Source organism: Pecten maximus, chromosome 18 (genome assembly GCF_902652985.1).
Source record: "Pecten maximus chromosome 18, xPecMax1.1, whole genome shotgun sequence".
Classification (NCBI taxonomy): Eukaryota; Metazoa; Mollusca; class Bivalvia; order Pectinida; family Pectinidae; genus Pecten; species Pecten maximus.
Window position 1 is genome coordinate 2,856,866 of NC_047032.1, and position 71,543 is coordinate 2,928,408.

General features: G+C 36.2%; 2 protein-coding genes and 1 long non-coding RNA gene across 3 annotated transcripts; 2 read left to right on the plus strand and 1 right to left on the minus strand.

Moving 5' to 3' along the window:
* The first annotated feature begins 5,533 nt into the window (after window positions 1–5,533).
* LOC117316877 lies at window positions 5,534–14,362 on the plus strand. The gene is made up of 2 exons (XM_033871663.1): window positions 5,534–5,684; window positions 11,497–14,362. The coding sequence occupies exons 1-2, from the start codon at window positions 5,601–5,603 to the stop codon at window positions 13,312–13,314; spliced, it is 1,902 nt and encodes a 633-aa protein (XP_033727554.1). The 5' UTR covers window positions 5,534–5,600; the 3' UTR covers window positions 13,315–14,362.
* A 72-nt stretch (window positions 14,363–14,434) lies between these two features.
* LOC117316878 lies at window positions 14,435–16,455 on the minus strand. Its single transcript, XR_004530025.1, has 2 exons — window positions 15,199–16,455; window positions 14,435–14,593 (listed from the first exon to the last, which is right to left on the minus strand). It is a non-coding gene; the product is annotated as an uncharacterized LOC117316878 (long non-coding RNA).
* A 46,521-nt stretch (window positions 16,456–62,976) lies between these two features.
* LOC117316951 (uncharacterized protein PFB0145c-like) lies at window positions 62,977–69,230 on the plus strand. The gene is made up of 6 exons (XM_033871728.1): window positions 62,977–63,000; window positions 66,146–66,739; window positions 67,004–67,399; window positions 67,432–67,893; window positions 68,190–68,552; window positions 68,649–69,230. The coding sequence occupies exons 1-6, from the start codon at window positions 62,977–62,979 to the stop codon at window positions 69,228–69,230; spliced, it is 2,421 nt and encodes an 806-aa protein (XP_033727619.1).
* The last annotated feature ends 2,313 nt before the right edge of the window (window positions 69,231–71,543 follow it).

A 71,543-nucleotide genomic window follows, 5' to 3' on the forward strand; every position in this document is an offset into this window, starting at 1 on the left:
ATCTGTATCTAAATCAAACAAATCTGTATCTAAATCAAACAAATCTGTATCTAAATAAAACAAATCTGTATCTAAATCAAACAAATCTGTATCCAAATCAAACAAATCTGTATCTAAATCAAACAAATCTGTATCCAAATCAAACAAATCTGTATCTAAATCAAACAAATCTGTATCTAAATCAAACAAATCTGTATCTAATTCAGACAAAACTACTCGCTTATTTTCTATATATGTTAAATTAAGTTGGAACTGCAGTCTTATTGTAATACTGTTTACCTTGGTGTTGGAATTACAGATTTTGAAAAATTCCAGAGAGCTTTTGGTTAGTCTAGAACATTTATACTCCCTTAAAACGCTTCTTTCGTCAAAACGTTTGATTTGCCCTCTCTATTCACTACCATTTCTCATTTCAAACTTGAGGATTGCCTTCGTTTCTTGTTAAGGAAGATTTGTTTTTCCAGAAAGGCGATCGACGTTCAAGCACATGTTTGTGGACTTAACTGTGTGGTATTACTGTGTGGTATTGCTGTGTGGTATTGCTGTGTGGTATAACTGTGATGTTTTACTATGTGGTATTACTGTGTGGGTATTACTGTGTGGTATTACTGTGTTGTATTACTGTGTTGTATTACTGTGTTGTATTACTGTGTGGTATTACTGTGTGGTATTACTGTGTGGTATTACTGTGTTGTATTACTGTGTGGTATTACTGTGTGGTATTACTGTCTGGTATAACTGTTTGGTATTACTGTGTGGTATTACTGTGTGGTATTACTGTGGGGTATCATTGTACGGTATTACTGTGACGTATTAGTGTGTGGTATTACTGTGTGGTATTACTGTGTGTATTACTGTGTGGTATTACTATGTGGTATTACAATGTGGTATTACTGTGTGGTACTACTGTGTGGTATTACTGTGACGTATTACTGTGTGGTATTACTGTGTGGTATTACTGTGTGGTATTAATGTGTGGTTTTACTGTGTGGTATTACTATGTGGTATTAATGTGTGGTTTTACTGTGTGGTATTACTGTGTGGTATTAATGTGTGGTTTTACTGTGTGGTATCACTGTGTGGTATTACTGTGACGTATTACTGTGTGGTATTTATGTGTGGTTTTGCTGTGTGGTGTTACCCTGTGGTATTACTGTGTGGTTTTAATGTGTGGTTTTACTGTTTGGTATAACTGTGTGGTATTACTGTGTGGTATTACTTTGTGGTATTCCTGTCTTGTATTACTGTGTTGTATTACTGTGTGGTATCATTGTGTGGTATTACTGTGTGGTATTACTGCGTGGTATCACTGTGTGATATTACTTTGTGGTATCACTGTATGGTATTACTGTGTGGTATTACTTTGCGGTTTTACTGTTTGGTATAACTGTTTGGTATTTCTGTGTGGTATTACTTTGTGGTATTCCTGTGTTGTATTACTGTGTTGTATTACTGTGTTGTATTACTGTGTGGTATCATTGTGTGGTATTACTGTGTGGTATTACTGTGTGGTATCACTGTGTGGTATTACTGTGTGGTATTACTGTGTTGTATTACTGTGTGGTATTACTGTGTGGTATCACTGTGTGGTATTACTGTGTGGTATCACTGTATGGTATTACTGTGTGGTATTACTTTGCGGTATTACTGTGTGGTATTACTGTGGGGTATTACTGTGTGGTATTACTGTGGGGTATTACTGTGTGGTATTACTGTGTGGTATAACTGTGTGGTATAACTGTGTGGTATTACTGTGTGGTAGTGTAGTACCGTGTGGTTTTACTGTGTGATATTACTGTGTGGTATTACTGTTTTGTATTACTGGCTCGTAGTTTGTCATTCGACTTAGTTTTAAAAGAAATACTGCTAGAAATCTTGGGAATGATTGAATATCTGGTCGACAATTTTTGTGTTATGTTTTTATGACCATTCAGATCTTCTGAAGATATATCAACGATATGTTGTCTTTAGATAACAAAACTTTATACATGTATACCTTGTCAATCGTATATACCCTGCCGAACATGAAAACAAGGACATTTCTATTTGATAGAAAAACTTGATTTTAATTAGTTCCGAAAGCTTTCACATTTTTGCGATCTGAATCATCTTGGTCTCTTTTTTCTGTTTTCGATGGGTTCATTTCTCTCATTGTGGTTAATCTTTGGTCAATTCAACTTCATTTTCTCGTCAGCGTTTGGCATTGATAGCACGTCGACTGACTGAGCATGCGTGTTTTTGCTCATTCGTCATCGTGTTTTCGCTCGTTCGCCATCGTGTTTTTGCAATTTCGCTTCTTCGCCATCGTGTTTTCGCTCCTTCACTATCGTGTTTTCGCTCCTTCGCCATCGTGTTTTCGCAACTTCGCTCCTTCGCTGTTTCGCTCTTTCGATTTTCGCTCCTTCGCCATCGTGTTTTCGCAACTTCGCTCCTTCGCTCTTTCGATCTTCGCTCCTTCGCAGTCGTGTTTTCGCTCCTTCGCCATTGTGTTTTCGCAACTTCGCTCTTTCGCTCTTTCGCTCTTTCGATCTTCGCTCCATCGCCATCGTGTTTTCGCTCCTTCGCCATTGTATTTTCGCTTCTTCGCCATCGTGTTTTCGCAAATTTGCTCCTTCGCTCTTTCGATCTTCGCTCCTTCGAAGTCGTGTTTTCACTCCTTCGCCATTGTGTTTTCGCAACTTCTCTCATTCGCTCTTTCGATCTTCGCTCCTTCGCTATCCTGTTTTCCAAGCTTCGCTTCTTCGTTATAGTGTTTTCGCTCCTTCGCCTTTGTATTTTCGCCCATTCGCGTATAGGTTGAAGAAGCGAAGAAGTGATATTGGAAATTCGGGCCTAACGGAACACCATACACTGCAGACTGTTCACTATTAACCTCTTACATTTGAACGTTATGCCTCGATCTTACAACGTTACCAGCAGTGACAGCTTACAGCTAAGCCGTATAGTCAGCTCAATAGCTCATTTTCTATTTTAGCCAGACGTGTTTGATGTTTGTTGATGTTCCTAGTGGTTCCGTTGTCACCAACCAAATTCTCATTTGATACAAATATTAGCTTCCCAAAAAGAGGGATGTCAACAGCACTATTTATCAGTTAGCAGTTGTACTAAAATTTGACATTAATGGGTATGTTGAATCTCGCGTAGTTATACTAAGAATTTGTGATGTTAAATGGGCGAGCCTTCAGAGTGTTTCTTTCAGATGCATGTCTCTCCGATTTTACTGATTTCAGACATTAAAACAACAGCGCCACCTTGCGTACCACAGCGGAACAATGTCCGACAATCCTGTATGATAGGATTAATCAATCACATTTTGTTTGAAAATAATTTCCCCAATATTCCTCCACGAATGGTGACGTCACAGACAGCAGTTATCCAATTATTGCGTGTAAATAACGCTAGCTACCCAATCAAAGTAGATAGATAATTTATATCCATGTGCGATCCCCACAATAGGACTGGTACAACGACTAACTATCATGTGACTATTCAGTGATGGTAGCTAGCATGACATAATCTTGATCTGACCTAGATATTCATGAAGTTTGAGTGTGGTCGATGTAACAGAAAAGACTTTACCCTCCTGGAGCATATTTTTCTTTTGTTTAAGCATTGACGTCAATGTTTTTTTAGTTTCATCGGGGTATGAAAAAAGATTTGTTTGCAAACTGTCGTATACCTGTCAGAATTTGGGGACTCGCTATGTGTGGGTTGAGGTTATGAATGATGGCAGGCAACGAAAACAATGTCTTCCTTCATTTTATTTCTAGTCATCTCCTTTCCTCTCTCCTTTCTGGAGAGTTCCACAAACAAAAATATACAATAATACAATAGGAGTTGTTTCCCTTCTATTACCCATTTACCCTGATACAGAACAAAACTGTTTTAATCCGCGGCGGATTCTTACAGAAGTTTGCAAACAAATTCTTTTTCATACCCCTATGAAACTAAAAAAAAAACAATTGACATCAACGCTTATAATTGATTGTTGAAAATATTTTCTAATTTAAAACATGTTTTATGTACACTTTTACTGGTTTTATATGGAATTATTTTCTCAAATCAATACGCAACGTCAATTGTCGTGTTGTGACGTCACATTTTTCGCGCCATACTCGGAATTTTTTTCATTGTTGTATAATTAATTTTCTTTGTTTTCATGGTAAATACTCAAATGTGATTGGTCGAAAAATTCTTTTCATTCTTCTATGAAAGAAATTCCGAGAATGGCGCGAAAAATGTGACGTCACAATACGACAATTGAGGTTGCGTATTGATTTGAGAAAAATAATCCCATTTAAAACCAGTGAAATTGTACAGAAAACATGTTTTAAATTAGAAAATCATTTTCAAAACTAAATTATAAGCGTTGATGTCAATTTTTTTTAGTTTCATCGGGGTATGAAACAAATTTTGTTTGTAAACTTCTGTAAGAATCCGCTGATTCTTACAGAAGTTTGCAAACAAAATTTGTTTCATACCCCGATGAAACTAAAAAAAATGACATCAATGCTTAAATGAAAAAACAACCTGAACCAATCAGAAAGCCGCATTCTGCGTACAAACAATAGAAAAATTAATCATACTATTTTAAAGGTCGCCATTCAAATCTTTTGGTTCCTTTTCCCATCATTTTTATCTATTTCGAGTTAGAATTACGATTTGCATGTCCGAGTTTTCTGCCGTGTCATGAAGGTATTAAAACACTGTCGGAACAGAGACTTTGATATCCAACCGTAAAACACATAGGAGTTGTCTGGACATTCGTATCGACTACACCACACACAACGGAGACCGTTAAGTATACATACAACAAAAACAAATTCAGATGTCACTGATAACATTTAATATTTCCGATTGGTATAAGTTCAAAATATCATTTTCATTGCGGTATTGATGAATACACAGCAAAGTCACTTGCCGTGTTAAAAAAATCGTTAAGTCACTGTAACTTAAGCTCATTGATAAAGTCTCGAATTATTTAATTCAGTATTATATTATCATTCCATACAATAAAATTGTTTTTAATTAATTCTCAATATTAAAGTGGTATATATTCAATATTTAAGTTACAGTACATGAAAATTATATATTATTGCAATTCAAATCAAAGTATTATTGATTTTTAAAAGTGGAAATTATTAAAATAGAAATGCATTTTATTACATGTAAGATTTTTTTTTTTTCAGAATCCAGAGATATTTTGTACGAAAGCCGGTTGGGACCATTTTCGTAGAACAAAATAAAAAAAAATTCGCGTTATTACGCGAAACTAACGCGTTATATCGCGAAACTTTCGCGTAATAACGCGAAACTAACGCGTTATATCGCGAAACTTTCGCGTAATTACGCGAAACTAACGCGTTATATCGCGAAACTTTCGCGTAATTACGCGAAACTAACGCGTTATATCGCGAAACTTTCGCGTTATTACGCGAAACTATCGCGTAATAACGCGAAACTAACGCGTTATATCGCGAAACTTTCGCGTAATTACGCGAAACTAACGCGTTATATCGCGAAACTTTCGCGTAATAACGCGAAGCAGGTTATATAAGACGCTGAAATAAGTTCCGAATACATTGTACCATATTCTGACTATGGAGATGGAAAACGAAGATTTTTGGCTATTTCTGGCAAGGGTGTCCTCGGAAGATATCAAGGAGGGAATGAAGAAAGAAAAGGTATGTTTTTGGATTTGTACGCATGAATTATTAATTGTTTAATGAATTTATTTATTGCAGTCAGGCGTCTTACTTAGATATTTTCAGGAGAACGAGTTTTCTGTAAAGAGAATAGATATGCATGGTCGGTCACATTTGTTACTTTATGTAGTCCAGTAACTGAATCAGAATTGAGTTATGATGCAAATTACAACAATGAATTCAGATGTAACACAGATATGAAGATACCTTATGTTATTGTCCTTTACAAAGATGACTCAAATGATGACCAAAAGATATACAGCTCAAGAAAACATAGGTGTCACACAATATGTTTGTTCTGCGCCCGGCAGTAATCTATATTCATTTTGAATAAAAGTTTGCTAGAGTTGTCCATGGTCGTTGATTCGACAGAACCAGAGTGGTAATATAAGCTTCAAATCAACAATTTTCTTAAAACGCAAGTTCTGAATGTAGATGGAAATCGGTGCTATATCAAAAATTATCAATTTCATTACCTTTGACTTTCCGTTCGCTCATAAAAGGAGATGTAAATCCATTAAGTTAAACAGAAAAAAATCGTTCTTTTTGGTTTATTTCGTTCATTTTCAATTGAAAGCAATTAAAATTTGGTAGGGATTATAGCTTTGAGATGAAAGTTAGATAATGTAAAGGACAGGAGCTGAGGGGTAAAATTGTTAAATTAGCTCAACAATTGTCTTCATATTACAATGTAATGTAAGCCAAAGCAAGAAAAAAATATTGTGAACAAAATACCAGAATGTAGTATTGTACTACGTGCCAGACAAAAACATGCGACCAGACCAAAATTTTAGATCACATCAGACCAAGAGATGTTTTATAGCATGCTGAACAAAATGACTGAACCCACATGAGCTAACGAATTTGTTAATACGCATATCGCATGAGAAAAGTTGCAGTGTTCTCCGACTGCTTTCGTCACATTTGGCGACTTCAACATCAACAAGGTATCATTAGTTACATAGAATCTAACCGTTCGTTCTAGGCAAATCGCCCTTCGTCCGTGGTCCATCCTTAAGAATTTGAGGCTGATCAAGCTGTCAAGTGCTCAGTCATTTTCTATCTGAAAGTGACCGTTTTCCAAAATGTCAAAAACCAAGCTTCCTAGTATAAACCTTACATGTAATATATCAATTAACTTATTTGGAAAAAAAATAATGTTAACTGCAATGGATTTCCAATATATCCGTAAAGATGCATCATCGGGCAATTTTGGCTAAGTTTCATGTCGCTGTGATATGATAATGGTTGTGTCCAAGTAATGTTATAAACAGCCCGATATTTTTATAATATCAAGCTGTGATCCGAGGGGGCTTGTCAAATCGCCCTTCGTACGTGGTCTCAGTATCTTCTTAAACTTCTGATATAGCCTTTATAGGTTTCCCTTGGTTTTGAAAAGTGTCTATTTAATTTTGAACCTGTTCAAGACAGTCATTTTCAGCTCGTCTCTTCGAAGAAGAGCGAGAGCTTATGTTCTCACTCCGGCGTCGGCGTTGGTTTTTCAAATGTTAAGTTTTTGGTGCAAGTGTTGAAAGGCATAGTAATTAATGGTAATATGGTCCCTGTTGGGGTTAAACTATCCCCTGTTGGAGTTAAATTAAAAGATTTTTTGGGAAAAAAAACAAGATTTGTGAAATTATTTGGACTTGGAAATTTTGTTTTTTTCTCTGAAAAAAAGTTTTTGGTGAAAGTGTTGAAAGGTATTAATACATCATTTTATAATTGGATGCTGATAATTGGCATAGAGTCCCTCTGGAGTTAAACTATCCCCTGCCGGAGATAAACTAAAAGATATTTTTTGGGGGAGAAAAACCCAGATTTTTTTTTAATTTTGTGCAAATGTTGAAAGTTATTAACACATCACTTTATGATTGTACTAGGGTGCTGATATTTGCTTAAAGAGTCCATCTTGAGTTACACTATCCCTTCTTAGAGTGAAACTAAAAAAAAAAAAAAATGTGAAAATGCTCCATTAGAAAATTTATAGGGGCCCAAATTTTCAAGGTAGACAACTCTTATTAGGATAATTATCAAAATCCTGAAGAAATAGGTCCAAAAGCAATTATTTATTATATATATTCAATTCTATGCTGTTCTCCAACAGCTCTTGTTAAGATACAAACAGCAGTATTTGGCAGACATCAAAATACTTTGTACTAAGTATTTCTCTCACAGAATACTCATTCTTAATATTACAAACTTTCACACACCATACATCCTGTCTGGAGCATCCATGTAAAACAGTTCACACACACAAAATATCTCTACAGAACATTCATGCCATACATGTTGTACACAATATACATCCAACACTCATTATTCTATACATATAGTGTGTGTGTCCCATATCTAATACGTCATTTTAATATCAAAACAAAATTAAAACTACCCATGTGTATTTTTTATTGATTAAGAAACAGATAATTACAGGTAAAATATAGACAATAGCAACAACAAACACAAAGACTGCCAGACAGACAAACAGGCTGGTCACAAAGACAGACTCACAGACAAAGTTGCACAGACAACAAACAGATATGGACATACAGTTCAGAGAGACATGTGACCATAATATTTAGCAAGGTGTGAAGACATGTAGTTTTGTAAATGTTGTGTTTTATGATGATGTCGATTTCTTTACATTGTATCAATGTTTAATTTGCTGCAGCCTTATATATCTAAGTGACCCGTAACCAAAAAACTGTGTTTTTTTTAATAATATTGAAAGGAATTTAAAGAGCTTATAATATTTCTAGGCTATGCAGCAAATCTTAAACTTTTTGATATACATGTATTTCTAAAATATGCAAGTTACAGTTCCAGACTCGAACAAGATTTAACGTCGGAAGAGAACATAGGTGACCGAGTGAGTTGAAATTTAGAAATATTTTTTCAAAAGTAGGTCAAAGGTCAGTCAATAATAGAAAGGTCTTGTCACAAAGAAACCACACATCAAATACCTAAGCTGTATTTTTATCAATTTTGACAACAGTTTTATATAATTATAAACTTTAACTTAGTTGTGTATGGACAACATCATGTGTGGTATTTGCCTTAAAAAGTAGTGAATTTATTGTCAAAATATTGCAGTAGTGAATTTATTGTCAAAATATTGCAAAGTTCTTTCCAATTTTAGCTATAAACTTTGATAGAAAAAAAATTGTCCATATAGAATCACAGTGAGTGAAACCAAAAAAATCTGCATTTATAAATGTTTAATTCCTCTCACCTATAATTGAAAAAAAAAACAGTTATGTTTTAAAGAAGTTATGTAAGTAAACATTTTATAATTCTTATTATCTGTGCATGGACTTATTTTGAAAGTGTTGACAAGGCATTCCAAGTGAAGAAAGTTTTCTGTGTAAATTCCTTGTCAGTTCAAAATAGAGAGTTGTCTGTCGTTCAGTAAATCCAAATTCAACAATTATTTTTTTCAAAGATTTAAAAACATCAAATCAAAACAAGCTCTTATGTAAATTTCAACAACTAACATAGAAAATAATCTCTTTTAAGATCATCGATTAAGCATTAGTGTTGACCATTTTCCAACCACTTTGAAAGTAATATTTTATTACTTTTCTATCACTTTGTGTGTTTTGCTATCCTATAGAAATTTATGTGCAATAGACTATAGTATTTATCTTATTAAGGAAATTAATGTTAAGGTTTGAAAGTGAAATAAAGCAGTGACAGAATGGTGATACTGATTATTATATTCTGTTATAAACTTTGATTTGATTTTAAGTTCAATTCATGTTTTGCAAAAGTGTGTGTAACCCTGGTAAATGCTTATAGCCACAATATAGCTAGAGAGATCTTCTCTTTAGCTTGATTGTTGAGCATATGACTAGTAAGCCAAGAGGTTCTGGGTTCAATCCCTAGCAGAGGCAGTGATTTGAATTCAATTCATTTTGCATTCTGTTACACATAATTAAGGTATTTTAAGTTCAAGTCCAAGTTCTTTATTTACCAAAAGCCCTAAGGCCTATAGGTATACAATATATGCAAAATCTATCCGAATAAGTGCAAATTTATCCCTAACTTATTGTAAACCTTTTAACCTGATGTGGGCAAATAATTTCACTTACTGATTCCTGCAAAGGTTTTTCTGATCTCTCAGAGTATAATCTGCATACACTTGTGATACTGAGAATAAAGCATAAGAAAGGCATATACTGTATTAATATTTATGCCTGTTATATTGTTATTGTTTACTCGATTGTTCATATTTCAGTATATGATATGAAACATGTGGGTGGTACTGGGTCTCCTTTGCGACAACCATGTTTGACATTGAATGAAACACAAGAGAATTCCCTCCCTACTTCATTGCAGAATAAACAACATCATGGAGTGTTTTAATTTGTGTTTTCAATCTTTCCTAAAAAAACTCACAAAAAATAGAAGAGTTTAGTCTATAAATTTCCATGAATTCAAATCAAAATTGTTTTTCAAAGTCAATCATAGGAATCATTCTAATAAGGTAATTTTCTTCAGTATAGTATCACAGACAATGCTTGAAGCCTATTGTTTTCGCAAATACAATTGCCCTCTTAAAAATGCTGTTTGATCATTGTTTACAAGCTTTCCTTATATATATTTCCCTCTCAAGAGATTCTATTTTTTTTTTACATTTATAACTGTTTTAATAACTTTTATAATATACATGGTCACTCATATTCAATCATTGTTGGATATTGTGGAGATGCCTTTAATTGATTGATTTTTTTACTTCACAAATTAGTACAAGTTTTTTTTACTATAATGAGATAACGTATACACCATATCACGTAACAAAGGAGCACAGGTACTTGGGGTAAGAAATTATATATTGTATATATATACTATATAGCCTCGAATTACTATAAAAAAATGGAAAATCGCGATATCTTCAGACGGTGGTGGTAGTCATACCTAGAAGCTAGGCACCTTCTACATTTTATATAGTAATACGAGGCTATAGACTAATTATAAAGGTTACACAAAGTACACTCCGAGTGTACATGTGTACATGTATATATAGTACAATATATAGTTTCTTACCCCAAGTATCTGTGACAAAGAAGTTGCTCTTTTCCATGTCTAGAGTCCCCTTACTTTCCTCTTATAAATGTTTTGTTGTGTTAATTATAACCAACAATCATCTTGCAGTCTAAACAACAGCGTAACACCAGGAGTCGTTGCAACTGATCGTGACATAGACCTACAGTATATGTAGGTCTATATATAACTGTTACTGTATATTACTTACTACATCGTTGTCATCAACAAAACTGAACATCAACGACCTGTCAAATAACCCAATTAGAACAATGAACCGAACATAAAAACATGGAAAAGAAATAGAAGATATTACCTATATAGTCTCAGTCATACACAACTCTAAACTGAAAACACTTAGACGAACATTTTATAAATGTTCGATAGATGTAAACCGGAAGCTAAATTGCAAGCAAAAAACCGGACTGATTCCGGAAAACAATGATACCAAAATGATCTAATTAGCTAATGTATCTATCTGATCAGTTCTATCAATTTTAAAGATGGTATTGATGACGGTCATATTGAAATTAATTCTAAACTTAACATTGAAACATTTAAAGACAGTTTCATCAATATTGGCTGACAAAAATACATGTTGTGAAACAACAAGAGTACAGATGACAGAATGACATCTAAAACTCTATAAATATATCTTACTTAACTTTACACTATTTTGATACTGTAAACTTATTAGGCCTATAGTGCTTCACAGACATAGTTTGACATAATTTTCTCAATAATTTTGCAGATTGGACCAGATCTGATATCGCTTATGACGGATGAGGAGCTATCGAAATACATCCCTTTACATGGTGAAAGACTGAGAGTCCGAAAATATTTAAGAGATCAAACTTCGACGAAAACAGGTGGAAAGCGTTCTAGTCTACTGAAAGTACTCCGGGAAAAGATAGAAGGAAGACGGAATCAAAAAGGGACGAATAATGTAACACAAGAAGAAAGAGAAGACATGAGGGAATCAAACAGACGTTTCGGAAACCGAAATGCAGAAAAGGATACACGAAAATTGGAGATTGGCTGGATTCACAAGACAGATGGGAAAAGTTTCCAAGTAAGGAGTAAAAAGGGAGGAGGAACAAGGAGACTGACACTTCGTAAAGAAACAAATAAACAAACATTGCTTGAGGAGGGTAAGAAGCTTTTTTTCCCAAATGGTGTTTCTCAACACGGAAGGGAACATGAATTTGATTTCGACGTTTGGGATTACCAAGACCGAAGTATGGACGAAGGTACAACGATTGGTGATATGTATAAAAGTACAAAGATGCCAGTTTTGAGATTTTATCTTGCCTCTATCAAAACTGTAAGGGATAATGATAACTTGATTCACATGCCAGATGAAGAACCGGAAGCAGATGATCTCCCAGAGCTGCATATTCCACAACGACGACCAGTAAATGCACAACTTACGTCATCATCGACAGACATGATATCAGAAGCCATGCAGATTGCTGGTATCGATACCAACTTTGATATTGATGACGAAAATAACTACGAAACCGCGGCAAATGAAAATAAAGACACATTCACAAACGTAGACAGCGGAAACGAGATAGACGTAACACCGATACATGTAACATTGCACAGAGGTCAGGTCATGAAGGAACTGATTGAAGCTTTCAAGGCAATAGAGGATCCATTGAACAAAATCATCAAGCCCCAACTGATCATGCCTAACGGTGAAATGGAGGCAGCAGAAGATGCCGGTGGCGTCACAAGAGATGTATTGACAGAGTTCTGGAATTCATTTTATACAGAATGTACACTAGGAAACACACATAAAGTACCATGTCTTAGGCATGACTTCGGGGAAATGGAATGGACAGCGGTAGGAAGAATAATCACATTTGGTTGGAAAGCTGTTAAGTATTTTCCTCTTCATATTTCACCAGCATTTATGCAATATTGCATATATGGGAAATTGGAGGAAGACATCCTAGACGCGTTCATGAAATACATTCCCCAAAGTGATGCAGACATACTAAAGGCAGCACTAAAAGATGTAAGTTCGGTAGATCAGGCTGAACTGTATGACATTTTCACACAGCATGAGCTCAAGCGGGTCCCAAGACAGGCCAACATGGAACGGATAGTACGCGAAATGGCCCATAAAGAATTAATTCAAGCCGCCATGTTTGTCATCGACTGTTGGAGCCCACTTTTAAAGAAGATGCGTCTGCCAGAAAACCTACAGTCTCTTTATGAGAACTTGGCACCGAATCCAAGACGTGTGATCAAGCTACTGAGATTTCCAGAGGACATGTGTGCTGATGCTACAGCTACATCTAATCATCTAAAACGCTTTATTAGAGAGATGGATGCGGATCTGCTAACGCGCTTCTTGAGGTTTTGTACCGGCACCGATCTCCTCACTGAGGAATGTATCACAGTTTCATTTGTCAACGTAGTTGGACTTGCACGTCGTCCAGTGGCCCACACATGTTCCTCCTTGTTGGAACTACCAAAACAATATGAAAATTTTTTGCAATTCCGATCAGAATTTGTCTCAATTTTGAATGCCAATATCTGGGTAATGGATATCATATAGATAAAGGCTTATGTCAATGTGAACGTTTGTGTTCTAAACATGTGTCAGGTAGATACAAGGAAACGTGGTGGTTCAAATTTCCAACACCAGAGCATCTTCAAAAGGTATTGTGGAGTTAATACAAATTTGTTACATACTGTTTGTTTGGTTATAATAGTCAAACATTTATTTTATCAAATTATTGTGAATACCAAGGTAGTTTGAAAACCATTATGTTATTGTCTTTTCATATCTTTCCGAAGTTTGATATGTATCGCTAGAGAAGATTTATGTCTTGTTCCATACTTTCCATTGCATGCTTTGTTTTTCACACACGGTTCAAGTTAAAATACAGACATGTTTACAGACTAATTTCATTTAATTTGTCAAGAGAAATTGTTTGCATACTGTACATTTTGTTACATTAGTTACATTGTAGTTCTAAAATGAAAATGTCACTTTGTTCAAAACACTAAGAAAGAATAAATCAATGTACAAAATCAGCAAAAGTTATAACTAGAACTCAAATTAAAATGTCATTGTGTTCAGATGCAAAGTCAAATAAGTGTTGACTAGACCTAGAACTAAAATTTCTTTTTCTACCAAAACAAATTTAATGTACACTTGACCTCTGGCCAATAACAACTTCATCAAAAATTGTGAAATTGTAAAGTGATATGATGTTACATGAATAAAAGTTAATACATTTTTTTTGGACTCTGTATTATCTTACATTATTATTATTGGACAAAGTTAAACACGTGCACAACGGACACATGAACTTAAACACGACTATCATATGTTGCTATATTGTATTTATGGATTCTTTAGGTGGGGGGAGGGGGGTTTCGACTGACATTTGTAAGGAGAGTCTTGTGTGACTGCCTTTGCGGTTACAAGACACTAAATTACTGGTACATAATTGGTTAATGTCATTATTTATTACCAGCGTACATAGATGCACCTACTAACGTATAGATATTAACATACAGGTGTTATGTTCTTAAGATGAAACTACTGTGTATACACATTACACAAATAGTATTAATGCTTTTATATTTCCAGTACATTGTACTGCTTCATTTTTATCCGATAGTCTGTAACTGTACACCTTCAAGATAAACCTGACGCAAAGATGTAGTACGTGTTGGTATTGGTTTTATTGTAGTCAATTTCCATCCAAATTTATCCAGGACAACATAAATCTGGTGATCATGATGAAAAGACTTGAACTTTAACCTCAGTAATGGTAATAGTCCTCTTATAACATCTTTTCTTGTTATTCTTGTAATAGTGAAGACTGTAACATACAGAAACATATATCTAATTACATTTTGGTATTAAAAACATATTGCTGAATTGAAAATTATAAATTGACATAGTTGTTCTAGGTTTACCAGCTGTATCATAACCTATAAACATCCATAAATGACCGATTATAGCACTAATTTTGCTATAACAATACACAGGTCGACCTGTATGACAGTATAGGAAGAAAACTATAAAAACTCCGGTTGAAAGAGGTTCCAATATACAGAGGCTCCGGTCTGAACAGGTTACATCATAAATTGGTACCGTGCCATACGGCTATAATTACACTTGATAATCATAATCTTTTACTATGGTATCATAGGACATGACATACGACTAAACTTAATATAATTCCCAATAATTATCTCTTGTCCGTCACAGAACAACAAGTTTATGATATAAAATTTATATGCGAAAAAATGCACAACCGAGTGTGTGGGCCGAAATGACTACACGCGGCCATGTGCTTCAACAAGTATCATAGTATGGGACAAAATACAGAAAAATATAGAAATTATCTAAGCATGGGGGTCATAAACATCATCAATTAAACATATATGATTACTGCATCATTTCGGCTTGATTGACACTTACATTCAAGGCTCGACCAAGCCTATATCAACATTTCAATAGGAATAAAAACAACGTGCTTCGTCGTTGTAATGGCCGACTGTTCACATTAATGACGAAAAAGAGTTCCAGTAAGGGCAGTAACTCACATACGAAGCCTTGAATTAAAGGGAGGTTACTCCTCAGATCTTATAAACAAAAATGTATCCAAACGTGTAGCAGAACATCGTGACCAAATACATCTAAATCTCCAAGTTTTAAGATTATATTATGTGGTTAAATGAGGAATTGAATTCCTGACGAAATTTTGATAAATTAATATTAAAGTAAGATTTATCCAAAGCTGTGTATAAGGTATGACATTAGCAGCTGTGATTAATTAATCGATGAAACTTTACAAGTCGTTGACTTTCAAAATATCCATTGACCGTATTGAGAAATCATTTACGCAAGAATCCAAATGGAACCATTCCGAATGTTTACTACATATGCATTTGTGACCTCATAGATTTATCCTTCGAAATATGATTAGGCTAATAATGACATATTCATGGAGTTATTTTAGTTAATATCCATAAAAGCATAACAGGATAACTTTCAACTTTTAATAAAAAAAAGAAAGAAAACAAAGATACTCTTCGCAGTGGTAAAGACCAAGTTATAACTACGAAGTGACCAGACGGTAATTCGTGGGATGATTTAAATGTGAACTGATTTTAATAAACATTTATTATGTGTATCAATAGAACATGCGTTCTGTTACACTGTGTATCATAGTAGCGATAGGATCAATTCTCTCAGATGGATATACAATTTTTTCGCGTCCTCGGCCTCGTCAGGAAGAACATATCCATTTTCCTCCATTAACACAAGGCAAAGTTCTCTGACAGTTTCATCGCATGGAAAGTCTGACTTCGGGGTAGTTTCTTCAGCACAGACGTTTATTTCTGCCTCATCTACATAACAAAGACAGTGTCGCTTGTCAAAAAGTTCTGGTAGTGTGTACATCATAATTGGTCTATTTCCACCACGCATCCTCATTCTTCCAGAGATGGTATGTGTATTCCAGATTTCCACCAAATTATCCAAGTCTTTCTGCAGAAATGAATCAAATTTCAAATTAGTATTAATTACAGACGATTACATATACGGGAACCGCAATATAGACCGTGACACACCAACGACACACATTCTTGCTATGGAAATTGTTAAAGGAACCCAGAGACCTATATTAATAAAACAATTAGTATATATTTCATTTTCCGAAATTTTGGCCCCCACACCCCTTGCCAAAAAATTAAAAAAAAAAAATCGGTTCGCGCCTACGGCGCTCGCATTACCACTAACTTACTGGACCCCCCCCCCCCCCCCCCCCCCCCTTTCTTTCCTGGATCCGCGTCAGTGACGGTTCTTAAAAGGCAAAAATTTACAGGTCATACATGTTCCACGAATGAAAACAATTGTTTTTCAGCACGTATATATAATAGCGGCCATCTTATTCGTATAACTAGTTATTTCGTTATATCTATAAACCTATCGTAAGCTGTGCGGTTTGTATCGCACATTCGTGCGCACGATGTCTGCACGATGTGCGCACGATGTTTTTGGAACGTTGTGCGATCACACAACTGTATAAGGCAATTACTCTTTCATAAGCCATCAAATAAAAATCTCTGATGAAAGCACAATTGCTACACTGTAATCATAATCATGTCATTATAGAGCATACACGGTTTGAATCAGTCAAAACCTGAAAGAGCAATTCTACGGATATATACAATTTCACAACGGACAGACAACAGATTGCGCTTGAATATGTAATGAAAAAAAAATAGAAATTAAAACTTTCGGCGTTAAAGGCGCCATTTTTTTTCTTTAAATATTTTTAAGACGTACCTGAATCACTCCCATAAAGCAAAACTGCAAAAGGCTTTTATCCAAAAAGTCCCCACAGAACGCATTGTCTCCCATTTCGCTAGACAGGTCCGCAAATAGATCCATCCAGAACTGTCCAGCTTCCTTTCGTAATATTCCCCAAAACCACTCTATTCTTTGATTGTGTGTACTTTTTCCATATAAGAAACTATTGTCAGCCGCAAGAGCGTCATCATGACCACGTCGGAGAAATTTTTGCATTTGTTCAATATGAACATTTTCCGTTCCCATGTCAGCTCGGATTCTTTGTGGGCATCCCTTGCGACGTTGTACAGCTTTGATATAATAATCAGCAATAACTTTGGGATCACTGTTCGTTGTATTTGCCTCCAACCAGACAATGTTCCTTGAAAACCCATCGATGCAACCATTGATGGCTATTCCGTATGGCTTCAGTTTATCGTAGGAGTCGACATGCCAGACGTAATCTGGACCATTGCTCACGTACTGCCGTCTATGAAGTCTTCTCCGTTTCCGGTTTGCTATCCCTTCCGGATCCAGAATTTTCATTAGATGATACACATTGTCACGAGGAACAGTAAATCCAGCATGTAAACATTTGTTGTGCATCCATCTGTATCCATGACGCTGTCCAGAATTTTGCAGTTCATTGAGGATGAACAATGCAACATTGGATATATCCGAAAAAAATTTCCTTCTAGTTAAACGCAGTCGTTTCAAATAACGTTTAAGTGTTGTCTTACTTAGAACAACTCTGTCTACTATTGCTAGAAAACTCAAAATTTCAGCTTGGGAAAGCCCAAGCTCAAAATAAAATCTTACTAAACTATCGTGCTTCATGCTGTTACTCTTCAAAAGTAAACGACACTTCTTATATATATATTGTTTCGCGATATAACGCGTTAGTTTCGCGTAATTACGCGAAAGTTTCGCGATATAACGCGTTAGTTTCGCGTAATTACGCGAAAGTTTCGCGATATAACGCGTTAGTTTCGCGTAATTACGCGAAAGTTTCGCGATATAACGCGTTAGTTTCGCGTTATTACGCGAAAGTTTCGCGATATTACGCGTTAGTTTCGCGTAATTACGCGAAAGTTTCGCGATATAACGCGCTAGTTTCGCGTTATTACGCGAAAGTTTCGCGATATAACGCGTTAGTTTCGCGTTATTACGCGTTAGTTTCGCGTTATTACGCGAAAGTTTCGCGATATAACGCGTTAGTTTCGCGTTATTACGCGAAAGTTTCGCGATATAACGCGTTAGTTTCGCGTTATTACGCGTTAGTTTCGCGTAATTACGCGAAAGTTTCGCGATATAACGCGCTAGTTTCGCGTTATTACGCGAAAGTTTCGCGATATAACGCGTTAGTTTCGCGTTATTACGCGTTAGTTTCGCGTAATTACGCGAAAGTTTCGCGATATAACGCGCTAGTTTCGCGTTATTACGCAAAAGTTTCGCGATATAACGCGTTAGTTTCGCGTTATTACGCGTTAGTTTCGCGTAATTACGCGAAAGTTTCGCGATATAACGCGTTAGTTTCGCGTAATAACGCGAAATTTTTTTTATTTTGTTCTACGAAAATGGTCCCAACCGGCTTTCGTAATTTTGAGAGTATTCAGACGGACGTAAGAATATCATTTGTTCGCCATGACATAAAATAAAATAAAATTTAAAAAAATTATTAAAAAAATAGGAACTGCACGCGGAGGTCCGAGACACCCTGAAGTATGATTGCCAGCGATGTGAGTAGTGTCCCCCGAGGTAATCCGAATGGTATTATGTTTTATTGAAAACGATACGGATACTGAGGACAGCTCGGTCTCGCTGGGGGGTTCTTTGGACAGTTATAGATTTTTCGAAGTCGTGTCTTATCCAGGGCACTCATAACCGTAGACTTTCCAATCCTGTTCAGGTTCGTCCCTGTATTCCGCTTTGGCGATATGGTAACCTTGCCATCGCGCGAGAAAGCCTAAAATGACGTTACATAATAATGTTTTATTTCAACTGAAAACGACACGTAGAACATGATGTTGGAGTGGTTTTGAGTGGTTTTGAGTTTTTAGTGGTTTGGAGTTTTGAGCAGTTTTGAGTAGTTTTGAGTGGTTTTGAGTGGTTTTTAGTTGGTTTTGAGTTGGTTTGAGTAGTTTTGAGTGTTTTTGAGTGTTTTTGAGTGGTTTTGAGTCGTTTTGAGTTTTGGATGGGTTTTAGTTTTGAGTAGTTTTGAGTGGTTTTGAGTCGTTTTGAGTTTTGGATGGGTTTGAGTTTTGAGAAGTTTTGAGTGGTTTTGAGTTTTTAGTGGTTTGGAGTTTTGAGTGGATTTGAGTGGTTTTAGTGGTTTTGAGTTTTAAGTGGTTTTGAGACAATATTTTTTTTTCAACTGAAAACGACACAGTACGTAGAACATGATGTTGGAGTGGTTTTGAGTTTTGAGTGGTTTTGAGTGATTTTCAGCTTGAATGGTTTTGAGTTTTGAGTGGTTTTGAGTAGTTTTGAGTGGTTTTGAGTTGGTTTTGAGTTGGTTTGAATAGTTTTGAGTGGTTTTGAGTGGTTTTGAGTGGTTTTGAGTTTTAGGTGGTTTTGAGTAGTTTTGAGTGGTTTTGAGTTGGTTTTGAGTTGGTTTGAGTAGCTTTGAGTCGTTTTGAGTCGTTTTGAGTTTTGGATGGGTTTGAGTTTTGAGTAGTTTTGAGTGGTTTTGAGTGGTTTTGAGTTGGTTTTGAGTTGGTTTGAGTAGTTTTGAGTGGTTTGAGTCGTTTTGAGTTTTGGATGGGTTTGAGTTTTGAGTAGTTTTGAGTGGTTTTGAGTTGGTTTGAGTAGTTTTGAGTGGTTTAAGTTTAGAGTTGGTTTTGATTGGTTTTCCACAATAATAAACTTCGATATTCACAAAAATGTTCTTAAAATGTCGACGTTCATTATCGAAAAGCTGTGAAAGACTGAAATCACCGACATTTAATGTTGATTACACTTGACCTCTTGACCTCTGACTCAAAAAAAAACCACGACAATTTTTGGAATTTCGGTCAAAGTAAAGGAAAAAAAGGGGGGGAAAAAAAAAAAATGTTTTTAAAAACCCCCGCTGGTTTCCCCTGGGGGGAAAGCCCAGGGGGGAAATCTTGGAACCCATTTTAAAAAAAGGATTTAAAAAGTGGTTTCCCCGGGGGGGCACTTTTAAATAACCGGTTGATTTAACTGAGGTAGTCCCGTTTGGGAAAAAACTTGGGTATTAGGGAAAAACCCCCAAATTGCCACCCGGGAGGAAAGGGGGTTAAAAGGATTTAAAACTCCCCCTTGGGTTTTAGTTATTACCCGAGGGTAGAAAAAAATGATGAAAAAAACCCCCCCTTGGTTTTGGGGTTTGGGGTTAGGGGATTTAAAACCGGGGTTTTGAAGTAAAAGTGGTTTGCTTTTTGTTTGTTTAGGAGTGTAAAAGGGTTTAAAATTGGGATGTTTGGGGGGCCCGTTTTAAAAAAAAGTTTTTAGGGGTGTGGTTTTAAAATAATTTTGAGTGTTTTAGTGTCCCAAAAGTGATGGGTTTGGTTGATAGGTTTTGGGGTGGTTTTAAAATTTTTAGGGTTTTTGGGGAGTGGGATTTGAAAAGGGTTTAGTGTTTTGGGGTGTAAAAGTGGTTTGAATCTTTTTTTTCAACTGAAAAAGGGAACCCCGGGGTTAAAACAAGTGAAGTTGTTTGGTTTAAGGGTGTAAAAGTGTTTTTTCTCCCATGGTTTGAGTGTTTTGGGGTGGTTTTAAAAATATTGGCGGGGGTTTTTGGGGTGGGTTTAAAGTCGGGTTAGACATGGTTAGTTTAACGAGTGACGTGATGTAATCACTGGTCTGTAGTGTTTCTGAGTAGTCAAGTGATGCTACAGAATCATAGTGATTACCTAGGTAGTCACAGTGATATTGACTCCTTGGTTGAGTGTTTAGAGGTATAGCAAGTGTTGAATATGTTGTTGTAGTGAACGAGGTAGCAAGAGTGGTTTGAGTGGTAGTTTTCCGAGTAGTTAATGATTGTTAGACTTTTGGTTGTAGTGTTTACTGGGTGTCAAGTGTTGTTGATTTGTAGTGTTTATGTTAGTACGTGGTTTTGAATTTGTAGTGTTTCTGGTTTCAATTTGATGTTGTGCTGTGGTTTATTGAGGTAGTAAAGTTTTTGGAAATTAGTATGTTTACTGAGGAAGTGTTTGACTCTTTTTTATTACCTGAAGCCCAAGTATAAACCTGTGTGAGCTGGTTTTCGCAAGTTTTTGTTAGCTATGGTTTTGGTTTTACCTGAGTGGTAAAATTGATGTTAGAATCGTATGATGTGTAGTCTAAAGGTTTTATTTTTGTGGTGTGTTTGAGGTTTCAAGTGTTTAGTAGTACCTTGAGTGTTTAGCGGGGTTAAAGGAGGGTTGATTTGTAGGTTTACTGGTTAGTGTTTATCTTGGTGTATGGAGTTTATGGTAGTCAACAGTTGATGTTAGATTTGGTATTAATGGTTGAAAAGTTGATGTTAGAACTCTGTAGTGTATTACCCTGAGGTAGTCACACAAGTGATGTTAGAACTCTGTAGTGTATTACCCTGAGGGAGTCACACAAGTGATGTTAGAACTCACCCTTGGTCTGTAGTGTATTTACCCTGAGGTAGTCACACAAGTGATGTTAGAAATCACCCTTGGTCTGTAGTGTATTACCCTGAGGTAGTCACACAAGTGATGTTAGAACTCCACCCTGGGTCTGTAGTGTATTACCTGAGTAGTCACACAAGTGATGTTTAGAACTCACCCTTGGTCTGTAGTGTATTACCCTGAGGTAGTCACACAAGTGATGTTAGAACTCTGTAGTGTATTACCCTGAGGTAGTCACCACAAGTATGTTAGAACTCACCCTTGGTCTGTAGTGTATTACCCTGAGGTAGTCACACAAGTGATGTTAGAACTCACCCTTGGTCTGTAGTGTATTACCCTGAGGTAGTCACACAAGTGATGTTAGAACATCACCCTTGGTCTGTAGTGTATTACCCTGAGGTAGTCACACAAGTGATGTTAGAACTCACCCTTGGTCTGTAGTGTATTACCCTGAGGTAGTCACACAAGTGATGTTAGAACTCTGTAGTGTATTACCCTGAGGTAGTCACACAAGTGATGTTAGAACTCACCCTTGGTCTGTAGTGTATTACCCTGAGGGAGTCACACAAGTGATGTTAGAACTCACCCTTGGTCTGTAGTGTATTACCCTGAGGTAGTCACACAAGTGATGTTAGAACTCACCCTTGGTCTGTAGTGTATTACCCTGAGGTAGTCACACAAGTGATGTTAGAACTCACCCTGGTCTGTAGTGTATTACCCTGAGGTAGTCACACAAGTGATGTTAGAACTCTGTAGTGTATTACCCTGAGGTAGTCACACAAGTGATGTTAGAACTCACCCTTGGTCTGTAGTGTATTACCCTGAGGTAGTCACACAAGTGATGTTAGAACTCACCCTTGGTTGTAGTGTATTACCCTGAGGTAGTCACACAAGTGATGTTAGAACTCACCCTTGGTCTGTAGTGTATTACCCTGAGGTAGTCACACAAGTGATTGTTAGAACTCACCCTTGGTCTGTAGTGTATTACCCTGAGGTAGTCACACAAGTGATGTTAGAACTCACCCTTGGTCTGTAGTGTATTACCCTGAGGTAGTCACACAAGTGATGTTAGAACTCACCCTTGGTCTGTAGTGTATTACCCTGAGGTAGTCACACAAGTGATGTTAGAACTCACCCTTGGTCTGTAGTGTATTACCCTGAGGTAGTCACACAAGTGATGTTAGAACTCACCTGGTCGTAGTGTATTACCCTGAGGTAGTCACACAAGTGATGTTAGAACTCACCCTGGTCTGTAGTGTATTACCCTGAGGTAGTCACACAAGTGATGTTAGAACTCTGTAGTGTATTACCCTGAGGTAGTCACACAAGTGATGTTAGAACTCACCCCTGGTCTGTAGTGTATTACCCTGAGGTAGTCACACAAGTGATGTTAGAACTCACCCTTGGTCTGTAGTGTATTACCCTGAGGTAGTCACACAAGTGATGTTAGAACTCACCCTTGGTCTGTAGTGTATTACCCTGAGGTAGTCACACAAGTGATGTTAGAACTCACCCTTGGTCTGTAGTGTATTACCCTGAGGTAGTCACACAAGTGATGTTAGAACTCACCCTTGGTCTGTAGTGTATTACCCTGAGGTAGTCACACCAGTGGTGTTAGAACTCACCCTTGGTCTGTAGTGTATTACCCTGAGGTAGTCACACAAGTGATGTTAGAACTCACCCTTGGTGTGTAGTGTATTACCCTGAGGTAGTCACACAAGTGATGTTAGAACTCACCCTTGGTGTGTAGTGTATTACCCTGAGGTAGTCACACAAGTGATGTTAGAACTCTGTAGTGTATTACCATGAGGTAGTCACACAAGTGATGTTAGAACTCACCCTTGGTCTGTAGTGTATTACCCTGAGGTAGTCACACAAGTGATGTTAGAACTCACCCTTGGTCTGTAGTGTATTACCATGAGGTAGTCACACAAGTGATGTTAGAACTCACCCTTGGTCTGTAGTGTATTACCCTGAGGTAGTCACACAAGTGATGTTAGAACTCAGTAGTGTATTACCCTGAGGTAGTCACACAAGTGATGTTAGAACTCACCCTTGGTCTGTAGTGTATTACCCTGAGGTAGTCACACAAGTGATGTTAGAACTCTGTAGTGTATTACCCTGAGGTAGTCACACAAGTGATGTTAGAACTCACCCTTGGTCTGTAGTGTATTACCCTGAGGTAGTCACACAAGTGATGTTAGAACTCTGTAGTGTATTACCCTGAGGTAGTCACACAAGTGATGTTAGAACTCACCCTTGGTCTGTAGTGTATTACCCTGAGGTAGTCACACAAGTGATGTTAGAACTCTGTAGTGTATTACCCTGAGGTAGTCACACAAGTGATGTTAGAACTCACCCTTGGTCTGTAGTGTATTACCCTGAGGTAGTCACACAAGTGATGTTAGAACTCACCCTTGGTCTGTAGTGTATTACCCTGAGGTAGTCACACAAGTGATGTTAGAACTCACCCTTGGTCTGTAGTGTATTACCCTGAGGTAGTCACACAAGTGATGTTAGAACTCACCCTTGGTCTGTAGTGTATTACCCTGAGGTAGTCACACAAGTGATGTTAGAACTCCACCCTTGGTCTGTAGTGTATTACCCTGAGGTAGTCACACAAGTGATGTTAGAACTCACCCTTGGTCCTGTAGTGTATTACCCTGAGGTAGTCACACAAGTGATGTTAGAACTCACCCTTGGTCTGTAGTGTATTACCCTGAGGTAGTCACACAAGTGATGTTAGAACTCACCCATGTTATGTAGTGTATTACCCTGAGGTAGTCACACAAGTGATGTTAGAACTCTGTAGTGTATTACCCTGAGGTAGTCACACAAGTGATGTTAGAACTCACCCTTGGTCCGTAGTGTATTACCCTGAGGTAGTCACACAAGTGGTGTTAGAACCACCCTTGGTCTGTAGTGTATTACCCTGAGGTAGTCACACAAGTGATGTTAGAACTCTGTAGTGTATTACCCTGAGGTAGTCACACAAGTGATGTTAGAACTCACCCTTGGTCTGTAGTGTATTACCCTGAGGTAGTCACACAAGTGATGTTAGAACTCAGTAGTGTATTACCCTGAGGTAGTCACACAAGTGATGTTAGAACTCTGTAGTGTATTGCCCTGAGGTAGTCACACAAGTGATGTTAGAACTCACCCATTGGTCTGTAGTGTATTACCCTGAGGTAGTCACACAAGTGATGTTAGAACTCACTGTAGTGTATTACCCTGAGGTAGTCACACAAGTGATGTTAGAACTCTGTAGTGTATTACCCTGAGGTAGTCACACAAGTGATGTTAGACTCCCCCCTTGGTCTGTAGTGTATTACCCTGAGGTAGTCACACAAGTGATGTTAGAATTCACCCTTGGTCTGTAGTGTATTACCCTGAGGTAGTCACACAAGTGATGTTAGAACTCACCCTTGGTCTGTAGTGTATTACCCTGAGGTAGTCACACAAGTGATGTTAGAACTCACCCTTGGTCTGTAGTGTATTACCCTGAGGTAGTCACACAAGTGATGTTAGAACTCACCCTTGGTCTGTAGTGTATTACCCTGAGGTAGTCACACAAGTGATGTTAGAACTCACCCTTGGTCTGTAGTGTATTACCCTGAGGTAGTCACACAAGTGATGTTAGAACTCACCCTTGGTCTGTAGTGTATTACCCTGAGGTAGTCACACAAGTGATGTTAGAACTCACCCTTGGTCTGTAGTGTATTACCCTGAGGTAGTCACACAAGTGATGTTAGAACTCACCCTTGGTCTGTAGTGTATTACCCTGAGGTAGTCACACAAGTGATGTTAGAACTCACCCTTGGTCTGTAGTGTATTACCCTGAGGTAGTCACACAAGTGATGTTAGAACTCACCCTTGGTCTGTAGTGTATTACCCTGAGGTAGTCACACAAGTGATGTTAGAACTCACCCTTGGTCTGTAGTGTATTACCCTGAGGTAGTCACACAAGTGATGTTAGAACTCACCCTTGGTCTGTAGTGTATTACCCTGAGGTAGTCACACAAGTGATGTTAGAACTCTGTAGTGTATTACCCTGAGGTAGTCACACAAGTGATGTTAGAACTCACCCTTGGTCTGTAGTGTATTACCCTGAGGTAGTCACACAAGTGATGTTAGAACTCACCCTTGGTGTGTAGTGTATTACCCTGAGGTAGTCACACAAGTGATGTTAGAACTCACCCTTGGTCTGTAGTGTATTACCCTGAGGTAGTCACACAAGTGATGTTAGAACTCACCCTTGGTCTGTAGTGTATTACCCTGAGGTAGTCACACAAGTGATGTTAGAACTCACCCTTGGGTCTGTAGTGTATTACCCTGAGGTAGTCACACAAGTGATGTTAGAACTCACCCTTGGTCTGTAGTGTATTACCCTGAGGTAGTCACACAAGTGGTGTTAGAACTCACCCTTGGTCTGTAGTGTATTACCCTGAGGTAGTCACACAAGTGATGTTAGAACTCACCCTTGGTCTGTAGTGTATTACCCTGAGGTAGTCACACAAGTGATGTTAGAACTCTGTAGTGTATTACCCTGAGGTAGTCACACAAGTGATGTTAGAACTCTGTAGTGTATTGCCCTGAGGTAGTCACACAAGTGATGTTAGAACTCACCCATGGTCTGTAGTGTATTACCCTGAGGTAGTCACACAAGTGATGTTAGAACTCTGTAGTGTATTACCCTGAGGTAGTCACACAAGTGATGTTAGAACTCTGTAGTGTATTACCCTGAGGTAGTCACACAAGTGATGTTAGTACTCACCCATGGTCTGTAGTGTTATTACCCTGAGGTAGCACACAAGTGATGATTAGAACTCACCATTGGTCTGTAGTGTATTACCCTGAGGTAGTCACACAAGTGATGTTAGAACTCACCCTTGGTCTGTAGTGTATTACCCTGAGGTAGTCACACAAGTGATGTTAGAACTCACCCTTGGTCTGTAGTGTATTACCCTGAGGTAGTCACACAATGATGTTAGAATCACACCTTGGTCTGTAGTGTATTACCCTGAGGTAGTCACACAAGTGATGTTAGAACTCTGTAGTGTATTACCCTGAGGTAGTCACACAAGTGATGTTAGAACTCTGTAGTGTATTACCCTGAGGTAGTCACACAAGTGATGTTAGAACTCACCCTTGGTCTGTAGTGTATTACCCTGAGGTAGTCACACAAGTGATGTTAGAACTCACCCTTGGTCTGTAGTGTATTACCCTGAGGTAGTCACACAAGTGATGTTAGAACTCACCCTTGGTCTGTAGTGTATTACCCTGAGGTAGTCACACAAGTGATGTTAGAACTCACCCTTGGTCTGTAGTGTATTACCCTGAGGTAGTCACACAAGTGATGTTAGAACTCACCCTTGGTCTGTAGTGTATTACCCTGAGGTAGTCACACAAGTGATGTTAGAACTCTGTAGTGTATTACCCTGAGGGTAGTCACACAAGTGATGTTAGAACTCACCCTTGGTCTGTAGTGTATTACCCTGAGGTAGTCACACAAGTGATGTTAGAACTCACCCTTGGTCTGTAGTGTATTACCCTGAGGTAGTCACACAAGTGATGTTAGAACTCTGTAGTGTATTACCCTGAGGTAGTCACACAAGTGATGTTAGAACTCACCCTTGGTCTGTAGTGTATTACCTGAGGTAGTCACACAAGTGATGTTAGAACTCAGTAGTGTATTACCCTGAGGTAGTCACACAAGTGATGTTAGAACTCACCCTTGGTCTGTAGTGTATTACCCTGAGGTAGTCACACAAGTGATGTTAGAACTCACCCTTGGTCTGTAGTGTATTACCCTGAGGTAGTCACACAAGTGATGTTAGAACTCACCCTTGGTCTGTAGTGTATTACCCTGAGGTAGTCACACAAGTGATGTTAGAACTCTGTAGTGTATTACCCTGAGGTAGTCACACAAGTGATGTTAGAACTCACCCTGGTCTGTAGTGTATTACCCTGAGGTAGTCACACAAGTGATGTTAGAACTCACCCTTGGTCTGTAGTGTATTACCCTGAGGTAGTCACACAAGTGATGTTAGAACTCAGTAGTGTATTACCCTGAGGTAGTCACACAAGTGATGTTAGAACTCATTGTGAGTTCCTAGGTTTTCCAAAGTGATGTTAGAATATTTACTGGTAGTACCAGGTTTCAAACTGCTGTTAGAATCTGTAGTGTTACCCTGAGGTAGTCACACAAGTGATGTTAGAATCACCTGGGTAGTGTTTACCCGAGGTAGCACCAAGGGGTTTAGTTTCCCTTGGGTAGTACACCTGAGGTTAACAGTGGATGTTGGGATTCACCCATGGTTAGGTTACCTGAGGTGTCAACAAGTGATTTGAACTCACAGTGATTACCCTGAGGTACTACACAATGTGTTGAATACCCTATGGTCTAGGTGTTGCCTAGGTAGTGTAACATGTGATGTTAGAACTCACCCATGTTATGTAGTGTATTACCCTGAGGTAGTCACACAAGTGATATTATATCTCACTCATGGTCCGTAGTGTATTACCCTGAGGTAGTCACACAAGTGATGTTAGAACTCACCCTTGGTCTGTAGTGTATTACCCTGAGGTAGTCACACAAGTGATGTTAGAACTCACCCTTGGTCTGTAGTGTATTACCCTGAGGTAGTCACACAAGTGATGTTAGAACTCACCCTTGGTCTGTAGTGTATTACCCTGAGGTAGTCACACAAGTGATGTTAGAACTCACCCTTGGTCTGTAGTGTATTACCCTGAGGTAGTCACACAAGTGATGTTAGAACTCACCCTTGGTCCGTAGTGTATTACCCTGAGGTAGTCACACAAGTGGTGTTAGAACTCACCCTTGGTCCGTAGTGTATTACCCTGAGGGAGTCACACAAGTGATGTTAGAACTCACCCTTGGTCTGTAGTGTATTACCCTGAGGTAGTCACACAAGTGATGTTAGAACTCACCCTTGGTCTGTAGTGTATTACCCTGAGGTAGTCACACAAGTGATGTTAGAACTCACCCTTGGTCTGTAGTGTATTACCCTGAGGTAGTCACACAAGTGATGTTAGAACTCACCCTTGGTCTGTAGTGTATTACCCTGAGGTAGTCACACAAGTGATGTTAGAACTCACCCTTGGTCTGTAGTGTATTACCCTGAGGTAGTCACACAAGTGATGTTAGAACCCACTGTCGGGTATCCTAAAACCCAGTGGTTGACCCTGCAGTATTAAGTAGAAAAAGGATGTTAAACTCCCTTTGTTTTCCGGTTATCACAAGTGATGTTAACTGGTTTAATGGTATTAACAAGGTACACCTGTTTTTACCTGGTTAAATTTGATCCCCATTTTTAGAATCACCGGTTTTTTTTTTTTTTTTTTTTTTTTTTTTTAAAAAAAAAAAAAAAAAAAAAAAAAAAAAAATTTTTTTCCCCCCAAAAAAGGGTGGGTAAAAACCCCCCAAACCCCAAAAAATTTTTTTTTAAAATTGGGTTTTCCCCAAAAAAAATTTTTTTTAAATTTTCCCCCCCCCGGGGGGGGGGGTTTTTTTTTTTTCCCCCCAAAAAGGGGTTTTTTTTTTGGGTTTTCCCCTTTTACCCACAAAAAAGGGGAAAAATTTTCTTGGGTTTTTTCCCCCCAAAAAGGGGGGGTTTTTTTTTTTTGGGGGTTTAAAAAAAAAAAAAAAACCTTTTTTTTTGGGGGGTTTTCCCAAAAAGGGGGGGAAAAAACCTTGGTTTTTTTTTTTAAAAAAACCCAAAAAAGGGGAAAAAAACCCCCCGGGGTTTTTTTAAAAAAAAAAAAAAAAAAAAATTTTTAAAAATTTAAACCCTTTCCCCCAAAAGGTTTTTTAAAAACCCCCTTTGGGGGGGGGAAAAAAAAAAAATTTTTTTTAAAAAAAATTTTTTAAAAAAATGGGGAAACAAAAAAAAAACCCTTCCCCCCAAAAAAGGGGGGGGGGGAAAAAATTTTTTTAAAAAATTTTTTTTAAAAATTTTTTTTTAAAAAATTTTTTTAAAACCCCCCGGGGTTTTAAAAATTTTTTTCCCCAAAAAAAAAAATCCCCCTTTTTAAAAAAATTTTTCCCCCCAAAAATTTTTTAAAAATTTTTTTTTCCCCTTTCCCCCAAAAAATTTTTTCCTAAAATTTTTTTTAAAAAAAAAAAGGGGAAAAAAAATTTTTTTTTTAAAAAAATTTTTTCCCAAAACCCCCAAAATTTAAAATTTTTAAAAATTTTTTTTTTTTTTAAAAAAAAAAAAACCCCCCTTTTTTTTCCCCCCCAAAAAAACCCATTTTTCAAAAAAATTTTTAAAAAAAAATTTGGGAAAAAAAAAAAATTTTTTTTCCCCAAAATTTTAAAAATTTTTAAAATTTTGGGTTTTCCCCAAAATTTTTTTTCCCCCCCTTTTTGTTTTTAAAAAGGGGGGGGGAAAATTTTAAAAAAAAAGGGGGTTTAAACCCAAAAAAAAATTTTAAAATTTTTTAAATTTTTTAAAACCCCCAAAAAAAGGGGCCCCCTTTTTTAAAAAAAGGGATTTTAAAAAAAGAATTTAAAAAGGTTTTCCCAAAGGGGGGAAAAAAAATTTTTTAAAAACCCCCCCCAAAAAAAATTTTTAAAAAAAAATTTTTAAAAAAAACCCCTTTTTTTAAAAAAGGGGGCCCAAAAATTTTAAAATTTTAAAAAAATTAAAAATTTTTTCAAAAAGGATTTTCCCCCCCCAAAAAGGGGAAAATTTTTTAAATTAAAAAGGGAAAAACCCCCGGGGGAAAAAAAAAAAAGGGTTAGCCCCCCCCGGGGAAAAAAGGGGAAAAGGTTTTTTCCCAAAAATTTTGGGGAAAATATTTAAAATTAAAACCCCCCCAAAAGGGGGGTTGGGTTTAAAAAACCCCTTTTAAAAAAGGGGAAAACCCCTTTAAATTTAAAATTTTTAAAAAAGGGAAAATTTTTATTTTTTTTAAAAAAGGGGGGGAAAAAAAAAAAACCCCCAAAAAAATTTTTTAAAAAAAAAAAGGGGTTTTAAAAAACTTTTTAAAAAAATTTCCCATAAAAAAAAAAATTTTTAAAAAATTTTTAAAACAAAAAAAAAAAATTTTATACCCCAAAAAAACAAAAAAAAACCCCCCCCAAAAAAAAAACAAAAAAAAAAAAAAATTTTTTTTTAAAAAAAAAAAAAAAAGGGGGGTTTTTTAAAAACCCAAAAAAAAAGGGGTTTTTTTTAAAAAAAAAAAACCCCCAAAAGGGGTAAAAAAAATTTAATACCCCTTTAAAAAAATTTTTAAATTTTAAAAAACCCCCCCCAAAAAAAAAAAAAAAATTTAAATTTTTTTCCCCCCCAAAAAAAAAAAAATTTTTAATTTATTAAATTTTTCCCCAAAAAAAAAATGGGGGAAAAAAAAAAAACCCCCCCAAAAAAAACCCCCAAAAATTTTAAAATTTTTCCAAATTAAAAAAAAAAACCCCCAAAAACTGTTACCCAAAAAAGGGGGCCCCAAACCAAAAAAGGGTTAAATAAAAAAAAAGGGGGTTTAAAAAAAAAAGGGGGAAAAAAAAAAAAAAAAAAAAAATTTTCCCCAAAAAAAATTTTTTTTCCCCCCAAAAAATTTTAAAATGTTTTTCCCCCAAAGGGGTTAAAAAAAATTCAACCCCCAAAAAAAGGGTTAAAAAAAAAAAAATTTTTTTTAAAAAAAATTTTTCCCCCCAAAAATTTTAAAAAACCCCCTTTTTTTTTCCAAATATACAGATCGTTATACACACACACAAAGTAGGGTAACATAGTTATCTCAATATACAGATCGTTATACCCACACAAAGTAGGGTAACATAGTTATCTCAATATACAGATCGTTATACCCACACAAAGTAGGGTAACATAGTTATCTCAATATACAGATCGTTATACCCACACAAAGTAGGGTAACATAGTTATCTCAATATACAGATCGTTATACACACACAAAGAAGGGTAAACATAGTTATCTCAATATACAGATCGTTATACCCACACAAAGTAGGTTAACATAGTTATCTCAATATACAGATCGTTATACCCACACACAAAGTAGGGTAACATAGTTATCTCAATATACAGATCGTTATACCCACACAAAGTAGGGTAACATAGTTATCTCAATATACAGATCGTTATACCCACACAAAGTAGGGTAACATAGTTATCTCAATATACAGATCGTTATACCCACACAAAGTAGGGTAACATAGTTATCTCAATATACAGATCGTTATACCCACACAAAGTAGGGTAACATAGTTATCTCAATATACAGATCGTTATACCCACACAAAGTAGGGTAACATAGTTATCTCAATATACAGATCGTTATACCCACACAAAGTAGGGTAACATAGTTATCTCAATATACAGATCGTTATACCCACACAAAGTAGGGTAACATAGTTATCTCAATATACAGATCGTTATACCCACACAAAGAAGGGTAACATAGTTATCTCAATATACAGATCGTTATACCCACACAAAGTAGGGTAACAGAGTTATCTCAATATACAGATCGTTATACCCACACAAAGTAGGGTAACATAGTTATCTCTATACAGATCGTTATACCCACACAAAGTAGGGTAACATAGTTATCTCAATATACAGATCGTTATACCCACACACAAAGTAGGGTAACATAGTTATCTCAATATACAGATCGTTATACCCACACAAAGTAGGGTAACATAGTTATCTCAATATACAGACTTTATACCCACAAAAGGGGGTAACATAGTTATCTCATATAAAAATCTTTAAACCCCACAAAGTGGGAATAGTTATCTCAATATACGATCGTTATCCCCCCAAAGTAGGGTAACATAGTTTTAAATATAAAATCGTTTACCCCACACAAAGAGGGAACAAGTTACCAATAAAAGATCTTTACCCCAAATAGGGTACTATTTTTATCTAAATATACAGATCTTTTAAACCCACAAAAAAGGGAAATGTTATCCAATAACATCTTTTTCCCCCCAAAGTAGGGTACAAGTTATCTCAAATAAGATCGTTATACCCCCAAAAAGTGGGGTAACATATTTTTCAATAAAATCTTTTTAAAAAACCCCAAAAAGTGGGGTAAAAATTTTTATCTCTATATCAATCTTTTAAAAACCCCACAAAAAGTAGGGTAACATGTTACTCAAAAAACAGTCTTTAAAACCTACAAAAGTGGGTAATAGTTTTCTAAATATACAATTTAACCCACACAAAGTAGGGTCACATAGTTATCTTCAATATACAGATCGTTATACCCACACAAAGTAGGGTAACATAGTTATCTCAATATACAGATCGTTATACCCACACAAAGTAGGGTAACATAGTTATCTCAATATACAGATCGTTATACCCACACACAAAGTAGGGTAACATAGTTATCTCAATAACAGATCGTTATTCCCATACAAAGTAGGGTAACATAGTTATCTCAATATACAGATCGTTATACCCACACAAAGTAGGTTCACATATTTATCTCAATATACAGATCGTTATACACACACACAAAGTAGGGTAACATAGTTATCTCAATATACAGATCGTTATACCCACACACAAAGTAGGGTAACATAGTTATGTCAATATACAGATCGTTATACCCACACCAAAGTAGGGTAACATAGTTATCTCAATATACAGATCGTTATACCCACACAAAGTAGGGTAACCAGTTATCTCAATATAGTTATTTACAGATCGTTATACCCACACAAAGTAGGGTAACATAGTTATCTCAATATACAGATCGTTATACCCACACACAAGTAGGGTAACATAGTTATCTCATATACAGATCGTTATACCCACACACAAGTAGGGTAACATAGTTATCTCAATATACAGATCGTTATACCCACACACAAAGTAGGGTAACATAGTTATCTCAATATACAGATCGTTATACCCACACAAAGTAGGGTAACATAGTTATCTCAATATACAGATCGTTATACCCACACAAAGTAGGGTAACATAGTTATCTCAATATACAGATCGTTATACCCACACAAAGTAGGGTAACATAGTTATCTCAATATACAGATCGTTATACCCACACACAAAGTAGGGTAACATAGTTATCTCAATATACAGATCGTTATACCCACACAAAGTAGGGTAACATAGTTATCTCAATATACAGATCGTTATACCCACACAAAGTAGGGTCACATAGTTATCTCAATATACAGATCGTTATACCCACACACAAAGTAGGGTAACATAGTTATCTCAATATACAGATCGTTATACCCACACAAAGTAGGGTAACATAGTTATCTCAATATACAGATCGTTATACCCACACAAAGTAGGGGTAACATAGTTATCTCAATATACAGATCGTTATACCCACACACAAAGTAGGGTAACATAGTTATCTCAATATACAGATCGTTATACCCACACAAAGTAGGGTAACATAGTTATCTCAATATACAGATCGTTATACCCACACAAAGTAGGGTAATATAGTTATCTCAATATACAGATCATTATACCCACACAAAGTAGGGTAACATAGTTATCTCAATATACAGATCGTTATACCCACACAAAGAAGGGTAACATAGTTATCTCAATATACAGATCGTTATACCCACACAAAGTAGGGTAACATAGTTATCTCAATATACAGATCGTTATACCCACACACAAAGTAGGGTAACATAGTTATATCAATATACAGATCGTTATACCCACACACAAAGTAGGGTAACATAGTTATCTCAATATACAGATCGTTATACCCACACAAAGTAGGGTAACATAGTTATCTCAATATACAGATCGTTATACCCACACAAAGTAGGGTAACATAGTTATCTCAATATACAGATCGTTATACCCACACAAAGTAGGGTAACATAGTTATCTCAATATACAGATCGTTATACCCACACAAAGTAGGGTAACATAGTTATCTCAATATACAGATCGTTATACCCACACAAAGTAGGGTAACATAGTTATCTCAATATACAGATCGTTATACCACACACAAAGTAGGGTAACATAGTTATCTCAATATACAGATCGTTATACCCACACAAAGTAGGGTAACATAGTTATGTCAATATACAGATCGTTATACCCACACAAAGTAGGGTAACATAGTTATCTCAATATACAGATCGTTATACCCACACAAAGTAGGGTAACATAGTTATCTCAATATACAGATCGTTATACCCACACAAAGTAGGGTAACATAGTTATCTCAATATACAGATCGTTATACCCACACACAAAGTAGGGTAACATAGTTATCTCAATAAACAGATCGTTATACCCATACAAAGTAGGGTAACATAGTTATCTCAATATACAGATCGTTATACCCACACACAAAGTAGGGTAACATAGTTATCTCAATATACAGATCGTTATACCCACACAAAGTAGGGCCACATAGTTATCTCAATATACAGATCGTTATACCCACACAAAGTAGGGTAACATAGTTATCTCAATATACAGATCGTTATACCCACACACAAAGTAGGGTAACATAGTTATCTCAATATACAGATCGTTATACCCATACAAAGTAGGGTAACATAGTTATCTCAATATACAGATCGTTATACCCACACAAAGTAGGGTAACATAGTTATCTCAATATACAGATCGTTATACCCACACAAAGTAGGGTAACATAGTTATCTCAATATACAGATCGTTATACCCACACAAAGTAGGGTAACATAGTTATGTCAATATACAGATCGTTATACCCACACAAAGTAGGGGTAACATAGTTATCTCAATATACAGATCGTTATACCCACACAAAGTAGGGTAACATAGTTATCTCAATATACAGATCGTTATACCTACACAAAGTAGGGTAACATAGTTATCTCAATATACAGATCGTTATACCCACACAAAGTAGGGTCACATAGTTATCTCAATATACAGATCGTTATACCCACACAAAGTAGGGTAACATAGTTATCTCAATATACAGATCGTTATACCCACACAAAGTAGGGTAACATAGTTATCTCAATATACAGATCGTTATACCCACACACAAGTAGGGTAACATAGTTATCTCAATAAACAGATCGTTATTCCCATACAAAGTAGGGTAACATAGTTATCTCAATATACAGATCGTTATACCCACACAAAGTAGGTTCACATAGTTATCTCAATATACAGATCGTTATACACACACACAAAGTAGGGTAACATAGTTATCTCAATATACAGATCGTTATACCCACACAAAGTAGGGTAACATAGTTATGTCAATATACAGATCGTTATACCCACACAAAGTAGGGTAACATAGTTATCTCAATATACAGATCGTTATACCCACACAAAGTAGGGTAAACCAGTTATCTCAATATAGTTATTTACAGATCGTTATACCCACACAAAGTAGGGTAACATAGTTATCTCAATATACAGATCGTTATACCCACACACAAAGTAGGGTAACATAGTTATATCAATATACAGATCGTTATACCCACACACAAAGTAGGGTAACATAGTTATGTCAATATACAGATCGTTATACCCACACAAAGTAGGGTAACATAGTTATCTCAATATACAGATCGTTATACCCACACAAAGTAGGGTAACACAGTTATCTCAATATAGTTATTTACAGATCGTTATACCCACACAAAGTAGGGTAACATAGTTATCTCAATATACAGATCGTTATACCCACACACAAAGTAGGGTAACATAGTTATCTCAATAAACAGATCGTTATACCCATACAAAGTAGGGTAACATAGTTATCTCAATATACAGATCGTTATACCCACACACAAAGTAGGGTAACATAGTTATCTCAATATACAGATCGTTATACCCACACAAAGTAGGGTCACATAGTTATCTCAATATACAGATCGTTATACCCACACAAAGTAGGGTAACATAGTTATCTCAATATACAGATCGTTATACCCACACACAAAGTAGGGTAACATAGTTATCTCAATATACAGATCGTTATACCCATACAAAGTAGGGTAACATAGTTATCTCAATATACAGATCGTTATACCCACACAAAGTAGGGTAACATAGTTATCTCAATATACAGATCGTTATACCCACACAAAGTAGGGTAACATAGTTATCTCAATATACAGATCGTTATACCCACACAAAGTAGGGTAACATAGTTATCTCAATATACAGATCGTTATACCCACACAAAGTAGGGTAACATAGTTATCTCAATATACAGATCGTTATACCCACACAAAGTAGGGTAACATAGTTATCTCAATATACAGATCGTTATACCTACACAAAGTAGGGTAACATAGTTATCTCAATATACAGATCGTTATACCCACACAAAGTAGGGTCACATAGTTATCTCAATATACAGATCGTTATACCCACACAAAGTAGGGTAACATAGTTATCTCAATATACAGATCGTTATACCCACACAAAGTAGGGTAACATAGTTATCTCAATATACAGATCGTTATACCCACACACAAAGTAGGGTAACATAGTTATCTCAATAAACAGATCGTTATTCCCATACAAAGTAGGGTAACATAGTTATCTCAATATACAGATCGTTATACCCACACAAAGTAGGTTCACATATTTATCTCAATATACAGATCGTTATACACACACACAAAGTAGGGTAACATAGTTATCTCAATATACAGATCGTTATACCCACACACAAAGTAGGGTAACATAGTTATGTCAATATACAGATCGTTATACCCACACAAAGTAGGGTAACATAGTTATCTCAATATACAGATCGTTATACCCACACAAAGTAGGGTAAACCAGTTATCTCAATATAGTTATTTACAGATCGTTATACCCACACAAAGTAGGGTAACATAGTTATCTCAATATACAGATCGTTATACCCACACAAAGTAGGGTAATATAGTTATCTCAATATACAGATCGTTATACCCACACAAAGTAGCGTAACATAGTTATCTCAATATACAGATCGTTATACCCACACAAAGTAGGGTAACATAGTTATCTCAATATACAGATCGTTATACCCACACAAAGTAGGGTAACATAGTTATCTCAATATACAGATCGTTATACCCACACAAAGTAGGGTAACATAGTTATCTCAATATACAGATCGTTATTCCCATACAAAGTAGGGTAACATAGTTATCTCAATATACAGATCGTTATACCCACACAAAGTAGGTTCACATATTTATCTCAATATACAGATCGTTATACCACACACAAAGTAGGGTAACATAGTTATCTCAATATACAGATCGTTATACCCACACAAAGTAGGGTAACATAGTTATCTCAATATACAGATCGTTATACCCACACAAAGTAGGTTCACATAGTTATCTCAATATACAGATCGTTATACACACACACAAAGTAGGGTAACATAGTTATCTCAATATACAGATCGTTATACCCACACAAAGTAGGGTAACATAGTTATCTCAATATACAGATCGTTATACCCACACACAAAGTAGGGTAACATAGTTATCTCAATATACAGATCGTTATACCCACACAAAGTAGGGTAATATAGTTATCTCAATATACAGATCGTTATACCCACACACAAAGTAGGGTAACATAGTTATCTCAATATACAGATCGTTATACCCACACAAAGTAGGGTCACATAGTTATCTCAATATACGGATCGTTATACCCACACAATGTAGGGTAACATAGTTATCTCAATATACAGATCGTTATACCCACACAAAGTAGGGTCACATAGTTATCTCAATATACAGATCGTTATACCTACACAAAAATCGGGTAACATAGTTATCTCAATATACAGATCGTTATACCCACACAAGTAGGGTAACATAGTTATCTCAATATACAGATCGTTATACCCACACAAAGTAGGGTCACATAGTTATCTCAATATACAGATCGTTATACCCACACAAAGTAGGGTAACATAGTTATCTCAATATACAGATCGTTATACCCACACACAAAGTAGGGTAACATAGTTATCTCAATATACAGATCGTTATACCCACACACAAAGTAGGGTAACATAGTTATCTCAATAACAGATCGTTATTACCCATACAAAGTAGGGTAACATAGTTATCTCAATATACAGATCGTTATACCCACACAAAGTAGGGTAACATAGTTATCTCAATATACAGATCGTTATACACACACACAAAGTAGGGTAACATAGTTATCTCAATATACAGATCGTTATACCCACACAAAGTAGGGTAACATAGTTATCTCAATATACAGATCGTTATACCCACACAAAGTAGGGTCACATAGTTATCTCAATATACAGATCGTTATACACACACACAAAGTAGGGTAACATAGTTATCTCAATATACAGATCGTTATACCCACACAAAGTAGGGTAACATAGTTATCTCAATATACAGATCGTTATACCCACACAAAGTAGGTTCACATATTTATCTCAATATACAGATCGTTATACACACACACAAAGTAGGGTAACATAGTTATCTCAATATACAGATCGTTATACCCACACAAAGTAGGGTAACATAGTTATCTCAATATACAGATCGTTATACCCACACAAAGTAGGGTAATATAGTTATCTCAATATACAGATCATTATACCCACACAAAGTAGGGTAACATAGTTATCTCAATATACAGATCGTTATACCCACACAAAGAAGGGTAACATAGTTATCTCAATATACAGATCGTTATACCCACACACAAAGTAGGGTCACATAGTTATCTCAATATAGTTATTTACAGAACGTTATACCCACACAAAGTAGGGTAACATAGTTATCTCAATATACAGATCGTTATACCCACACACAAAGTAGGGTAACATAGTTATCTCAATATACAGATCGTTATACCCACACAAAGTAGGGTCACATAGTTATCTCAATATACAGATCGTTATACCCACACAAAGTAGGGTAACATAGTTATCTCAATATACAGATCGTTATACCCACACAAAGTAGGGTCACATAGTTATCTCAATATACAGATCGTTATACCCACACAAAGTAGGGTAACATAGTTATCTCAATATACAGATCGTTATACCCACACAAAGTAGGGTAACATAGTTATCTCAATATACAGATCGTTATACCACACACAAAGTAGGGTAACATAGTTATCTCAATAAACAGATCGTTATACCCATACAAAGTAGGGTAACATAGTTATCTCAATATACAGATCGTTATACCCACACAAAGTAGGGTAACATAGTTATCTCAATATACAGATCGTTATACCCACACAAAGTAGGGTAACATAGTTATCTCAATATACAGATCGTTATACCCACACAAAGTAGGGTAACATAGTTATGTCAATATACAGATCGTTATACCCACACAAAGTAGGGTAACATAGTTATCTCAATATACAGATCGTTATACCCACACAAAGTAGGGTAACATAGTTATCTCAATATACAGATCGTTATACCTACACAAAGTAGGGTAACATAGTTATCTCAATATACAGATCGTTATACCCACACAAAGTAGGGTCACATAGTTATCTCAATATACAGATCGTTATACCCACACAAAGTAGGGTAACATAGTTATCTCAATATACAGATCGTTATACCCACACAAAGTAGGGTAACATAGTTATCTCAATATACAGATCGTTATACCCACACACAAAGTAGGGTAACATAGTTATCTCAATAAACAGATCGTTATTCCCATACAAAGTAGGGTAACATAGTTATCTCAATATACAGATCGTTATACCCACACAAAGTAGGGTAACATAGTTATCTCAATATACAGATCGTTATACACACACACAAAGTAGGGTAACATAGTTATCTCAATATACAGATCGTTATACCCACACACAAAGTAGGGTAACATAGTTATGTCAATATACAGATCGTTATACCCACACAAAGTAGGGTAACATAGTTATCTCAATATACAGATCGTTATACCCACACAAAGTAGGGTAACATAGTTATCTCAATAGTTATTTACAGATCGTTATACCCACACAAAGTAGGGTAACATAGTTATCTCAATATACAGATCGTTATACCCACACAAAGTAGGGTAACTATAGTTATCTCAATATACAGATCGTTATACCCACACAAAGTAGGGTAACATAGTTATCTCAATATACAGATCGTTATACCCACACAAAGTAGGGTAACATAGTTATCTCAATATACAGATCGTTATACCCACACACAAAGTAGGGTAACATAGTTATCTCAATATACAGATCGTTATACCCACACACAAAGTAGGGTAACATAGTTATCTCAATAAACAGATCGTTATTCCCATACAAAGTAGGGTAACATAGTTATCTCAATATACAGATCGTTATACCCACACAAAGTAGGTTCACATATTTATCTCAATATACAGATCGTTATACACACACACAAAGTAGGGTAACATAGTTATCTCAATATACAGATCGTTATACCCACACAAAGTAGGGTAACATAGTTATCTCAATATACAGATCGTTATACCCACACAAAGTAGGTTCACATAGTTATCTCAATATACAGATCGTTATACACACACACAAAGTAGGGTAACATAGTTATCTCAATATACAGATCGTTATACCCACACAAAGTAGGGTAACATAGTTATCTCAATATACAGATCGTTATACCCACACAAAGTAGGTTCACATATTTATCTCAATATACAGATCGTTATACACACACACAAAGTAGGGTAACATAGTTATCTCAATATACAGATCGTTATACCCACACACAAAGTAGGGTCACATAGTTATCTCAATATAGTTATTTACAGAACGTTATACCCACACAAAGTAGGGTAACATAGTTATCTCAATATACAGATCGTTATACCCACACACAAAGTAGGGTAACATAGTTATCTCAATATACAGATCGTTATACCCACACAAAGTAGGGTCACATAGTTATCTCAATATACAGATCGTTATACCCACACAAAGTAGAGTAACATAGTTATCTCAATATACAGATCGTTATACCCACACAAAGTAGGGTAACATAGTTATCTCAATATACAGATCGTTATACCAACACACAAAGTAGCGTAACATAGTTATCTCAATATACAGATCGTTATACCCACACAAAGTAGGGTAACATAGTTATCTCAATATACAGATCGTTATACCCACACAAAGTAGGGTAACATAGTTATCTCGATATACAGATCGTTATACCCACACAAAGTAGGGTAACATAGTTATCTCAATATACAGATCGTTATACCCACACAAAGTAGGGTAACATAGTTATCTCAATATACAGATCGTTATACCCACACAAAGTAGGGTAACATAGTTATGTCAATATACAGATCGTTATACCCACACAAAGTAGGGTAACATAGTTATCTCAATATACAGATCGTTATACCCACACAAAGTAGGGTCACATAGTTATCTCAATATACAGATCGTTATACCTACACAAAAATCGGGTAACATAGTTATCTCAATATACGGATCGTTATACCCACACACAAAGTAGGGTAACATAGTTATGTCAATATACAGATCGTTATACCCACACACAAAGTAGGGTAACATAGTTATCTCAATATACAGATCGTTATACCCACACACAAAGTAGGGTAACATAGTTATCTCAATATAGTTATTTACAGAACGTTATACCCACACAAAGTAGGGTAACATAGTTATCTCAATATACAGATCGTTATACCCACACACAAAGTAGGGTAACATAGTTATCTCAATATACAGATCGTTATACCCACACAAAGTAGGGTCACATAGTTATCTCAATATACAGATCGTTATACCCACACAAAGTAGAGTAACATAGTTATCTCAATATACAGATCGTTATACCCACACAAAGTAGGGTAACATAGTTATCTCAATATACAGATCGTTATACCAACACACAAAGTAGCGTAACATAGTTATCTCAATATACAGATCGTTATACCCACACAAAGTAGGGTAACATAGTTATCTCAATATACAGATCGTTATACCCACACAAAGTAGGGTAACATAGTTATCTCGATATACAGATCGTTATACCCACACAAAGTAGGGTAACATAGTTATCTCAATATACAGATCGTTATACCCACACAAAGTAGGGTAACATAGTTATCTCAATATACAGATCGTTATACCCACACAAAGTAGGGTAACATAGTTATGTCAATATACAGATCGTTATACCCACACAAAGTAGGGTAACATAGTTATCTCAATATACAGATCGTTATACCCACACAAAGTAGGGTAACATAGTTATCTCAATATACAGATCGTTATACCTACACAAAGTAGGGTAACATAGTTATCTCAATATACAGATCGTTATACCCACACAAAGTAGGGTCACATAGTTATCTCAATATACAGATCGTTATACCCACACAAAGTAGCGTAACATAGTTATCTCAATATACAGATCGTTATACCCACACAAAGTAGGGTAACATAGTTATCTCAATATACAGATCGTTATACCCACACACAAAGTAGGGTAACATAGTTATCTCAATATACAGATCGTTATACCCACACACAAAGTAGGGTAACATAGTTATCTCAATAAACAGATCGTTATTCCCATACAAAGTAGGGTAACATAGTTATCTCAATATACAGATCGTTATACCCACACAAAGTAGGTTCACATATTTATCTCAATATACAGATCGTTATACACACACACAAAGTAGGGTAACATAGTTATCTCAATATACAGATCGTTATACCCACACAAAGTAGGGTAACATAGTTATCTCAATATACAGATCGTTATACCCACACAAAGTAGGTTCACATAGTTATCTCAATATACAGATCGTTATACACACACACAAAGTAGGGTAACATAGTTATCTCAATATACAGATCGTTATACCCACACAAAGTAGGGTAACATAGTTATCTCAATATACAGATCGTTATACCCACACAAAGTAGGTTCACATATTTATCTCAATATACAGATCGTTATACACACACACAAAGTAGGGTAACATAGTTATCTCAATATACAGATCGTTATACCCACACAAAGTAGGGTAACATAGTTATCTCAATATACAGATCGTTATACCCACACAAAGTAGGGTAATATAGTTATCTCAATATACAGATCATTATACCCACACAAAGTAGGGTAACATAGTTATCTCAATATACAGATCGTTATACCCACACAAAGAAGGGTAACATAGTTATCTCAATATACAGATCGTTATACCCACACAAAGTAGGTTAACATAGTTATCTCAATATACAGATCGTTATACCCACACACAAAGTAGGGTAACATAGTTATATCAATATACAGATCGTTATACCCACACACAAAGTAGGGTAACATAGTTATGTCAATATACAGATCGTTATACCCACACAAAGTAGGGTAACATAGTTATCTCAATATACAGATCGTTATACCCACACAAAGTAGGGTAACACAGTTATCTCAATATAGTTATTTACAGATCGTTATACCCACACAAAGTAGGGTAACATAGTTATCTCAATATACAGATCGTTATACCCACACAAAGTAGGGTAATATAGTTATCTCAATATACAGATCGTTATACCCACACACAAAGTAGGGTCACATAGTTATCTCAATATACAGATCGTTATACCCACACAAAGTAGGGTAACATAGTTATCTCAATATACAGATCGTTATACCCACACAAAGTAGGGTAACATAGTTATCTCAATATACAGATCGTTATACCCACACACAAAGTAGGGTAACATAGTTATCTCAATAAACAGATCGTTATACCCATACAAAGTAGGGTAACATAGTTATCTCAATATACAGATCGTTATACCCACACACAAAGTAGGGTAACATAGTTATCTCAATATACAGATCGTTATACCCACACAAAGTAGGGCCACATAGTTATCTCAATATACAGATCGTTATACCCACACAAAGTAGGGTAACATAGTTATCTCAATATACAGATCGTTATACCCACACACAAAGTAGGGTAACATAGTTATCTCAATAAACAGATCGTTGTACCCATACAAAGTAGGGTAACATAGTTATCTCAATATACAGATCGTTATACCCACACACAAAGTAGGGTAACATAGTTATCTCAATATACAGATCGTTATACCCACACAAAGTAGGGTAATATAGTTATCTCAATATACAGATCGTTATACCCACACACAAAGTAGGGTAACATAGTTATCTCAATATACAGATCGTTATACCCACACAAAGTAGGGTCACATAGTTATCTCAATATACGGATCGTTATACCCACACAATGTAGGGTAACATAGTTATCACAATATACAGATCGTTATACCCACACAAAGTAGGGTCACATAGTTATCTCAATATACAGATCGTTATACCTACACAAAAATCGGGTAACATAGTTATCTCAATATACGGATCGTTATACCCACACAATGTAGGGTAACATAGTTACCTCAATATACAGATCGTTATACCCACACAAAGTAGGGTCACATAGTTATCTCAATATACAGATCGTTATACCCACACAAAGTAGGGTAACATAGTTATCTCAATATACAGATCGTTATACCCACACAAATTAGGGTAACATAGTTATCTTAATATACAGATCGTTATACCCACACAAAGTAGGGTCACATAGTTATGTCAATATACAGATAGTTATACCCACACACAAAGTAGGGTAGCATAGCTTCATACATATGGACTGTGTAACCTGTATCTGTTGGGGGATAAATTCAATATCACCAAATATTTATGCTTAACAGTATACTTATATGAATATTACTATTTTATTGCTTTCTATTATTCACTGATAATATAATAAACCAGTTTTTAAAATTAAGTACCCTTAGCTAAAGGGTTACTCTCCTAAATCACATTGAATAAGTCTATCAACCTCAAGGAGTTACTTCCCCTTAAGTCAATTTGTAATATATCAATGTGTACATATACATTATATTTGTCTGTATTTCTTACCACCTGTTGTAACTTGTTTCTAAGGAGAAGACTAAGATAGGCTATGCCTGCTGTCTAATCCTATTGACTTTCCATCCATGTCAATCAAATTTGTTGAAATTGAAATTTAACACATATGTCTATTTTACACATATATCCACTTAACACACATGTCTAACTTTACACATATGTCTACTTAACACATATGTCTACTTAATACATTATGTCTATTTAACACACATGTCTAACTTTACACATATGTCTACTTAACACATGTCTACTTAACAAATATGTATATTTGATACATATGTCTTCTAACACATATGTCTATTTTACACACATATCTCCTTAACACACATGTCTATTTTACACATATGTCTTCTAACACATATGTCTATTTTACACATATGTCTATTTTACACATATGTCTATTTTACACATATGTCTATTTAACATATATGTCTCCTTAACACACATGTCTATTTTACACATATGTCTATCTAACACATATGTCTCCTTAACACACATGTCTACTTAATACATGTCTACTTAACAAATATGTATATTTGATACATATGTCTTCTAACACATATGTCTATTTTACACACATGTCTATTTTACACATATGTCTACCAAATACATATGTCTATTTTACACATATGTCTATTTTACACATGTCTACTTTATATTTACGTCATCTTACAAATATTTCTACTTCACACATAAATAATGCATGCCTAATTTATTTTTTTAATATCGTGACCTACTTACTGTTCGACAATTTGGAGCCATTAACAGGTCCTGAAATCGCTGACGTCTGGATCGTCGAATGTTTCGTCCAACAAATGACGCACATCTAGTTCAAAATACAATGCACAAGCGACTTTGACTGAAAACATTGGATGCATAAAAACCGAATTGCCGGGCCTTTTTCGTCGAGATTTTAATAAAATTCTAAGAATGGAAATAAATGATAAATAAAATAACGACAGGTTATAGAAATAATCATAATGACTTGATAATAACAAACGACACCATACTTCTGATACGTTGTTAAAACAAGAGGCCGGTGAGGCTTGTATCGATCTCCTGGATATTCACGTAATGATGATAAAACGTATTTAAATTATATTGTAAATTCTTTCCCCATTTTGGGATCTATCTCTCAGGACCATTTACTTCCGTCAACGGATACTGACAGTTTAGCAAGGATCCCATCGTCAGGTTTTATATCCCCTAAATCATCAAGAACTCATCTGTCCATACCGATCTGACTCAGTTTGATATTTGACATTTGGACCCTAAAACAATTGTAAGAAGGAATCGAGATAGACATTGGTTTCAAATATGAACCAAGTCCTTTTATTCCTAAATAAGAAGGATTTAAAAAATATTCTATTTCTCCTATTTGGTCCCTCCCTTCAGACAGACTTCTGTAGGGACAGGCAAACTGGTTATACATTAGTTAATCGACCAAGGACTTTCAGATTATATTTTATCAAATCTGTTTAGTTATTACTGTCTAGTATTGATTTTTAGAAAAATATGACTGTCGGACACCGTCCAGTGGACGGACATCATGGCATCGGCTCACAGAATCTTCGGACCAGGTGAGCTAAAATAACTTGATCAAGGGAACTATTTTTCATACCGCCTCCTGTTTCGAATACGGATATGAGGTTCACCACGTGCTGCCTGAGCTCTGCTGATTATTCGAAAGCACACACATGAAGATCGGGAAATGTGATTCATGGCGGCTTGCATCTCTTTCTATACTATGTACCACCTGTCTATAACTATCACACAGTCTATAGCTATAAGTATTTACCACCTGTCTATAACTATCACACAGTCTATAGCTAATACTATTTACCACCTGTCTATAACTATCACACAGTCTATAGCTATAACTATTTACCACCTGTCTATAACTATCACACAGTCTATAGCTATAACTATTTACCACCTGTCTATAACTATCACACAGTCTATAGCTATAACTATTTACCACCTGTCTATAACTATCACACAGTCTATAGCTAATACTATTTACCACCTGTCTATAACTATCACACAGTCTATAGCTAATACTATTTACCACCTGTCTATAACTATCACACAGGATATAGCTATAACTATTTACCACCTGTCTATAACTATCACACAGTCTATAGCTATAACTATTTACCACCTGTCTATAACTATCACACAGTCTATAGCTAATACTATTTACCACCTGTCTATAACTATCACACAGTCTATAGCTATAACTATTTACCACCTGTCTATAACTATCACACAGTCTATAGCTATAACTATTTACCACCTGTCTATAACTATCACACAGTCTATAGCTATAACTATTTACCACCTGTCTATAACTATCACACAGTCTATAGCTAATACTATTTACCACCTGTCTATAACTATCACACAGTCTATAGCTATAACTATTTACCACCTGTCTATAACTATCACACAGTCTATAGCTATAAGTATTTACCACCTGTCTATAACTATCACACAGTCTATAGCTATAACTATTTACCACCTGTCTATAACTATCACACAGTCTATAGCTATAACTATTTACCACCTGTCTATAACTATCACACAGTCTATAGCTATAAGTATTTACCACCTGTCTATAACTATCACACAGTCTATAGCTATAACTATTTACCACCTGTCTATAACTATCACACAGTCTATAGCTAATGCTATTTACCACCTGTCTATAGCTATGACAGTTAACTTCCCTGTCATTTTTCAAACAGCACATATGTTGTATGTTATGTCTGTAATATCATCAGGAGATATGTGTTAACATTTTCAATACATGCAGAATGTATGTATCACATATGTAGTACACATGCGCAATATGTTAGATATACATTTGATATGTGCTGCATGAATAATATGTTCAGTATCCATGCGGTATATATTCAGTATATATGTGTAATATGTTGAGTATACATGTGTAATATGTTGAGTATACACGTGTGATATGTTCAGTATATATGTGTAATATCTTCAGTATATATGTGTAATATGTTGAGTATACATGTGTAATATGTTCACTAAACATCTGTAATATGTTCAGTATACACGTGTGATATGTTCAGTATACATGTGTAATATGTACAGTATACACGTGTATTATATTCAGTATACACGTGTGATATGCCCAGTATACATGTGTAATACATTCAGTATACATGTGTAATATGTTCAGCATTCATGTGTAATATGTACAGTATACATGTGTAATATATTCAGTATACACGTGTATTATATTCAGTATACACGTGTGATATGTTCAGTATACATGTGTAATATGTACAGTATACATGTGTAATATATTCAGTATACACGTGTATTATATTCAGTATACACGTGTGATATGTTCAGTATACATGTGTAATATGTACAGTATACATGTGTGATATGTTCAGTATACATGTGTGATACGTTCAGTACACACGTGTAATATGTCCAGTATACATGTGTAATATGTCCAGTATACATGTGTGACATCTTCAGTATACATGTGTGATACGTTCAGTATACATGTGTAATATGTCCAGTATACATGTGTAATATGTACAGTATACATGTGTGATATGTACAGTATACATCTGTAATATGTTCAGTATACATGTGTGATATGTTCAGTATACATGTGTAATATGTACAGTATACATGTGTAATATGTTCAGTATACACGTGTATTACATTCAGTATACACGTGTGATATGTTCAGTATACACGTGTGATATGTACAGTATACATGCGTAATATGTTCAGTATACACGTGTATTATATTCAGTATACATGTGTGATATGTCCATTATACATGTGTAATACATTCAGTATACATGTGTAATATGTTCAGCATACATGTGTAATATGTACAGTATACATGTGTAATATATTCAGTATACACGTGTATTATATTCAGTATACATGTGTAATATGTTCAGTATACACGTGTATTACATTCAGTATACATGTGTAATATGTTCAGTATACATGTGTGATATGCACAGTATACATGCGTAATATGTTCAGTATACACGTGTATTATATTCAGTATACATGTGTGATATGTCCATTATACATGTGTAATACATTCAGTATACATGTGTAATATGTTCAGCATACATGTGTAATATGTACAGTATACATGTAATATATTCAGTATACACGTGTATTATATTCAGTATACACGTGTGATATGTTCAGTATACATCTGTAATATGTACAGTATACATGTGTGATATGTTCAGTATACATGTGTGATATGTCCAGTATACATGTGTGATATGTCCAGTATACATGTGTGATATGTCCAGTATACATGTGTGATATGTCCAGTATACATGTGTGATATGTACAGTATACATGTGTAATATGTTCAGTATACACGTGTATTATGTTCAGTATACATGTGTGATATGTCCAGTATACATGTGTGACATCTTCAGTATACATGTGTGATACGTTCAGTATACATGTGTAATATGTCCAGTATACATGTGCAACATGTCCAGTATACACGTGTGATATGTCCAGTATACATGTGTGATATGTCCAGTATACACGTGTGATATGTTCAGTATACACGTGTGATATGTCCAGTATACACGTGTGATATGTCCAGTATACATGTGTGATATGTCCAGTATACATGTGTAATACATTCAGTATACATGTGTAAAATGTTCAGCATACATGTGTGATATGTTCAGTATACATGTGTGATATGTGCAGTAAACATGTGTGATATTTTCAGTATACATGTGTGATATGTTCAGTATACACTTGTAATATGTTCAGTATACATGTGCTATATGTATGACAATGTTATGACATACTGAATCCTCCACTTGATATCCTGATCGCTATTACACCGTTAGGCCATCGGGAGATAAATCTGGGGTCGGGCCTGGGTCGCTTCCAGGTGCTTCGTTGTTCCCGTCTGTAAAATAGGTAAATAGTTACTCTCACACACCTTGTAGGTTAATAGTTACTCTCACACACCTTGTAGGTTAATAGTTACTCTCACACACCTTGAAGGTTAATAGTTACTCTCACACACCTTGTAGGTTAATAGTTACTCTCACACACCTTGTAGGTAAATAGTTACTCTCACACACCTTGTAGGTTAATAGTTACTCTCACACACCTTGTAGGTAAATAGTTACTCTCACACACCTTGTAGGTAAATAGTTACTCTCACATACCTTGTAGGTTAATAGTTACTCTATCACACACCTATTACACAGGCAATATTCCTGCACGTGAAATAGTTACTCTCACATACCTTGTAGGTTAACAGTTACTCTCTCACCCATTTGTAGGTTAATAGTTACTCTCACACACCTTATAGGTTAATAGTTACTCTCACACACCTTGTAGGTAAAAAGTTACTCTCACATACCTTGTAGATTAATAGTTACTCTCACACACCTTGTAGGTTAATAGTTACTCTCACACACACCTTGTAGGTAAATAGTTACTCTTACATACCTTGTAGGTTAATAGTTACTCTCACACACCTTGTAGATTAATAGTTACTCTCACACACCTTGTAGGTTAATAGTTACTCTCACATACCTTGTAGATTAATAGTTACTCTCACACACCTTGTAGGTAAATAGTTACTCTCACACACCTTGTAGGTAAATAGTTACTCTCACACACCTTGTAGGTTAATAGTTACTCTCACACACCTTGTAGGTAAATAGTTACTCTCACACACCTTGTAGGTAAATAGTTACTCTCACACACCTTGTAGGTAAATAGTTACTCTCACATACCTTATAGGTTAACAGTTACTCTCTCACACATTTGTAGGTTAATAGTTACTCTCACACACCTTATAGGTTAATAGTTACTCTCACACACCTTGTAGGTAAATAGTTACTCTTACACACCTTGTAGGTTAATAGTTACCCTCACACACCTTGTAGGTTAATAGTTACTCTCACACACCTTGTAGGTTAATAGTTACTCTTACACACCTTGTAGGTTAATAGTTACCCTCACACACTTTGTAGGTTAATAGTTACTCTCACACACCTTGTAGGTTAATAGTTACTCTCACACACCTTGTAGGTAAATAGTTACTCTCACACACCTTGTAGGTTAATAGTTACTCTCACACACCTTGTAGGTTAATAGTTACTCTCACACACCTTGTAGGTTAATAGTTACTCTCACATACCGTGTAGGTTAATAGTTACTCTCACATACCTTGTAGGTTAATAGTTACTCTCACGCACCTTGTAGGTTAATAGTTACTCTCACACACCTTGTAGGTAAATATTTACTCTCACACACCTTGTAGGTTAATAGTTACTCTCACACACCTTGTAGGTTAATAGTTACTCTCATATACCTTGTAGGTTAATAGTTAATATCACATACCTTGTAGGTTAATAGTTACTCTCAGGCACCTTGTAGGTTAATAGTTACTCTCACACACCTTGTAGGTTAAAAGTTAATATCACATACCTTGAAGGTTAATAGTTACTCTCACACACCTTATAGGTTAATAGTTACTCTCACATACCGTGTAGGCTAAAAGTTACTCTCACACACCTTGTAGGTTAATAGTTACTCTCACATACCTTGTAGGTTAATAGTTACTCTCACATACCTTGTAGGTTAATAGTTACTCTCACATACCTTATAGGTTAATAGTTACTCTCACATACCTTGTAGGTTAATAGTTACTCTCACACACCTTGTAGGTTAATAGTTACTCTCAAATACCTTGTAGGTTAATAGTTACTATCACACACCTTGTAGGTTAATAGTTACTCACACACACACCTGATAGGTTAATAGTTACTCTCACATACCTTGTAGGTAAATAGTTACTCCCACACACCTTGTAGGTAAATAATTACTCTCACACACCTTGTAGGTTAATAGTTACTCTCACACACCTTGTAGGTAAATAGTTACTCTCACATACCTTGAAGGTTAATAGTTACTCTCACACACTTTGTAGGTTAATAGTTACTCTCACATACCTTATAGGTTAATAGTTACTCTCACACACCTTGTAGGTTAATAGTTACTCTCACACACCTTGTAGGTTAATAGTTACTCCCACACACCTTATAGGTTAATAGTTACTCTCATATACCTTGTAGGTTAATAGTTACTCTCACACACCTTGTAGGTTAATAGTTACTCTCATATACCTTGTAGGTTAATAGTTAATATCACATACCTTGTAGGTTAATAGTTACTCTCAGGCACCTTGTAGGTTAATAGTTACTCTCACACACCTTGTAGGTTAAAAGTTAATATCACATACCTTGTAGGTTAATAGTTACTCTCACACACCTTATAGGTTAATAGTTACTCTCACATACCGTGTAGGCTAAAAGTTACTCTCACACACCTTGTAGGTTAATAGTTACTCTCACATACCTTGTAGGTTAATAGTTACTCTCACATACCTTGTAGGTTAATAGTTACTCTCACATACCTTATAGGTTAATAGTTACTCTCACATACCTTGTAGGTTAATAGTTACTCTCACACACCTTGTAGGTTAATAGTTACTCTCAAATACCTTGTAGGTTAATAGTTACTATCACACACCTTGTAGGTTAATAGTTACTCACACACACACCTGATAGGTTAATAGTTACTCTCACATACCTTGTAGGTAAATAGTTACTCCCACACACCTTGTAGGTAAATAGTTACTCTCACACACCTTGTAGGTTAATAGTTACTCTCACACACCTTGTAGGTAAATAGTTACTCTCACATACCTTGAAGGTTAATAGTTACTCTCACACACTTTGTAGGTTAATAGTTACTCTCACATACCTTATAGGTTAATAGTTACTCTCACACACCTTGTAGGTTAATAGTTACTCTCACACACCTTGTAGGTTAATAGTTACTCCCACACACCTTATAGGTTAATAGTTACTCTCATATACCTTGTAGGTAAATAGTTACTCTCACATACCTTGAAGGTTAATAGTTACTCTCACACACTTTGTAGGTTAATAGTTACTCTCACATACCTTATAGGTTAATAGTTACTCTCACACACCTTGTAGGTTAATAGTTACTCTCACACACTTTGTAGGTTAATAGTTACTCTCACATACCTTATAGGTTAATAGTTACTCTCATATACCTTGTAGGTAAATAGTTACTCTCACATACCTTGTAGGTAAATAGTTACTCTCACATACCTTGTAGGTTAATAGTTACTCCCACACACCTTATAGGTTAACAGTTACTCTCACATACCTTGTAGGTAAATAGTTACTCTTACATACCTTGTAGGTTAATAGTTACTCTCACACACCTTGTAGGTTAATAGTTACTCTCTCACACACCTTATAGGTTAACAGTTACTCTCACATACCTTGTAGGTAAATAGTTACTCTTACATACCTTGTAGGTTAATAGTTACTCTCACACACCTTGTAGGTAAATAGTTACTCTCTCACACACCTTGTAGGTTAATAGTTACTCTCACACACCTCATAGGTTAATAGTTACTCTCACATACCTTGTAGGTAAATAGTTACTCTTACATACCTTGTAGGTTAATAGTTACTCTCACACACCTTGTAGGTTAATAGTTACTCTCACATACCGTGTAGGTTAATAGTTACTCTCACACACCTTGTAGGTTAATAGTTACTCTCACACACCTTGTAGGTAAATAGTTACTCTCACATACCTTGTAGGTTAATAGTTACTCTCACACACCTTGTAGGTTAATAGTTACTCTCACACACCTTGTAGGTTAATAGTTACTCTCACACACCTTGTAGGTTAATAGTTACTCCCACACACCTTATAGGTTAATAGTTACTCTCATATACCTTGTAGGTTAAAAGTTAATATCACATACCTTGTAGGTTAATAGTTACTCTCACACACCTTATAGGTTAATAGTTATTCTCTCATATCTCGCCATGTTGGATAGAGTTTGCCCATGTAAGATAGCTATGTAAGATAAATCTATCTTACATAGCATTTCACGCGCGCGGATTAATCTGCGTTCAAGGGGGACAACTCTCACAACGTCGTCTGCTTGTGTTCACATCCGACAGTCCTTATCGTCGGTGTCGGTTTTGAAACGTTGGACTTAACTATAAAAATACATACATTCTTAGATAAATATATATCATATCAGCAGTAAATCAATAGGGCTACACGGTTAAACGATTAGACATTTCATCTGAGCGAACATATAACTCCGTTACTGTAACAAACAGTTAGACTACGCCTAACGTTACAGGCCTGTTAACAGTTACAGTACAATACAGACTTGCCTACCCGACAGATTTGTCATTTGTCATTAAAAACATGTAAACACACACAATCACCTGGCAATGACAGGAAGTAAAATAAAAGCCATACATAAAAAAATATAAAAAAGAAAATGTCAAACGTCACAACCTATGAAATGGTTCCGTTTGCGTCAGCAGGGGGCCCTGGAATTTGTTTACTCTACGGTACTGTCAGTAACTGTTAGGCCTACTCAGTAACCTGTGTATTTGGAAGTTGGGAATTGGCTCTTAAATGAACGAACATTCGGTAAAAATGACACCCCTCGATGTTCATATAAAAAATATTTATTTCAATTGTAACTCAGAGTCTATATTTGTGTAGAGTAACCATGAAAACTAACTGCCATCCTAGCCTTTCAATATGATCATCGTTAGCCTATCGACTGACCTACCTTCGTCATTCCATCAAGACAACCGGTTAAACACATATAATCCTATGTCACAGAAAAGATCGAATACTCGTATAGAGTCACTGTTCGCTGGTTCACACACGAAGTTGCCAAAATCACAGTGAATTTAAAATTACCAGCCACGAAACATCGCCGCGTCATGGCGATCGAGATCGACATCACTCTCATTGAACTATGAATGGAATTCCAATGACAGTCGTGACGTCATGCAGTGACGTAGTATTTTATAAAAAAAAAATTGACTTGACATTTAAAAGTACAGTGTGTTCTGTGAAATGATTAAATATGTCGAGGTGCAAATCAAATTATATGTGAAGTTGGGAAACTCATTTCAGCGTTGGCTTTCAGTATTGTTGATAGAACTTCTTTTTCTCGGATGTTGACAATTTGATCACGGCCACGTAAAAGTCGGTCAAGTTACGGTAATTTTTATCGGCGAATTGTTCATTCGTTCATCACTTAACCACAAAATGAATGAAATTTGTGTGCAAACACTGTTTGCCAAAAATAGGGTATGATCTTTCAGAATATCACAAGTATATTTAGTAAAAACGTCAAATAAAGAAATTAAAAAATTGAAGAAAATGGATGGCTGAGGGACACTTTCGCCAGAAATTCGGTAATGATATGAGAGAAAAAGACTCTTTCATTATGTGTGTATGTAGGATAGGGATATTCCACCCTCGGGATTACAAAATGTGGTAAAACCCTCGGCAAGCCTCGGGTTTCACCACATTTTGTGACCCCTCGGGTGGAATGTCCCTATCCTACATATACACATATGAAAGAGTCTTATACTCTCACATACCGTGTAGGCTAAAAGTTACTCTCACACACCTTGTAGGTTAATAGTTACTCTCACATACCTTGTAGGTTAATAGTTACTCTCACATACCTTGTAGGTTAATAGTTACTCTCACATACCTTATAGGTTAATAGTTACTCTCACATACCTTGTAGGTTAATAGTTACTCTCACACACCTTGTAGGTTAATAGTTACTCTCAAATACCTTGTAGGTTAATAGTTACTATCACACACCTTGTAGGTTAATAGTTACTCTCTCACACACCTTATAGGTTAACAGTTACTCTCACATACCTTGTAGGTAAATAGTTACTCTTACATACCTTGTAGGTTAATAGTTACTCTCACACACCTTGTAGGTAAATAGTTACTCTCTCACACACCTTGTAGGTTAATAGTTACTCTCACACACCTTATAGGTTAATAGTTACTCTCACATACCTTGTAGGTAAATAGTTACTCTTACATACCTTGTAGGTTAATAGTTACTCTCACACACCTTGTAGGTTAATAGTTACTCTCACATACCGTGTAGGTTAATAGTTACTCTCACACACCTTGTAGGTTAATAGTTACTCTCACACACCTTGTAGGTTAATAGTTACTCTCACATACCTTGTAGGTTAATAGTTACTCTCACACACCTTGTAGGTTAATAGTTACTCTCACACACCTTGTAGGTTAATAGTTACTCTCACACACCTTGTAGGTTAATAGTTACTCCCACACACCTTATAGGTTAATAGTTACTCTCATATACCTTGTAGGTAAATAGTTACTCTCACATACCTTGAAGGTTAATAGTTACTCTCACACACTTTGTAGGTTAATAGTTACTCTCACATACCTTATAGGTTAATAGTTACTCTCACACACCTTGTAGGTTAATAGTTACTCTCACACACCTTGTAGGTTAATAGTTACTCCCACACACCTTATAGGTTAATAGTTACTCTCATATACCTTGTAGGTAAATAGTTACTCTCACATACCTTGAAGGTTAATAGTTACTCTCACACACTTTGTAGGTTAATAGTTACTCTCACATACCTTATAGGTTAATAGTTACTCTCACACACCTTGTAGGTTAATAGTTACTCTCACACACTTTGTAGGTTAATAGTTACTCTCACATACCTTATAGGTTAATAGTTACTCTCATATACCTTGTAGGTAAATAGTTACTCTCACATACCTTGTAGGTAAATAGTTACTCTCACACACCTTGTAGGTTAATAGTTACTCCCACACACCTTATAGGTTAACAGTTACTCTCACATACCTTGTAGGTAAATAGTTACTCTTACATACCTTGTAGGTTAATAGTTACTCTCACACACCTTGTAGGTTAATAGTTACTCTCTCACACACCTTATAGGTTAACAGTTACTCTCACATACCTTGTAGGTAAATAGTTACTCTTACATACCTTGTAGGTTAATAGTTACTCTCACACACCTTGTAGGTAAATAGTTACTCTCTCACACACCTTGTAGGTTAATAGTTACTCTCACACACCTCATAGGTTAATAGTTACTCTCACATACCTTGTAGGTAAATAGTTACTCTTACATACCTTGTAGGTTAATAGTTACTCTCACACACCTTGTAGGTTAATAGTTACTCTCACATACCGTGTAGGTTAATAGTTACTCTCACACACCTTGTAGGTTAATAGTTACTCTCACACACCTTGTAGGTAATAGTTACTCTCACATACCTTGTAGGTTAATAGTTACTCTCACACACCTTGTAGGTTAATAGTTACTCTCACACACCTTGTAGGTTAATAGTTACTCTCACACACCTTGTAGGTTAATAGTTACTCCCACACACCTTATAGGTTAATAGTTACTCTCATATACCTTGTAGGTTAAAAGTTAATATCACATACCTTGTAGGTTAATAGTTACTCTCACACACCTTATAGGTTAATAGTTACTCTCACATACCGTGTAGGCTAAAAGTTACTCTCACACACCTTGTAGGTTAATAGTTACTCTCACATACCTTGTAGGTTAATAGTTACTCTCACATACCTTGTAGGTTAATAGTTACTCTCACATACCTTATAGGTTAATAGTTACTCTCACATACCTTGTAGGTTAATAGTTACTCTCACACACCTTGTAGGTTAATAGTTACTCTCAAATACCTTGTAGGTTAATAGTTACTATCACACACCTTGTAGGTTAATAGTTACTCTCTCACACACCTTATAGGTTAACAGTTACTCTCACATACCTTGTAGGTAAATAGTTACTCTTACATACCTTGTAGGTTAATAGTTACTCTCACACACCTTGTAGGTAAATAGTTACTCTCTCACACACCTTGTAGGTTAATAGTTACTCTCACACACCTTATAGGTTAATAGTTACTCTCACATACCTTGTAGGTAAATAGTTACTCTCACATACCTTGTAGGTTAATAGTTACTCTCACACACCTTGTAGGTTAATAGTTACTCTCACATACCGTGTAGGTTAATAGTTACTCTCACACACCTTGTAGGTTAATAGTTACTCTCACACACCTTGTAGGTAAATAGTTACTCTCACATACCTTGTAGGTTAATAGTTACTCTCACACACCTTGTAGGTTAATAGTTACTCTCACACACCTTGTAGGTTAATAGTTACTCTCACACACCTTGTAGGTTAATAGTTACTCTCACACACCTTATAGGTTAATAGTTACTCTCATATACCTTGTAGGTAAATAGTTACTCTCACATACCTTGAAGGTTAATAGTTACTCTCACACACTTTGTAGGTTAATAGTTACTCTCACATACCTTATAGGTTAATAGTTACTCTCACACACCTTGTAGGTTAATAGTTACTCTCACACACTTTGTAGGTTAATAGTTACTCTCACATACCTTATAGGTTAATAGTTACTCTCATATACCTTGTAGGTAAATAGTTACTCTCACATACCTTGTAGGTAAATAGTTACTCTCACATACCTTGTAGGTTAATAGTTACTCCCACACACCTTATAGGTTAACAGTTACTCTCACATACCTTGTAGGTTAATAGTTACTCTCACACACCTTGTAGGTTAATAGTTACTCTCTCACACACCTTATAGGTTAATAGTTACTCTCACACACCTTGTAGGTAAATAGTTACTCTCACATACCTTGTAGGTTAATAGTTACTCTCACACACCTTGTAGGTTAATAGTTACTCTCACACACCTTGTAGGTTAATAGTTACTCTCACACACCTTGTAGGTAAATAGTTACTCTCACACAACTTGTAGGTTAATATTTACTCTCACACACCTTGTAGGTTAATAGTTACTCTCACACACCTTGTAGGTAAATAGTTACTCTCACACACCTTGTAGGTTAATAGTTACTCTCACACACCTTGTAGGTAAATAGTTACTCTCACACACCTTGTAGGTAAATAGTTACTCTCACACACCTTGTAGGTAAATAGTTACTCTCACACACCTTGTAGGTTAATAGTTACTCTCACACACCTTGTAGGTTAATAATTACTCTCACACACCTTGTAGGTTAATATTTACTCTCACACACCTTATAGGTTAATAGTTACTCTCACATACCTTGTAGGTTAATATTTACTCTCACACACCTTATAGGTTAATATTTACTCTCACACACCTTGTAGGTTAATAGTTACTCTCACACACCTTGTAGGTTAATAGTTACTCTCACACACCTTGTAGGTTAATAGTTACTCTCACACACTTTGTAGGTTAATAGTTACTCTCTCACACACTTTGTAGGTTAATAGTTACTCTCACACACCTTGTAGGTTAATAGTTACTCTCACACACCTTGTAGGTAAATAGTTACTCTCACACAACTTGTAGGTTAATAGTTACTCTCACACACCTTGTAAGTTAATAGTTACTCTCACACACCTTGTAGGTAAATAGTTACTCTCACACACCTTGTAGGTAAATAGTTACTCTCACACACCTTGTAGGTTAATATTTACTCTCACACACCTTGTAGGTTAATAGTTACTCTCACACACCTTGTAGGTAAATAGTTACTCTCACACACCTTGTAGGTAAATAGTTACTCTCACACACCTTGTAGGTAAATAGTTACTCTCACACACCTTGTAGGTTACTATTTACTCTCACACACCTTGTAGGTTAATAGTTACTCTCACACACCTTATAGGTAAATAGTTACTCTCACACACCTTGTAGGTAAATAGTTACTCTCACACCTTGTAGGTTAATAGTTACTCTCACACACCTTGTAGGTAAATAGTTACTCTCACACACCTTGTAGGTAAATAGTTACTCTCACACACCTTGTAGGTTAATAGTTACTCTCACACACCTTGTAGGTAAATAGTTACTCTCACACACCTTGTAGGTTAATAGTTACTCTCACACAACTTGTAGGTAAATAGTTACTCTCAAACACCTTGTAGGTTAATAGTTACTCTCACACACATTGTAGGTTAATAGTTACTCTCACATACCTCGTAGGTTAATAGTTACTCTCACACAACTTGTAGGTTAATAGTTAGTCTCACACACCTTGTAGGTTAATAGTTACTCTCACATACCTCGTAGGTTAATAGTTTCTCCCACACACCTTGTAGGTTAATAGTTACTCTCACACACCTTATAGGTTAATAGTTACTCTCACACCTTGTAGGTTAATAGTTACTCTCACACACCTTGTAGGTTAATAGTTACCCTCACACACACCTTATATGTTAATAGTTACTCTCACCACCTTGTAGGTTAACAGTTACCCTCACACACACCTTATACACAGGCAATTTCACGTGAAAAGGGCAAAAAAGTGAAATTCACATGAAATTCACATGAAATTTTTCACGTGAAATTCATGTGAATTTCACGTGAATTTTTTTCAGGTGAATTTCACGTGAAAAAAATATTCACGTGAAATTCACATGAAAAAATTCATGTGAATTTCACGTGAATTTTTTCACGTTAAATTCACATGAGAAAAAATTCACGTGAAGGAATATTGCCTGTGTAGGTTAATAGCTATTCTCATACATAGTAGGTTAATACATAAATAATAATGCCATTTCCCGCAAAGTACACACTGCTAGTGAAATGTTATTACTGTACGAGCTATCAATCAGTTATAAAAAAGAGTTGTCTTTCTTTAGTCGTCATACCACTGACAAGTTCTTACAATTCCTACAGTACTAACAATTCCTACAATACTTACAACTGCTGTTGGATGTTGTGAAATTGACTAACACCCCATATAATATCACCTTCAGTGATCAGGGAATCGGTCGGTGCTGCAATGGTGGCCGAGTTAAAGATGTTGTCGCCTACAATAAAAAAAACATAAAGTGATATCAACTTAGCCTGTGACTCATCTGGTCACATCAAATAAAATATGGCTCTCAACCTCAGATCTAATGATCAAAATGAGTCATGATACCGCCCAGCTATACAACCAGTAAAATATAGCTCTCAACCTCAGATCTAATGATAAAAGTGGGCAATGATACCGCCCAGCTATACAACCAGTAAAATTTGGCTCTCAACCTCAGATATAATGATAAAAATGAGTCATGATACCGCCCAGCTATACAACCAATAAAATATGGCTCTCAACCTCAGATATAATGATAAAAATGAGTCATGATACCGCCCAGCTATAAAACCAATAAAATATAGCTCTCAACCTCAGATTTAATGATCAAAATGAGTCATGATACCGCCCAGCTATACAACCAATAAAATATAGCTCTCAACCTCAGATATAATGATAAAAATGAGTCATGATACCGCCCAGCTATACAACCAATAAAATATAGCTCACAACCTCAGATATAATGATAAAAATGGGCCGTGATATCGCCCAGCTATACAACAGGTAAAAACCTCACCTATAGCCTCCAACATTTCCTGGTCAATTGTCCGGGCCCCTCCTGCTACCAATTGGTAATGCTGAAACACAATGCATTGATAATATACACAATTAACTTCGGTAACTCGAACTAGGATAATTCGAAAGCCCCATTTAATTCGAATTATGTTCATTCCTGCACCCGGCCCAAGATAAAAATTGGCATTTGCTTGAAATCCTTTCAAAAGTTTGGTTTGTTTGTTTTTCGTTTAACGTCCTAATAACAGCCAATGTCATTTAAGGACGTGCCAGGTTTTGGAGGTGGAGGAAAGCCGGAGTACCCGGAGAAAAACCACCGGCCTACGGTCAGTACCTGGCAACTGCCCCACGTAGGTTCGAACTCGCGACCCAGAGGTGGAGGGCTAGTGCTAAAGTGTCGGGACACCTTAACCACTCGGCCACCGCGACCCCAAAAGGCCCGACATCATGATACCATATCAAACTCTACACATCTCTTTACTCGAATATCTCGATATATTTTTTACTATCCCGATGACTTCGAGTTAACAAAGTTTGACTGTGTATGTTTCATGATGAAGAAAAGAAATAGATCAGAATATTATGTTCGTCTATTAACTAGCTAGCTTTTTTTAAAACGGAACGCATTATTTGAAATTCAAACCTTGGGAGGACCGGTAATGTTGACTATCAATACATTATGACTTTTATAATTTATAATGTCATCGCCTAGTTACCGTATACGATTTTTATTTTATTTTATTTATTTATTTTTTGGTTGAAAGGCGGCCAATTTCACCACCTCGCAGGTAAGTTTTGTAATACTAATCACTATTTTAGCAATTGCTGTGAAGGGACAGATTTTAAAATTTCTTTCCCACAATGCCTAATCTCATAGATAAGCTAGTATGTATCGCAAACCCGTACACGGCTACCGTGTGCTTGCATGATGAAGATCATCAGATTTTTTTTTGTTTATTATTATTTATTTATTTTGTTGTTGTTGTTGTTTTTAGATAATGTTATTTCTTGTATAATTGACTTACATTCATCATTTGTGTAAGGAAGACGGGGGTGGCACTGGTAACATGCAGTCTTGCCTTTCATTTAGGTGCCTGGGAAAGGTATGGGGTCAGATACCTGACCACGCGGGTTTCTCCCGGGTATTCCGGTTTCCTCCCGAATTTAGACCACTCACACTCTTCCATCCCGGCCAACAAGCGTGATTGATATAAGTTATCAGAACTTGTTTCGTAACTGATTCAAATTAAATAACGTTTACATTTTCTATATTTGTCCAACAAAATCATCACAAGAGCACAGAATCTCCACTGTGTCGAAATCGAAACTGGGTTACCCGGATGTCGTATAGAGGTATTTCACAATACGACTTCAATCGACACTGGATACCTAGTATCAAGTTTTAAAATCTAAATGTAAATCATTTTCAGAAAAAAAGATGTTTAAGTATGCCACTAATTCAGGAAGAAATTGAAAATTAAAACACTTTGCATTTGAAGGTAAATTGAGCTGATGCACACAAATATTGGGCAATTTAAGCACATAAATATTTGACATTTTAAGCACACAAATATTGGACATTTTAAGCCCACAAATATTGGACAATTTAAGCACATAAATATTGGACATTTTAAGCCCACAAATATTGGACATTTTAAGCCCACAAATATCGGACATTTTAAGCACACACATATTGGACGTTTTAATTACACAGATACCTGGTAATGCACGTTTTAGCCGAAAATTGTTTACAAGTCACACGAATACACATGTCCAATATCCTTAAAACGCAACTTTCAGTCGTAAAATAAAATGTATTATTACAAATTGGAAAAGGTTTACTTTGGAAAAAATCTAAAAGTTCTGCCTCAAGGCTATATACATGAACTGTTTTAACATGGTCTACTACAGGGAGCATCATTTCATTGTCTACAAAACGTCATCGACCACATCTTCTGTGGCGGTTTCATTAGTTATGTCATGGACCTGATGTTTGGATCTCCAATGGGGAAATTCAATGTGCTATATCATTGGTATAATGAAATAACAGTCACTTGTCATTTATTTCCATGTAGATGTATTTTTAGCTGACAGACCGAGTAAATACGGTGCCATTTCTGTAGGTGACCAAAATTCGAAAATATTTCTTTCCTTGTATAGAGAACTTACTCGTAAGCGTGGCCGACGGAGATTTAGAAATCGGGAGCCTGAAGTTGGTTCCGAGTTCCGAGTTCCGAGTTCCTAGTTCTCGGAACCAGTTCCGAGTTCCGTTTTACTTAAACGGAACTCGGAAATGGTTTCTTGTTTCATTTATTTTAAACGGAACTGGGAGCAAAGACCAAGTCCGGTAGAGTTTATACCTGACTGATAAGTGTCCCTACACTCATTGACATATCATTTCTTTTCAGATTCGAGTCTTGTAATAAGATAAAGTACGTAGAGTATTTTCTTTAAGGAATTTGGAAACTAATTCCTGGTTCCGTTTTTCTTAAACGGAACTCGGAAATGGTTCCGAGTTCCGTTTTACTTAAACGGAACTCGGAACTCGGAACCAACTTCAGGCTCCAGATGGAGTAGGTATACTGTTCCAAACTCACAGTGTGCCTACTCTCTTAAGTTCTTGTGGTGACGTGGATAGTGGAGTCATGGCGTTTGGGATTGAGAGGCTTGGTTATTTAAGGTGGCATGGTTATATACATGCATATCCTATTGACTAACTAGTATTAAGGAGTCTATGTAACTTCCGGTTTTATGTGTTGCTGTCTTTTCCCCCGCAATATTATTCTGAACAAGGAGGACTCTAGTGATACGTTATAAGGTCGGATTAATTTAGGTCTACATCCCGACGGGATCTCTTCAATAGTAACACATCCCTATATAGCATGGTTTTCAGCCTTATATGAAATATCTTCCAGTTATATGATACATTGGAGAAGATCTCAGTGATTGATGACCAGAGAGAGGTACAGTACTATAACCGGGTAACAAGAGGTTTATAACCGGGTAGCCTCACAGAGTTACGATAACCGGGTAACCATAGTTACGTAAACCGGGTAACCATAGTTACGATAACCGGGTAAACAGAGGTTTATAACCGGGTAACCTCCAAGAGTTACGATAACCGGGAAACCATAGTTACTATAACCGGGTAACCAGAGTTACGTTGACCGGGTAACCAGAGGTACATTAACCAGGTAACCAGAGGTACTATAACCGGGTAACCAGAGGTACTATAACCGGGTAACAAAAGGTACTATAACTGGGTAACCAGAGGTTTATAACCGGGTAACCATAGTTACTATTACCGGGTAACCAGAGGTTTATAACCAGGTAACCATAGTTACTATTACCGGGTAACCAGAGATACTATAACCGGTTAACCAGAGGTACTATAACCGGGTAACCAGAGGAACGATAACCGGGTAACCAAAGTTACTATTACCGGGTAACCAGACGTACTATAACCATATAACCAGAGTTACGATAACCGGGTAACAAGAGGAACTATAACCGGGTAACCATAGTTACTATAACCAGGTAACCAGAGATACTATAACCGGATAACCAGAGGTACTATAACCGGATAACCAGAGGTACTATAACTGGGTAACCATAGTTACTATAACCGGGTAACCAATGGTACTATTACCGGGTAACCAATGGTACTATAACCGGATAACCAGAGGTTTATAACCGGATAACCATAGTTACAATAACCGGATAACCAGAGGTTTATTACCAGGTAACTAGAGGAACTATAACCGGGTAACTGCAGTTACGATAACTGGGTAACCAGGGAAGCGGTAACCGGGTAACCAGAGTATAGAGTATCCGTATAGGGGAAGAGATATTACTCACGCCCTCAAGATAGGGAAATATAATTTAGTCACACACTCAAGGTAGAAAAAGATTAAATTAGTCACACACTCAAGGAAGAAGAAGAATCTATAAGTCACGCCATCAAGGTAGGGAAATATAAGATAAGTCACACACTCAAGGTAGAGAAGATCATATAAATCACACACTCAAGGTGGAGGAAGATCATATAAGTCACACACTCAAGGTAGAGGAAGATCATATAAATCACACACTCAAGGTGGAGGAAGATCGTATAAATCACACACTCAAGGTAGAGGAAGATCATATAAATCACACACTCAAGGTAGAGGAAGATCATATAAGTCACACACTCAAGGTAGAGGAAGATCGTATAAATCACACACTCAAGGTGGAGGAAGATCGTATAAATCACACACTCAAGGTGGAGGAAGATCATATAAATCACACACTCAAGGTGGAGGAAGATCATATAAATCACACACTCAAGGTAGAGGAAGATCATATAAATCACACACTCAAGGTAGAGGAAGATCATATAAGTCACACACTCAAGGTAGAGGAAGATCATATAAATCACACACTCAAGGTGGAGGAAGATCGTATAAATCACACACTCAAGGTAGAGGAAGATCATATAAATCACACACTCAAGGTGGAGGAAGATCATATAAATCACACACTCAAGGTAGAGGAAGATCATATAAATCACACACTCAAGGTGGAGGAAGATCATATAAATCACACACTCAAGGTAGAGGAAGATCATATAAATCACACACTCAAGGTAGAGGAAGATCATATAAATCACACACTCAAGGTGGAGGAAGATCATATAAATCACACACTCTAGGTAGAGGAAGATCATATAAGTCACACACTCAAGGTAGAGGAAGATCATATAAATCACACACTCTAGGTAGAGGAAGATCATATAAGTCACACACTCAAGGTAGAGGGAGATTCTCTTAGTCACACACTCAAGGTAGAGGGAGATCATATAAGTCACACACTCAAGGTAGAGGAAGATCATATAAATCACACACTCTAGGTAGAGGAAGATCATATAAGTCACACACTCAAGGTAGAGGAAGATCATATAAATCACACACTCAAGGTGGAGGAAGATCGTATAAATCACACACTCAAGGTAGAGGAAGATCATATAAATCACACACTCAAGGTGGAGGAAGATCGTATAAATCACACACTCAAGGTAGAGGAAGATCATATAAATCACACACTCAAGGTGGAGGAAGATCATATAAATCACACACTCAAGGTAGAGGAAGATCATATAAATCACACACTCAAGGTAGAGGAAGATCATATAAATCACACACTCAAGGTAGAGGAAGATCATATAAATCACACACTCAAGGTGGAGGAAGATCATATAAATCACACACTCAAGGTAGAGGAAGATCATATAAGTCACACACTCAAGGTAGAGAAGATCATATAAATCACACACTCAAGGTAGAGGAAGATCATATAAGTCACACACTCAAGGTAGAGGAAGATCATATAAATCACACACTCAAGGTAGAGGAAGATCATATAAATCACACACTCAAGGTAGAGGAAGATCATATAAATCACACACTCAAGGTAGAGGAAGATCATATAAATCACACACTCAAGGTAGAGGAAGATCATATAAGTCACACACTCAAGGTAGAGGAAGATCATATAAATCACACACTCAAGGTAGAGGAAGATCATATAAATCACACACTCAAGGTAGAGGAAGATCATATAAATCACACACTCAAGGTGGAGGAAGATCATATAAATCACACACTCAAGGTAGAGGAAGATCATATAAATCACACACTCAAGGTGGAGGAAGATCATATAAATCACACACTCAAGGTAGAGGAAGATCATATAAGTCACACACTCAAGGTAGAGGAAGATCATATAAATCACACACTCAAGGTAGAGGAAGATCATATAAATCACACACTCAAGGTGGAGGAAGATCATATAAATCACACACTCAAGGTGGAGGAAGATCATATAAATCACACACTCTAGGTAGAGGAAGATCATATAAGTCACACACTCAAGGTAGAGGAAGATCATATAAATCACACACTCAAGGTAGAGGAAGATCATATAAATCACACACTCAAGGTGGAGGAAGATCATATAAATCACACACTCAAGGTAGAGGAAGATCATATAAGTCACACACTCAAGGTAGAGAAGATCATATAAATCACACACTCAAGGTAGAGGAAGATCATATAAGTCACACACTCAAGGTAGAGGAAGATCATATAAATCACACACTCAAGGTAGAGGAAGATCATATAAATCACACACTCAAGGTAGAGGAAGATCATATAAATCACACACTCAAGGTAGAGGAAGATCATATAAATCACACACTCAAGGTAGAGGAAGATCATATAAGTCACACACTCAAGGTAGAGGAAGATCATATAAATCACACACTCAAGGTAGAGGAAGATCATATAAATCACACACTCAAGGTAGAGGAAGATCATATAAATCACACACTCAAGGTGGAGGAAGATCATATAAATCACACACTCAAGGTAGAGGAAGATCATATAAGTCACACACTCAAGGTAGAGAAGATCATATAAATCACACACTCAAGGTAGAGAAGATCGTATAAATCACACACTCAAGGTAGAGAAGATCATATAAATCACACACTCAAGGTAGAGGAAGATCATATAAGTCACACACTCAAGGTGGAGGAAGATCGTATAAATCACACACTCAAGGTAGAGGAAGATCATATAAATCACACACTCAAGGTAGAGGAAGATCGTATAAATCACACACTCAAGGTGGAGGAAGATCATATAAATCACACACTCAAGGTGGAGGAAGATCATATAAATCACACACTCAAGGTAGAGGAAGATCGTATAAATCACACACTCAAGGTAGAGGAAGATCATATAAATCACACACTCAAGGTAGAGGAAGATCATATAAATCACACACTCAAGGTAGAGGAAGATCGTATAAATCACACACTCAAGGTGGAGGAAGATCGTATAAATCACACACTCAAGGTAGAGGAAGATCGTATAAATCACACACTCAAGGTAGAGGAAGATCGTATAAATCACACACTCAAGGTGGAGGAAGATCGTATAAATCACACACTCAAGGTAGAGGAAGATCATATAAATCACACACTCAAGGTGGAGGAAGATCGTATAAATCACACACTCAAGGTAGAGGAAGATCATATAAGTCACCGGGTAACCAGATGTACTATAATCGGGTAACCAGAGTTACGATAACCGGGTAACCATAGGTACCGGTTAACTAGAGTCACGATAACCGGGACACCAAATTTATGATAATCGGGTAACCAGTGTTACGACAACCGGGTAACCAGGGTTATGACAACCGGGCAACCAGGGTTACGATTTCGCTACAGTGAGGCTTTAATTACTACGTAAAAACTAACGTTTTATTATCTAGGAAATTGCCTGATAAAAGAGACTAATTTCTGTAAAGTATAGTAGCTGGTAACTTTTCAAATCAGATATTGTGCGAAAGAAATATGATTATGTAACTTCAATATGTATATCCTTGAATTCTGTCTTTTCATCACCCCCAATGGCTGCTAAGGGGGATCAATATGACAAACTTACTGGCGAGCTGGTAAAAATGGCCTCCTTTCCAACCCTAAAATAGTACCTTTTTATGTATACATTAATCGGGTGAAGCACGCAGGTTCCTCGGTATCATAGTTGTTTAATTCTCATTTGGCATCCTTGGTCTATTTAAGGTAAAATTAAATCAGCATTTGTTTCTTCTAGCTAGGATTTTTCGGAATAGCCGTATACTATTCTTTTGATCCCGGATATGACGCGACAGGTGGCGTTACTGGTCAAGATGATGTACATGTATGTGATTGGTTAATGTAGCGATAAATGCAAAATGCAGATATTCAGTTAAAAACGAAACAAGGTTAAGATTTAATGCAAGCTAAATAAATGGATGTATCTTTTTAAATGACACATTAATAAAATTATATTCCTGATCCAAATGCAGTCTTATTTTCACCAAAAATGATTCAAACTGACATAATTTTGTTATCACTGCTGAAACGCATTAGTTCGTTAATCAATTTCACCAGCAGTTTTACATTATAACCAACAGCATTAAAACTATGCCGTTTATCTTTTTAAAAGATATTTCTTGTTTTAAAATGTCATCTGAACTATATCTGTACTTAGGGTCTTCTACAGCTGATGGGACATCCATTTTTTTAATCACGTGCCAGCACGTGAGTTTAGTATATTTTTTTTAAATATAAATAGTAGTTGTTCAAGGACAGATCGGTAATAAATTGTTTAATGAGGTATATGATACGGAATATTAATTACTGATTCATTAATTATAGTAATCACGACTCTCTATTTGCATAATATTTAACCCGGAACCAAAGGGGAATCAATTAGTTGTTTTCTGCGAGATATGTGACACGTGTCCAATTATACATCATCACTCTAGTTCTGACGTCATCCCATAAAAATTCAACAACATACATACATACAAAGTAAATAAAATATTTACATTTGCTCCGTATTTCCCCATTGACACAATGCTAAGAAGCAGTTGCCACCATACGCCTATAACACCCAGTGCCTCAGGCTTTAACACCCAGTGGGTCATGTGACATTAAAAAAGGCGGGATTTTTTGTTTTGTTTGTTCAGTTTTTCTCAAAGTGGATGGAAATGGTAAGACAATGTAAATATAAGAATTGAACAGTGGTTTTAATGTTGCCCACCATACATCTTGCTGCCATATCGCCTATAACAACATTAAAACCGCTGTTCATTGCTTAAATAACATATATTTCTTTAGCCCGAATATCCTCTGGCCCTGACACCATGTCTGGAATAGGCCAGAGAAAACACGGGCTTGTATTTCATCTATACTGTAGATTACGAAAAATGCGTTCATTCTGCTTTAAATAATGTGGAATTTTTAATCATATTGCGTAATTGATTAGATCGTTAAACCGTTTTCTACATTATAATTTGTGAATATACATAGTAAGTAAGAGAAGAATAATGGTACAGTGTATACATATCTGTACGGGACAATTGGATTTGAGTCTGTATATATTATGACGTAGAGAATTGACGACACATTGTATACATATCTGTACGGGACAATTGGATTTGAGTCTGTATATATTATGACGTAGAAAATTGATGACACATTGTATACATATAGTTCTGTATCTATAAGATAAGTGAATAAGAACCTGTATATATTTTTACGTAAGGAATCATCGAGATTATTACCTATTGTATCAGGAAACTTTTTTCACCTTTACATTTGAGACAACTCTGTTTTTACCTGTTTATCTTTTCCACTCTCCGTCTCAGACTCGATATTTTGTCGGAGGGCCAAATTCCCGCCTCCGTTTTGACCAATACTAGCTATAAGGTCACCTTCTAGACTCCGGACAGTTTCCCAGCGGTCAACTGACACAGACTGCATTCTTTGGCCGATACCGTTTGATTGTATAGATTGGGCATGTCCCGATCCATTTCCCCCAGCGGTCTTGACACCATGA

Excerpts from the sequence above, each read along its gene's own strand:
- LOC117316877 (XM_033871663.1), top strand. The coding sequence starts at position 5,601 with ATGGAGATGGAAAACGAAGATTTTTGGCTATTTCTGGCAAGGGTGTCC. Across the intron at positions 5,685-11,496 it reads AGGGAATGAAGAAAGAAAAG|ATTGGACCAGATCTGATATC; the intron begins GTATGTTTTTGG and ends ATAATTTTGCAG.
- LOC117316951 (XM_033871728.1), top strand. The coding sequence starts at position 62,977 with ATGCCTAATCTCATAGATAAGCTA. Across the intron at positions 67,400-67,431 it reads ATATAAGTCACACACTCAAG|GTAGAGGAAGATCATATAAG; the intron begins GTAGAGAAGATC and ends CACACACTCAAG. Across the intron at positions 68,553-68,648 it reads ATATAAGTCACACACTCAAG|GTAGAGGAAGATCATATAAG; the intron begins GTAGAGAAGATC and ends CACACACTCAAG.